Source organism: Gasterosteus aculeatus, chromosome 14 (assembly GCF_964276395.1).
Source record: "Gasterosteus aculeatus chromosome 14, fGasAcu3.hap1.1, whole genome shotgun sequence".
NCBI classification, from domain to species: domain Eukaryota; kingdom Metazoa; phylum Chordata; class Actinopteri; order Perciformes; family Gasterosteidae; genus Gasterosteus; species Gasterosteus aculeatus.
The window spans coordinates 14,126,579-14,190,790 of NC_135702.1; the positions used below are offsets into that span (position 1 = coordinate 14,126,579).

Genomic DNA, 64,212 nt, shown 5'->3' on the forward strand with positions numbered 1-64,212 from the left:
GAGGAACGAGGGTCAGCTTTCCCAACACATCCGTTATTGCTTTGTTCTATTTTGACTTTTAGTTAGGATTTATGATAATATTGGTAAAACAATAGATGTTTTAGCATTTTGAAACTGAATGATCTTTCAGTATTTTTTGAAGCATGTTGTTAGATAACGAACAATGTAGCACATAAAATGATACGGATGATTCTAAAGCAGAAGTCTTAACCGATAAGTCGATAACACTCAAACCAAAACCATAGAAACGGATAAATAGCAACACTGGTACTTGGTAAAGTATGTATTGGTTTTTATTTAGGGGTGAACTATCCCTTTAAGCATAGTATTCCATGCAGCTTTAAGTCCACGTGGTAATAAATATCTCTTGTGTTTTGTACATTTTCTCTTCACAGGCAGGCAATTGTTTGAATCAAAGCACTTGGGAAGTAAATTGTATTCAAATGTTTAACTTGTGTCCTCCTGTTATTTCTGCAAGAGTTTAACAAATACCTAATTACTGCAGGCCTTATTTTGGTTAATGGTTTAATTCAAATAAAATCCTCTTCATACAGGTGTCCTTATTATCAAGGACGCTTTGGTTGATTATTGACGATGCACATCTCTTTTTATCCCCCCCACTGTGGAAGCACTGGTTTGTTTCTGTATTTGTAGTTTGGAGCTGGTTATCAGCCTGTCTCTTTTCAGCTGAACTTTTGGGGGTATCAGGACCAACGTTAATTACAAGAGGGTCACAGAATAGTCAAAAACACAACAAACCACATATGAATTTGAAAATTAAGCTTTAATACAAAAAGCTGTGAAAATCAGATAACAAAATATCACACCACTGTGGTTTAAAGGGTCAAAACCTGTTTGATATTGTGATATATTTGCACGTCTAGCATCAATAATTTGTCAAAAGCAGACAAACAAATGAGATCCTTACTGAGGAGATTGTCAACATCTACTGGTCTGTGCAACAGAAACAACGAACGTTGTGGTCTCATTTGATTAATGATAATTAAATAGCTTCATAACTTCAAACACATTGCTGTCCATCAGACTTCATGAAATACATACGGACCCCAACTGTACAAACATTAATAAATCTCACATGCGTACATAACAGTAGGTCAAATGATCTTATTCTGGTCCCTTCATGGAACTGTTCACCATCCCCATTTTCAGTCAAAACATCTTCATTCAATTTAAATTTGCTCTTACGTCTTTCTCCCCCCCTGGCTTCTGAAGCTGGTGCTGCTATTAAAGAGCGGCGATGTTCCATGGCAAAGCCATGATGCCTTGACCACTCAGTTGGCAACAGTCCGCAGGGACTCGAATGCCTTTCAATCGTATAAAAGAAGTAATATGATGTGATTCATTGGGAAGACCAGTACACAAGAGGTTATTCTTCGTGCTGCAAGTGTACATACACTGTATGCATATTCTACAATTTTGTTGACATAGTGCAAAGCTGCTAAAGTATTTTCTAAACAAAATGTATACCTCAAAAAAATAGAAATAAATGTTTTCAGTCTAAACTTTTAAGTTTTAATCCTAACCAACAAGCTACTTTTGTCTAAACCTTTGACTGGCCTGCAACTAAACAACAACACAGACTATTCTCACAAATGATATGTGTGCTTTATCGTCAAGGGTAAATAAAAGTCAACAGTTCCTCAACATAAACAGGTGAATGAAAACAGTGGAGAACTACTGCAGTGCCTTCGCTCCTTTGACCTCCACATTCATACTCTGGATGGCACAGCTGTGTTTACATAACACACTGCAGCACCCTTAAGCATCTCAGGGCTTTCCGTTCTCCCAGCATTACCATTAGGGCTAGGCTATATATTGATATATTTTATATCGTGATACGAGACTAAATACGGTCTTAGATTTGTGATGTGGCATGCGCGTCTTAAGTCTGCCTTTTCCTACTAATTACTGAGCGTGAACTAGTGAAGGCAGGTTTTGTCTGGAACGACTGAGCGCCATTCATCCCCCTGAACAGATGTGCAAAACAACTGGATATACAGGGCACGTACAAAATATAGTCTCCGAGTTATTGTAAGCCTCAGCTTAATCTAGAGCTGTCATCCAGGGCCCCAAATTCACCTGCCCCCACAACGTAATGGAAGGAACGGGTGGAGATAATATTTTGTACACTCGGTGTGCCGTTTACACACTCTGACCAGATTAAAAAGTCCTCCCTCAGATGGGCTTGTAAAGCAACGTGGTGACATACTTCTTCTTGAAGCGATGTGTCGCACTGAGCACCATCACTCCATCCTGTGACAGGAAAAAGACAAACAACTTCAAAAGCTATTTGAGGCAATGTTACACATGCAGGCTTGTGGGAACAATTTCAGGAGTCATCACCATGTGCAGCGTAGAGTGGCCTAAGCACAGAGATTAGAGGCGGAGCCGAAGCGAACGCCGCAAGATCAAGGTGCAGCAGGTCTAGCGCTCTGACCCAAGGCATGATGGGAATCGCCTGGCTGATTCCCATCCTATTCAATTTGACCATAAGCCCTAACATTCTTTAATGGCCATGTCGTGTTGTGCAATGATGGTCGTGTTGTGCAATGATGGTCTAATCTAAAGATGTATTATTATAATATAGTGTGGTTGAAGATGACAATCATGGTTATTCATTAGTCACTTATCACGACCAACAGCAAAGTGCTCACAAGGTACACATAAAATTAGTAAAAGGACAGAGTACAATGCCAGATCCACGTACATATAACGCAAACATAGATTGGGCTTCTGAACCGTAAGCTGTAAAGGCCCTATTTAAAAGAAAGTTAACTCTGGTTGGTTGGTTGGTTTCTGCTTCACACAAACTGTCACTGTGCATTTAGGAATGGTAGTATCAGAGAACCTGTGATCCTGTCCTTCTTGAAAAAAGTCTTGGACCAATGGAGGGCTCTTAGTGTGAAGCTGATAAAGGTGAACAGGTCAGTTTTAGAGAAAATTATCTACTTAAAGTATGGCTTAGTTTTCTCTGCTTTCTTCTTAAGGGATCAGTGTTAAAATGTGCTATGTATGCGATCAGGGGATCTCAACAAGGTGAGGCTTGCAGTTACCGGCACAATCTACGGCAAAAGTGCCAAAACAGCGAACAGTGTTTCCTTTTGGGCTTTAAGAGCTTTGTGAGAAGGCAGGCCTTCAAGCCCTCGGCATGTCAATGCAATAAGCTACACCTCTTCCAGTGTGCCGTTCTTCTTGTATGGAAAAAATAAACACTCACTAGTTAGAGACACTGCCGTTGGTTGGTACGTTTAGTTTGCGTTTCCATTCACATTGTGGGAAAAAAAGGGCGATTATTTCCAGCGGCCTTGTTATCATCGTTGGGATTCCACAGATACGATCTGCTGAGTGAGCTCACAGATTGTACTCACAACGCCAACACAGCAGGCCCTTTCTCAAGTGCCATCACAGAGAGGTTCTGTCACATTTCAGAAGTCCGTGGTGCGGGGAAAATGGACGTCACATTTTGTATTTGTAGTTTGTATTTTAATTTTCGCAGTATGATAAATAGATTTTTACCTTAATGGAAAGAGCGTAGAGGTGGTTGAGCATGACATGGTTGGGTTCTGGGAGCAGTGCAGGGTCACACTGGATAAGAGGAGAAACAGGAAAAAAAAAAGGAGACTTGACTCTCTTCATGTGCAATATTCATGTTTTTGTGTAGATCTTTGGTTACACTGCCTGTATATTTTATGGATTTACTTCATCTACTACAGAGTAAATATGTAGTTTGATGCCTGACAAAAAAAAGTCTATGACCTGAACTTAACTTCTGAAAAAAGTAGACTATATTTCAAGTTACTGTAACTCAAGGATGTGACTTTAGGACAATAGAAATAATAGTGATTATTAAGCCTTGTTGAACTGCATCACAGCTACTCACAGAAATCCCAGTGTCTTTATTGAGGATAACCTGGAGCAGGTGAGGTGGGAGGATGGGTGGAGACTTAATCTTCTCTTCCTGTTTAGGAACATATGCGTCCTGATGATACGGCCCAGGGGGAGAGCTGGAGAGGTCTAATGTGCGGGGGGGGGGGGGGGGGCATTTCCACAATTCTGTTTCAAAATCGTGACCAACAATATCCGCCATTAACTTTTTTTATTTCTCTTGAAGACCATGGTACATAATTCCATGAGGTTTCAGAACAGTCGCTTTGAGCAACGTGACCAAAATCAAGTTTCAAGAGAAACAATTGAATTCTCTGACGGTTTGGCAGGTGTCCAGCACTCACCTGACATGTCAGAGCATTTCTGCGAGTCCACCATCAGAGCATCAAACACCTCGAAGTCCGTCTTCCTCACCTGGATGATGTTGTTGACCGTCCCAAGCTGACTGGTCACAACCGGCTGTGTGAGGAAACATGAGACAATCAACGCCACGATTAAAGCGCAGAAATACAAAACCAGGCAGATGCAATATCATTCATATAATAAAGAGCATTCTTGTTATTTATATGTTATTATAGTCTACAAAGAGCAGTTATATACTAGTGGTGTTACCAGGTCCAAGTGCCTCATGAACCCTTTAGGAGTTATAGTGTAATACTGACCTCAGCCGGGTCGTGGGTCCACTGTCCGTCCACGTAGAACTTGTACTGATGCTCCCCCTCTGGCAGATCAACAATGGCCACAAAGGTGTTCTGACTTTGACACCAAGGGGAGACAGTTGGAACACAAATTGATTGAACACAGTTAAAGATTAACTATTAAATAACAGCCAGGAACTGAGATGGAGTAAAAAGTTGGGTGTATCCATTCAGCGGTTTCATTCGTATGAGACACCGATATTTTCCGGCGGGCGCTTTGGGATCGAATTCCCCTGCGCAGAGATTGGGGGATAACTGAACAGGTTGCCGGTACAATACAATGAGTGAAAGTGACCTTGAGTGAAACAAGCATTCACCTGCGTATGAGAGGAATCTTGTTGACCCAGTTGTTGAAGGATCCAGAGAGATAGACCTCCTTGCCATCACCTGTCCAGCGGAAGACTGTTTGTCGGTCTGGAGCTGGCCCTTTGTCGTCCACTTCCAAATCGTGCTGCCAGGCAAGGAACTCCTCTTTCTGTGAAGGAGCCTAAAGTAACCGCCATCATTTCACTTGGGACCAAATGGACATGACATGTCACAGAGACAGGTGACCTGTATCAGAGAAGGCAGCAAAACTGACCTTCATGTCTTCGCTGTGAAAAATATCTGCATCCTCGGGGCTGTCCATGATGATTTTTGGCCCACCTCCCTCCTTTGCACCCCGGCTGTCCCTCCTCTGAGCCTTCTCACCGTGGCCCATGGCAGCCCTCTCACTGCTCGTATTCCCCATGGCTGTTTCTCCTTCTAGGCTGGCACAAGGTCACTGTGGGCGAAAAACAAGAAAAGGAGCTCAAAGAAGACTGAGCCGAGAAGAAAGGTAATTAATCCCTGACAGTTGCTGTCAACACAAGTAGCTTCATAAGACCTCATCACTCAAATAAGAGAGGCTTTTTTTACACTGTAGGCGCAAACGCTGCCATCTAGAATGATTTACTACTTGCTTCAGCAGAGTGAGTTAACTCAAACGTGCTGCACATCACAAGCAGCAGGTCAGAACTACAGACGGGACTTGACGGACTCACAATGTGGTGCACAACGTAGATTTAGAACCACACTGCATGTTCATAAAACACTGTGCTACTGGGAACTGAACAGCAGTGGACATGTGCTAGTTGTTGTGTGACACTCTACCCTGGAGCCTGGAGCCAACAGTTTGTGTACTAAACTGTTTGTGTACTAAATAGATTTCAACAGAAGCATTTTGTTCAAAGGGCGCATGGTCACCCTTGTTTAATGCAGTGATCTGCACTGCCGGTTGCAACGGGAACATAACTTCGACAAATAAAATGGCCGGTATTGCATTTACAGCCATGGATTACCTATTTTCAGAATGATCTACTTGGTGTAAGTTAACTTTGGTGCTTCTGTGTAATGAGGTGACAACAATAAGACAAGGTTATTAAAAATAATGTATTCTCCGACCACCGTTATTGTCGCATTGCTTGGTAATGTTGATTAAGTTGTTTTACTTTGAGAACTAATGTGTCGATAAAACAAAATTTGTATTCCGTGTTTTAGTTCCACAGTTTACGTGTTGGATAACGTGTTGGTGACCAACCAATAGGTCCCAGCTAGTCATAGCCATCTGTAAATACGAAAGTGATACGATAGGAATTGGATGGAATAGAGCGCAGCTCGTCATTAACTTCTTAAAGCAGCGCGTCGCGTCAAATTCTCTATCGTTCAGTCCCAAATTAGCCACCAGGGTAACATCACGTTAGCCCGTGTGCAGACCTGACACGCAACGACACGCGCTCCATCACTGAGGTCTGTGGAGTAACAGCTGGATCCGCCGGTATTTACTGGACGGGCGGTAACGTGTGTCCGACAGTACCGATAAGAGGTCACGTTACCGTTACATAGGGTGTGCTGAAGCTAACGGTAGTTAGCGGCTAGCCTCAGCGTGACGTCCTTCAGGACCCGAACCGTGCATGCTGACGTCACACAGCGGTTCAAACGTCAGCGGTTCAACATGCGTGTTGCTGTTCACCTGACAGGCGTCGTAGGTGTCCGCGTTAGCGCATCCGAGCCATTTATTTAGTGGAGAAAACACAACATTGCGTCGTGCTAAAGAAACCCGCCCCCCCGGTTTGCACACGCGCACTGGAGCAGAAAACAGGGTACGCTCGCTTTGAAAAATCCGAATACTCGCACAATAATGCGTAATATTCTGCTCACATGCACTCATTGTTGTTTAAATAATACATATGTTTGCATAACGTGTGAGTAGGTTGTTCTAATATTTTAATGAAAATTACTATATGATGTAATGCAATGTTTTCAACACTAGATGGAAGCGTGAGCACAGTAAAAATGTACAGTCTGAAATGACTGATCTATATATGCATAAAGTGGGTAACCATCTAATGTAGGTTACACAAAATATCTGTAAAAACCTGTATTTTAGGGGATATGTATAAAAGACAACTCCTGAAAATAATGTTAATTAATCTTAAATAGGTTATCTGTGCACACTTTCTAAAAATTGGGGACAGTGAGGAAAATTGTCCCTCCAGTTATATTATTTCTGGGTCAAAGCCATCAGAATATATAGGCTGTAAATACGCACAAATAACTACAAGACCTACAAATAGCATGTTACATCGTATATCAACAGTAATGAGAAATGATTCTTTCATATTAGGATCTGTACTGTAATGTCATGCCACTGATTCAAGATGGAGACAGTACCCTCAACTGAATCTAGGCTACCAAAAGAAAAGCTTTGTGTCATTCTTGACATTTACCACCAGATGGTTTGGGTATGAATCACCTGCAGTGAGTGACTCCCACTCTCCGTTCAAACAAAGAGGTCTTCAAGTAACCTTTTAACAACGATGGTCTAGCTGTAGTATTAGCTTTTAATAAGTTATCTTTGAAACTTCAAAGCCCCACTTTGTTTCCCCTGAGCTCTGTGTTGCCTAAATCATCCTACTCCTAAGAGATGACAAGATGCAGCACATTGCTAATCCTTAAACCAAGCAGCACAATCTGATCCTAAATCGGTGCAGAACTTCACACAGCTGCTGTGGTCACAAATTGCCCTGTGCAAAATCACCAAATGTCTCCTGTTTTTCAATTCTCCTATTTATGTGTTATTTTTAAACTTGTGGCTGTGTTCGAGGTGGCATGCAATACGTGCTGAACATTGGAGGCAGAACCTGTTCCTTTTTGTGTGGGTCACAAACTAAGCACTTTCTCCTTCAGTATTTCTTTAGTCAGGGTCTTGTTAACGCTGTAGCAGAGGTCGAAACCGGATATTTTCATCTTGTCCCCTCACTACTGTGGCACAACTGCACTAATTGTCTTTCACCATCCGACATCCTGCAGACACATGGGGGTGGGGGGAGTTGGCATAAAATGAGGAGCTAATTAAAGAAAAATGTGTCCAGCAGAATGGGAGAAGGAACACATGTGTCCAGCAGAGATGTGTGAACTGGAGGGAAGTTTGATTACATTTAAAAACAGGAGAATCTACATGCTGCAAAACATTGTTATCACCAATGTCGCGGCGGAGGCTGCCTCAAATTGTGGGCACGCTGTCACAGGCGAATACACAACACAGATGTCAGTCCATGTTCAATTACAGCAAATTCATTTTTACCTCCTTCATGCCCCATAAAAAACAGCTTATTTTTTCAGATGGCTTTTCATCTGCGAGGAAATATTATTCAGACATGTGAAAGCAAGAAGACTGTTGTTGTGGATGAAAATAATTGATGTGTTCATGTTGTTGTATAGATACAGAGCAGAGGAGCGATACATGCACCTTAATCAGAGCGTTCCCTATTTCATAAAATATAGGCGGGGGGGGTTTTGGCTGAACATCAGAATTTCTTGATCATATTAAATGCTTCCTAAAAGTGGAATACGTGGCCTGTTAGACGTCCTTGGGCTGTATTTGGCACCCCAGCAGCCGAGGAGACTGAGTGGGCTCCAAGGGAGAAGTTGGCCTTGTTGGTTGGAGGTGGGCTGCGATGTCTTCGCCTGTGGACGGAGGTGGATCTAAGAATAGATTAGAGAGATGCCATGGGGTATTGTTAGTTTTGGACGTGTTGAAAACCAGTTGGCAGACGAGGGCCGAGGCTCGAGTGGATTAACCTTGATCACGGATCATCTCATGGTTTCAAGAGCCGTCTTTTCTCGTGTGCAATTCAATGTGATTAAAGCCCTTTTTTAGTTATCTCTCTTCCTGTCTGTTAAACCATCACACTACTGTTTAATTATCATTAACAAGATAATTTCAGAGAACTTCCTTCTTCATGCCAACACCGAATATCCACCTTGGCCTCATTCCAGCGCTGCTTCCCCAGAGTCGTGGCCACACTGCCACTGTTGTTTACCACTACTCGTCCATGCTGAGAGAAGCCATCACACAGCAGCAGCCAGCAGCTGGCCCACATAGACTCCTAGTAGAACAAGCCAGATAACCTTTTATACTCGGTTGCTTTGGAATAGACATAGTAAGGGGGAGGCGATGACTCACACACTGACACTTTTTGTCTTCTGCAGACCCGGAATTGTTTGCATGATTCAACACAGTTGACAAGCTTGTGTTCATGCATACTTTGTGGAACAATAAATAATATAAAAAGTGCTGGAATAAAATATTCATCCTTGCTATAGACTATGCAAACCAATAACAATACCGTCTGACTTCCTTTTTCCTATGCATAACCAAGGCTCATTGGTTTGTACTGAAATTAAAACGGCAACGACATATTTTTACATTTCGAGTACTGCAATTTCTATGAAGCCTTAATCAAAATAGTATTTAACTATGCATTTCTTGCAGCAAAACAATTTATGTTTGACTTGTACAAACGCTATACTGCCCCTGTTGGTGTAACAGGTCAGCCAGAGTAACGCTGTTTCTCCTGGATTGCATACCGTGTAAATATAGAATTTGAAGTATAACTTGTAACTGAAGCCTCCATCATCAAAGTCATGCACACGAATGAAGCTGAGTTACATGTTTGTTTAAAACTGTACTGTAAACAATATAATAACTTTCTGGTCTTGTGATGCAATCAATACTCATTAGGTTAACGCTGTTGAAGGTTAAATTTCGCTCTTTTATCAAAGAAACAGTTGTCTATAAATCTTGTCATTACATGTGCATGCAAGTATAAAATATATTGTAAAAAGGATTCCAAGGGTTTAAAAGAAAAGAAAAAGGAAATCCCAGAATAAGTTAATTTCTTAATTCTTAAAACATGGTCTTTAATCAAACCGGCAAGTTCGCTTTATTTCAACCCTTTATTTCAAGCCTGTAAATCTTGTTTGGAGACATACAGACTTGATCCAAAGTTTAATATCCCCAGTGACGTTACAGGGCTTTTAACAATAATTCTCATTAGCCCGGACATGTGTGGGAACTAGGGTGGGACAACCTTGGACTAATTTAGAGCTCAAGTTTCCCCTTTGACTCAGCATTTAATGCACCAATTAGCCTGGTCCAAACCGCTTGATCAGTTATGAAACAATTACATAAGATCATTCCCTCCCACATACACTTTTACATTCTTTGTGTCGGTTTATGTCTTCCTGTTTTGTCTTTGTCTTTCTCTCTATTTCTACTGTATGTGTTCCCTCTCCCATTCTCACTGTGCAGTTTAACATTTCCTTTTTATGTTTTGTTTTACTGACAGATACACAATTAGACTAGCTTCAACGCATAAGAGCCTTTATCGTTGTCTGACTGCTAGCAAAGACAAACAAGAAGGCCATCCAGGCACTCCTGGCGTAACCAGGAAGAAGAAAATATTAAATAAGCCTTTTTTGTAGTGGCTAAATCCTCAAAAGACACATCTTCAAACCACTTACTGTATGTCTTATGACATCCAACATACATGGACAAGTGCTCTTAGCTTCAAACTATGAGGCTCTCAAACCCTTTAGTGGTAGTTTGGAACGTGTCAGCGAGCCTGTCAATACACAAAACAAAAACCAAAGCCCTTATTCAGGTTGAGGAAAAGAGTGTGGTTGCCATAACATGACTAGTTAAACCGCAAGTGACCAATGCTGGACAAACGAGTCACGTAACTAGCAACTCACGCAAGTCCCACGCCCAACTTCAAGAGCGATTTTCATCGCAAACAACTCACTTGAGTAAGGACTGATAGTCAAGCAAAAAATGTCAAAAAAATCTACTGCCACTTAACTTCTCCTTTTTTAGGACAATGTGCTAACAGTCACGAGAGGAGGAGTCTCTTCCTTCTTTTGTATATCAAAAAAAATCTATAAAATCTCTTACATACTCTAGAATATCTATGTCTAAAATACCATAAGGATCATTATTGGGGTCAAATGTCTTGCCCAAGGACACATCGACACAGGGTTAGCAGGAACTGGGATCAAACGGGGAATCCTCTGATCCTCTGGAGGACGACCGTACTCTCCACTCACCCACAGTCACTGCATGTCCCCCCACTGCACGCAGAGATGACCAAAAATACATCAAAATGTATTTTGATGCGAAATACCCCTTAAATAAATGTATTAAAATAAAATACAAAATACTGGTGGCAAATGTATTTTTTATTTAAAACACACATGGATTTCTGGATTTTCCATTTTTTATAATTTGGTATTGTCACGGTGTGGTTCACTTCCTGTCTTATTTTGTAGTTTTTTGCCACTCGTGTCCCCGGGTAACTTCACTTCCTGCCTTGTCCTGTCATCCCCTGTGATCGTCTAATCGTTTCCACCTGTGTCCAATCACCTGCACCTCCCTAGTGTATTTAAGCCTTGTGTCTCTTGTGTCACTTGTCACGTCATTGTCAATCGTCCTGGATGTTCGTAGTTCCCGCCTGCTGTTTTTCCCCTGGTTCCTGTGTGTTTTTGGCCTTTTGCGTTTGTTGTCTTTTGGACTATTAAAGTCTTTTTGTGTTGCAGCATGTCATCTGCTGTGCAGAGAGGGTGATAGATAGTGAGACAGCAAGACAGTGAGCGAGAGCACTGCATAGGAAGGCAGCCAAGTTTTATTGTATGTGTTTGGTGGATTCTGTAAATAAATGAGAAACAACAAGAAAAAATTGCCTGGACAACGCGCTTTCTTACTGCATGAAAGGAAACAAAACAAGGTGCAGCAGTGGCCCTTTGACATTTAAAGATTTGTTGGTCCCAAGGACAAGAGGCCATTACATAGAGTATGGCTATCTGTTCGCTGGTGCACTTTATTTTTAACTTTTTTAATTTCTTCCTCTTGCACTATGTTGTCTTATCTATCTTGTTCTCCATTGTCTATAAATTCCTTGTATGTCTGACATATTTTGGTAATAAATGTTTCCTGATACCTGATTCCAGATTGTTGCTCTACAAAAGTGAACAAATACTTTGAAGCTTAAGAAGTTAATCCTTTGCTGAGGCTTTTATTTCTTTATTTATGGTGGATAAATGGTGGATATGTGTGATGGCGTGACAGGTCCTCTGTGATATTGAAGCACAAAAACCTATAAAATGGGTCGTCGTGGTGCAGGGGTCGAGAGGGTGCACTGGGAACCACAAGGTTGGTGGTTCGAGGCCTGGCTGCCCGATGTCCCATGACGAAGTGTCCCGGAGCAAGACACCTAATCCCTTAATGCTCCCCGGGCAAATAATGTAAAAAGCCATGTTAAAAATGCAATATAAGTCGCTTTGGATAAAAGTGTCAGCTAAATAACCTCTAATGTAATAATATCTCTTTCCTCACGTCTGAAATGGAGGCTAATGGCAACAGATTTTGTGAGTTGATTATAAAGTCTCTTAATGTTTTCCAGTTGCTTTGCAAGTTCTTAGCGACAAATGCGACTGCTATAAAAATGGCCGATGCTACGACAACTGAACTGGATGTTCTTGATGAAATAGATCAATCCCATTCAGCCACCATATCATCCCACAGGGTGTGGCGCAGGGGTAGAGAGGGTGCACCGGGAACTGCAAGTTGGTGGTTCGAGCCCCGGTTGCCCCATGTCCCATGACGAAGTGTCCCTGAGCAAGACACCTAACCCCTAATTGCTCCCTGGGCAAAAGGTACATCAAGAGTTAAAAATGTAATGTAAGTTGCTTTGGATAAAAGCGTCAGCTAAATGACCTGTAACATGGAGCCTCTCAGGACATCCTTTATTACCTGCTACAGACTGTACAACAGCAGTGTAAACTACCAATAACTACTGCTCTAGCCAACAATCAGTTGTTTTGTGTCCATATGTATCTTTGGACTTTGTATATTTACCAGCCATGACGGCGTGTTGTTGTTTTTAACATGTGCATGTATGTGATGAAAGTACTCAAAACCACAGAAATGTTTTTAACCAGATGTTTATATTCCTCAATGTGGGTTTGTCTGCCTGTGGACAGTTTTGAGGGGGTTTGCCTGTTATGATCTCATCACAAGATGTTTTCTAGTTTTTGCCTGATTTGTTCTGTTTTTAAAATGTACCAAAGAAGTGTAAACTAAAAATCATAAATAAAGAAGAATAAAAAAAGAGAATCTGTTATGTTTTATTATTACAGAACATTGTGACCTGCCAAATGTATTAATAATAAACAGAACAGAAATAAGCTTTCAGCTTTCATTTCTGTATAATTAGAATGCTTTGGCAGACATAGTCAGTTTTCCCATTCTACATAAAAACAAAGAAGGATTCATTTGTTGTGGTAAACAAATTGAGAGGTTGTGGTCTGGATACATCTTATTCTCTGTATATTGTAATATGTGTGTAAATCAAGCATCATATGTAGGAAAAAAATGGGTGATAACAAATTCCCATTCATTTTGTCCCAATAATGATGTCATACAAATAGTGATTATCTATTGAAATAAACATCAACGTGGAAATATATCTTTCTTAAGCTTAAAAAAAGGAGAAGAAAGAAAGCAAAGGTTGTCCAGGAGATCAAATGCCCTGCATTTATTTTAGCACTGGAACGTAATCCTCAGACAACGCAGATTGATGTCTTAACCATACTTTATTTACTTCGAGGACATAACCCCGGACATGGCATAAACAATACATGAAGTTCAACTGGTTACAGCACGTTTCCAGTGATTCTACCGACAGTTTTCATCTGCATTTTAAATTGTTGTATAACCTGTAACATTATAGAATCCGAAACAAGTTTTGCCATTACCGTGTTTTTTTTTACAGTGCTTCCAGAGGACAGATGCTTGCGCTAGACTTAGTCCTAGTCTTTCAGCATTCATCCTGACAGTGATTATGTGATTATTTCACTCATCCACACTCTCGTTCCTACAGTGGTAACCAGGACACTACAAGATGTTCCCACCTTGTCAAAGTTCCGCTCTGAGCGCGACGGGAACAAAATGCTCTGCATAGCAGTAAGCACAAAGAGCATTTGCCCGAGATAGCTTCTATTAACGTTCACGTCCCCTTTTTTTTCACGGTTAGTACTTGGTAAGAACATAGACTCTTGGATGAGGCTGGGGATAAACCGAGGATACATCGGAGGATACAGGAATAAATACAGCTTAATTGTTATGCATAATAATCTTTTTACCAGCGTGAATAGTAGTTCTTCAGCTACGCGGGCAGCTTCTCATTCCCATTTTGCTATACGTTCAGAGAATGGCTTAGTCTGGTTAATCTCCATCCCAGAAATCAATCCACTTCAAACACTACTAATAATGAATTTGCAAGGGCCTCTCGTGTAGAGCGAATGACAATTTTGATGGTGAATGACACCATTGTACTATCATTAGCGCACGATGAGGCCGGGGGGAATGAATACTCAGAATAGTACCAGCCTGTCTCCCAGACGTCCTCCCATAGAAAGAGGTGTGCTATGGAGGTGGAGGTCCAAAGGCTGGGGGGTATTTGTCATGTAATCAAGTGAGAGCCTCCTGGGTGCTCTCCTTCCAACGAATCATCCGACTAGCAGTCGTGAGTGGGACATCCTTTTATCTCTCACGATTGTCGGAGTTGTGGACCTGTGATGTCGGCGGCGTGTCAATCAGCCGGGGGCTTGTTGCAGGTGTTGTGGGGATTTGGGGTGACGCAGATGAGGGAGAGGTGCCATCGATGCCTTGATCCGCTGTGTCTCAGTGCTTGATCCAGTTCTGATCTCTCTCTCTCTCTCTCTCTCTCTTTGTTGGGGTGCAGTGGAGGATCCTGAACTATAGAGGCACACGGATGTGCATGGCAGAACTATTGGGTCGTGCAGCCAACAAATAGATGGCACTCTCCTTTAGGAAGTCAGCCCAGGTCACTGGTCTGTTGGATGAACAGATTAAAGGGTAAAAGAAAAAAGGTTATTAGCTCGACGATAGCTGGACAATGAAGGGAATCGTCCACCAAGTACGGCGTTTTCCGTATGGACCGATTAAGGTAAATGCCAGTATTATTAGTATATTTAGGAGCATTTCGAATTTATATCTCAAGAGTATTCTTTTTTGCACTAGCCAATAGTTTGCAAAACTCCGGTCAGAGGGAGAAACTACAGGGACAATAAATATTTAGGACATGGCTCACGTGTCCAACTGGTCCAGTCCAAGATCGGTGGAAAATTTGAAAAAGCTTATTGAGTTTGATATTATAAAGGACATCTCAGGGCATCAACCCATCAAATACAAATATACTTTTTGTAATAGTGGTTCCCTGTAGTCACTGCCTGAAGCGCTGGTGCATTAATTGTCATTATCGCAAAGGTTTGTGATGAGTTATGAAGCTTGAAGCAGGAAGGTCGTGGTGGTCCACACAGCGGTCTTTTAGTGGGGAAAGAAGTATTCAAATCAGAGTATGCTTCAGGGCATGGCTACTATGGAACTGTCCTCCTTTTTGTCTTAGAACTTAGAGCAGTGCAAAAAGACGCAATGGGTGTCGTCATGGCAACTACCTCTGTTTCATATACACAGACTGTTTTTTCTAATGATTGTATTCTGAATGACACACACTCCTGAACACACTTTACTTTCTAGAGGACAAACCTGCTGTCATCAGTCTTGCTCCTTTCACTGCAGGAGCTGACTGGACTGCTCTCGCACATGGGGCCAACGTGGCTGATGCTGCAGCAAAGGACGGAAAAGTACCAGTCAGAGAGAAGGCTAGGAACAGTCAGTGAATAGATACAACTTTTCCTTGCTCTGAAAAAAAGAGAAGAATATGAGAGATGCTTTTTTGTGAGGAAAACGCACACCAAGCATACAAGAAATTATTTTAGTGGATTATTGGAACATTTTCAGATACGCATCCGTAATCCAGATTCTTTTCTTTTTTTATAAAGAATATGGGTTAAAGGCAGAAGCAGACATTCAAGTTTCAAAGCCCAATAAATTGTATTTTAAACACATAATCAGTTCTACACAGTCATCAGGCATGGAAATCAACAGAATTCGGTCCATTTTTAACAGCTTCTCTGGACTGCGCGAGCTGCTCCACCAATACACTTTGTCGAAATTGGTAGAAAAGTCATTTAATTCCCATAAATTTCCATCAAAAGCTCGGTTGGATCACATTATGAGCGGCATGCCGACAAAGACCAGAGCAGGAACCACCTGGTGTGGAGACGGAGTGATGCAAAGCTGAGCCTACGAACAGGTTCTCTTCCTTAATTTGCAGCAGTATTTATTTAATACATTTAGTTAGTAGAGCAATGTTAGGTCAGGCCTGATATTGCCTTAATCACAAAAGAATGATCCAAGTCTCTTCCACACTTTGAGGCATACAATAACTATTATTAATTAAACACGCGTACTTTATCTAGATTTTATTTCCAATGCCAAATCAAAGACAGTAAGTTGAAGAAAACGACTTTGAGCGAGCGAACATCACGTTTCAAGAGTTATGAGTTTCTATCAGAGTCAGATAGAATCTCTTCTGATCAACCACGTGACCGATAGCTGCCTTGTAAACCCAATTTTGGCCATCACACAGTAGCTTCTGAAGGTTTGTAATGCTGCGATCAAAAGAGTTTTTGATTTTCCTTCTAATGAGCACAAATGAGATGGCGTCTTGTGTGAAAAGTGGACCCGCTGTGCGCAGTGTGCACTCGCACCGCTTTAGCCCACATTGTCCTCTCACGTTAATAAGTGAGGCTTTTAAAGCAAAGCTCCCCTGACGAGAACAAAAGGCTTTCTTTTGATCCCTGTAATTAGATGCCAGCCTCGATCGTATCAATGCCTCGGCATAATCGTATAAAGGGCCCACACTCTGCTCGTGAAACTCCATTTGAGGATGCGTCCATCTTTGTAAAGTACTCTTCTTCTTCTACTTCTTCTTATTTTAAGTGCCAGTGGTTGACTTCAGAATGAAACTTTATATATACCCGTGGATTTGCCGAGGTGCTCAAGGGCATGGATGTGTGGGAAAAGGAGACAAGCCGTGCAGTGCTGAGTCACACTCACCCACAATTCAGAGGAGAGCAGAGTCCCATGAGTCTGTGGGGTATGCCGCATGTTGAATAGGTGAGAGGAACGGTAATGGTACAGCAGAGGAGATTCGAAAGCACAAGGTTATAAGCAGCGAGAAGCACGTGCACACACAAACACAAATGCAGTTCACACACAGCAACAGACGAATGTCGTCTTCCATTCAAAACATGTACTTTAATTTTGTTATGAGTTATACTTGTACTCCACCCTATTCCAAGAGGGCATGCTATATCATTTGCTTTACAAATGGATTAGTTAGAATATGCAGGAATGGAAGTAACCTTATCGAAGGTTTCATTTTGCAGCATGGGTAGTAATATTTGAGAGTCACATTATGTGTGGTAACACTTTTGAACTTGTAGTTCGTTTACTTTTTCAACCACTGATACACAAACACACACACACACACACACATACTCTGATTACAAACAATACATGTGATCTCATTAGAGTCCATGAGAGCTCATTTCCCTCCATTACTACTCTGATAAGGTCTGTCTGGAAGTATTAAAACTGATAAAGGAGCATAATTTTGCATTTACATCAATATATACATGTAGATATGTATATAATTATATATATATGTGTGTGTCTATTTTACACACTTATACATGTACAATATAATGCAGTAGAAAAACCATCGAGCAAGGACATGTTAAATATTTCTTCAGACCTTGTCCAAGAGTTGATTCCTTTTCAAGGCACTACTTTGCGGTGGTGTTGCACCAGATTGTGTCATACTGTCTCTCCTTTGATCCGCTATGAACAAAAAGGTAGTTCTAGTTGCAGGGTTTCTTATATTGTGTACACACCCTGTGGCCATGTCAGGTGGACAAGCTTAATCAATCTATCTGTTAGTTACTGATGGGCAGGTGGTGCTGTGTATGTTTCTCTTGTCATCAGTGTATGAATGGGTGAATGATGTTGAAGCGCTTTGAGTGGTCAGAAGACTAGAAAAGTGCTATACAAGTACAGTCCAGTTTATTATATCTACGCCAAAACAAAAGAGCCAACAGCTCTCTACGAGTGTTCTTCCAAAGGCTTCAAAAGATCACAATTCAAGTACACACAGCAAAAGCAATAAACTGCCTCAATCCAATACACTAGAATTTATAAAAGCTGGAATTCAGCATCAAACTAGTGGGTGACTGTCTGCAAGTGAGTGGCTGAATAAAAAACATTATCAAAGGAAATGCAGGAGCTTTGTGCTTTTAATATGAAACTATCTATATTTATATATAATCTACACATTATTTATAATTTCTCTGTTCAATGTCTCTGTCAGCATGTTGCTGGCGTGAGTATTTATTACATTCTGAAGCAGACAATGAGCGAATCAAAGCCCTTTTGATTTTTTCAGTGACGCGTTTGAGCTGAGAGCTGCAGGGGAGCAGAGAAATAGCTTTGTGTCTATTTACAGCTCAGAACGACAGGAAGGAGACCAGCCAAGTTTTGTGGTGTCTGACCACGGGGAGCAGATACTTGTAAATATACTTGTCATGGCTGTGGGTTATGTTTTGGAAAAACAGCCAGAGGATGCGTTGAATTATAAATGCGATTAGCGCAAAAACTCCAGAAAAGGATTGTTGAAATATCTGACTCCAGATATAGTCGTTGCTGAAAGTATAATGCCAGGAAGTTCTTTACTTCTTTTATTTCTGTTTTGATGTAGAGATACTATGTACCCTGTTGACATCTGGGATGAAAAGTTATAAACAAAAGATTAAATCATCAGATTGCAGTTGAAGTGGCCTCCTCCGTCTCTAAAGCCAACATAAGGTTTCTGTTTTGCACAAAAAGGCTGCACAGTCTACAGCTGTGGAAAAAGAGCCCTGCAAGTCTTGTATGAGTTAGAGTTCTTGATCCAAATGGATGTGGATTAGATTTACTCTGCAATGGTTTAATAATGAAAGCGACTGTATAGATGCCTAGTAGAGTACCCATTTCTTTGGATGTCCAAGAGCTTTGGCCAAACACATTAGTTAATTGGTTCAGGTTGTGATTTCAGGTCTTTGTGTCAATGTAGACCAGTGTAGATCAACAAAATATATGACATGATGATGGAGTAAATACTGTTAAGTACTCTAAAGTTACTTCTTTACACATTCATTTGGGGTTCTGATTGTGTCCAACATTCAATCTCTTTTAGCTCTGTTTTTGGTCTCCACCAACACATGAAGGAAATATCCGGTACTTTCACTGCTAAATGTCGGGGGAGAATTTGCATAGTGTGAGTCTCTTAGGAATGTGACCTTTTAAGTGAAGCTGTGACCTAAGGCAGTCCAGGGTGAGATATAGGTTCAACCGATGGAACCCATACATGCCCTGACTGATCTCCTAAATTTTATTGATTGACTCGGTCCCATTAACGGAGGGTCACAGTGTCTCCCCTATGTCGCCTGGTACTTTTCCGTACATTCCTATGGCAGGGGGGGGGGGGGCTCTCCTGTGCTGAAACAACACACACCTCCCTGAAGTCTACAAAACCTCCTGTTCTCCCCCAGAAACCTGGTCAGATCTTCTAGCTCCTCTGAGGGAGAAAGAACCATCAGCCCCTTTTCAGCTGAATTGTAGTCATTTGACTTCTGCCTGTACTTACGGTTGATGATTTCTGCATTCTTTATGATTTTTCTATGTTCTAGTTAGTAACAAATACTTAATCACAAAGCAAGTTCAAGATACTTTTGATTTCTCACAAGGGCTTAATCCACAAATTTCCACCACACTAAATACTTAATTTTGTTCACCGTCTAATTATGGTGCCAGTGAGACAGAACCAAAGCAGTAATGTAGCAGCCAGACAGCAAAAATAAACATAAATAAATAAACTCTTTTTTACATTATCATTCGATACAGTTTTATAACAGAACAGAATTAATTGTAGCTGCTTACAATTTAAAAACGGAATCGGATATATAGTGGTTTGAAAGCTAAACTGCCATAAATATATAAAAAATAAAATAATTTCCCTTATTATTTCTATTGGTGGTAATAGTTTTTTGAATGTTTTAATAGTAACATTTAAAATAAAAAAGTAAATGAGAATGCAGATAAATGTAACACAGAACTAAGAAAGTCCCGTAAGATCTCATTCTATGCTCATTAGTATGTCTAACCTCAGTTGTACATGATAAAACATATGAGATATAGTTAATAGTTAGATTTTTTTGTGTTTAATTCTGAACCGAGTTCAATGAGGTTTTAACACTGCATTAGAACTGAACTTGCTGAAAACACAGAAGACTGATTTCCTATTTAATATATTTCTGTCACACACAAAGCAATCACACCGAGATTATGTGGACTGGAGGGAGAATATGGAACGAGGAAAAAAGACAGCTTGTTATCTTTCTTGCACAAAAGACAGCTTGTTATCTTTCTTGCAGTCTTCTTTCTAACTGTCTCTACTTGCTAAGCAGCCAAACCTTTTTTTTGTCCCTCTGCCAGCCCTAGTTGGCATACAGATTCTCACTCCAAAAAGTGCAGCCAGATTAAAAAAAGGATGTGTGCCTTTCATCTTAGTCAAAAGGTTCAGACTAATCTGTTGGGCTACACCGACACCTCTTTGGTTTGCTCACCTCACGTTGCAAGACTGCAAGTCCTTGTTGAGCTTGTGGAACCAGGACTGCTGGGCCTGGCGGCATTCTGCTCTTGTTATTACGCCGTCTTCATCCAGGTCCAGACCCAGGAACACTGACCGGGCGTTGTTCCTCTCCTTGGCAGTCAACAGCCGCACCATTGAGTTCTAGAAAAAAGCAACATCCAAAGATGTTGATCTCTATATGACACATGTGTTCATAGTTACTACACAGTTAATTTGTGAGTCCAAGTTAAACCAACTTCAACACTGCACTGTCTTTGGTATCCCAGCTGTAAACCCGCCAAGCGTAAATTACATTGGATTAGCGGTTCCTGAGATAAAGGACACACACACACTCACACACAAATATTCCTTGCTTTGCAGTCAAATTTTGAATGTATGCCACTTGTTTCTTAATATATTGCTGTACCTCTGAGCGAAACTTTCGCAGAACCACCAGCGACTCGAAGTAAAGGAAGTCGGACCATTCGATGTGACCTTTCTTCTCTGGATCCAGCGCTGAAAACTGGCCGAGGACTTCCTCCTCCTGCTCATCAGTCAGGTCCTTATCGAACTGCTGCTTGGATGCAAAGTGCCGGTACTGCAGCAGCTCGTCTGACACCAGGCACGACTCTGCAGTGGCAAGGAGACAATGCATCACATCAGTCTTCCACATGCAATTAACCTATCGAGACCTAACTAAGGCAGGCCACCTCCCACAGTTTTACTTGCATCCAAGCTGAGGAATAATATTACACATTTGGTATTACACCTTGGGGGGTGAGGAGAGATAATGTAATAACTTGAAAAACAGTTGAAGGAAACAAAAGGATTTACGGTACACAGTGTGTGTTATCTATTTGTTGTTGTCATGAATGCATGCAAAAGAGGTTAACAAACCAAACAATATTGGTCAATTTGACTTTTACATCTCTTTGTGCGTAGAGCCAACCTGTTGTCCCTCCCCACGCTTTAGATACAGCACAGAAGCACCTTTCAGCGTCAGCATGCAGTGAATATTAAAAATGCCCCTTCCCTAAATCTAACTATGTGATTAGTAAATTCCCTACAAAGAGGGAATTTTAGACATGAAACAAGCATGTAAGGATACAAGCCGGCCAGGTTTATTAACCTGCTTGATTCTTGTGTTTGCAAAGAGTCAGAAAGAGCCAGAGATCCGTAAGCTGCAAACAGCTTTCTTCAGGTCCAAAAAGATTTCACGCTCTGCTAGTGATGCATTCTTATGAGTTGCTCTGGGTAGTAAAGATATCATTTGATTTAGACACACATGTAGTTATCTAACCTTTCTGTGGCTGTTGCATGGTTCATTTAATCACTTTTATTTTATGAAATAAATTACCGCAATGTCCAACAGCCCCCTCCCCTATTAGGCCTGTGGAAATAACAAATGATTCCCAAACTGCTGAACGTGATGCACTGTACCACTTCTTCCTGCCCAACATGGGCGAAATGCATACTGTATTTTCTACCACTCGCTGTCTCACCTGGGATGATCTTGCACTGCTTGAAGGTCTCCATGAGGCTGTACATCTCTTCCTCTGTCAGTAGTAGATTCAGATTGTCCTACAGATAAGGGTTAGAGGAGGTCACAAAATGACACAAGAAAAGTGTGTCCCAGATGGGCCTTCCGTAAGAAGCAACAGGATTTTGAATCCATCTCGGCACATACTTTCTCAGGTGATTTATCTCTCACTCTCTCATAGGGGTATGATTGGTAAAAGAAAGCTTGAGAGAAAAGCAGGTGCAGAGTGACATGACCTCCGAGTTAATGCAGCAGTGTCCCAAATTGTCAGTCTTTCTAATAACCATTAGGTGGCAACTACTTAAGAACTCTGATTTCATAGACGTCAATAAGAAAAGGACCCTACTTCTCACTTGATTTATTACTTAAGTAGACATTTTAAACATCTGTTTACGGTCTCAATCTCTACAATACAGGAGAGTATGCAGGGCTACCTGGTGATTGACAACTTTCTAACACAATGTTTTTGGGTCTTTGAGTTATCCACCCTTCAAACACAAATGAAAAAAAAAAATCAATTTAAAGGAGATGGCCAATTTGGGTGAAACGCAGAAATGTCAGTTAACTGGCAATTATTACACTATAGAAATAGAATATAATTGACCAAAACACCAACCAGTCGTACCATGCCCCGACCGCCCCCCCGCCCATGTTGGCCCGAGATCATGGACTGATTATCAGAAACTTGCAGGAAATGCAGGCGCAGGTGTGACGTGCGCCTGCATTTCCTCAGCGTGTCGTGAAGAGCACATTAGCTGCCGGAACCTCGCTGCCCCTCTGTCGGCAATGTTTACAGATCACAACTGTGTGTGCACTGCGTTTGGCTAATTATTCATATTTATTTATTTAAACCGCCTTTGATTCGAGCCAGTCTTGTCTGGGTGCTGCATGTTTGTGGTGAATCTTCACTAACTTGATGTTTTAAGGGATGTCGGAATCAAATGGAAAAATAAAATTGGTCACTTATATTTGTCCTTCAGTTCTTTCTTCATTTGTGTACACATTTGTATACTACCGAGTGTGATTGATCCAAATTTCCTGGCCATTCAAATCAAGGAAAAGTAAAAAATGAACCAGAATAACATTTGCATTTTCTGAACACTAAAAGTATGCATTTGAGGCTGCTTTATCCTCGCTAAAATGTTGCTATGTGTCTTTTGAACGGATCGTTGATTCAAAGCGTCTCAGCGGACAGAGCTGACAGAACAGCTGTTGTTTTTTCTCAATGGACAAAAAGACCCTCCGGGCTTTCTGCCCCATCGGATGTGCCCATTCTCTAGAGGCTGCTCTCAGCAGTTTGGCAGGGTTTTGTACTATCACCCAAGCCATTCAAAAGCCCTGTACGGATACTGTCATGGAGACAACCGGGCCTGAGGGGGATTCACTCAATGCAGCACCTGATCCTTCATAGGCCTCCAGCCACACCAGTTCACAAGCTTCAAATATGTAATTTACTTTTCTGAGCTGTGAGCTTGAAGCTCGTTCCACTATGTTCTTGGACTTTCATTTCCTGACTTTAAGAAGTAAACCTTTAAAATGCCTTTGTGGACTAAAGTCCCTGCTGCAATGTGAATCCACTCCAAAGAAGACAGTGTGAAGTTGTTCCTCGAGAGGGGACATTTGTTTGATTCGATCTGCGTAGTTTGTCAAAGAGCCCTTGACCCGTAATTGGCTCCAAATGACGGGGGAGGTTGATGCCACCTGGGATAAAGTGGCCCTCATTCCATACATTCTTCCTGATGGGACAAAGACAAGCATGTGCAGGGGAATGAAAGGTCTTGGAAGAAGATGGCAGCTCCTCCATTCTCAAGGAAAACTGAGGCAGGCAAATGTTTTGGATAGTGTTTCATATTCAAAACATGTGCTGTATACCTTTGCATTACTGCTGTTTTTTATTTACCCCAGTGCTCAGTGTACCACATTAATTCTCAATCTGTTGATTAACCTAATCCATCACTCCAACAATGGGATTGGGAATCAATAAGTAAGCAAACAAATGAGCATAATTTTGAATATCTTGAAATTCTTTCCAATATTCAAAGTTGTTAGGCTCATCAAGCGTTACCCCCAATAACATCGACCATCTGCAGAACTATGGAACTGGCCATTCGTTATTATTACATTTGTTCGGTCTGTCTAATTTCCATTCAAATGAAAAAGCTACATGTTAAGTGATTTAGGCTTTATACAGCATCTACTGACAGCATGGGAAAAAATGACACAAAAGGCCCCATAGGGGGACAGAAAGTGTAATAATAGCAACACATTCTAATCTTAAACTGGCAGCTTGCAAATATAGCCATATCAGATGAAAAAATGACAGCATTGTTTGTGTGTTCAAACAGTTTAAAAAAGGCTCAGTGCCAGAGCAGGAAGTAAAAAAAGAAATTCTCTAAAATCAGTTTTTTATTAAGATGAATGAATGGGATCATTAAATAAGAGCCCAACATTGCAGTTCTCATGCATGTGGATCCTTTCAGCTCACTGTTGAGCGAACAGCACTCACACATTTCCAGCTGCACTGTTAAATGGAAAATGCTCTGATGGATTTGCATAACTGAAAGTAGCTATTTAATCATAAATAGGACGAAATGCTTATGTTGCTCCATGTTGTTTGGACCTGATCCCTTCCAGGCTAGCAGAAAGTGAAGGAAGACTCTAAATACACCTTCAAGGAAACTCAGTCCATCCACCAAGTCTCCACTCCCATGTGTGAAATGAAATGTCGATGCCACAGAAGAAGGGCAGCTGGGAATTTGTAACAGATGACTGGCATGTGCTTAAAAACAAAAAAGCGGTAACGTCTCTCTCTTTCCCTTGCTGAATCTCCACCTTGCATTCCCCGGTCCTCACACACAGTGGAGGAAGAGCCATAGAAAAAGCACTTTTCACTGTCCTCTCTCTGATTGTGTGAATACACGACTTGGGCAAGGGATTCAGCCTCTCATGGGCTGGTGAGAGACAGCAAAAGCCCCCACCACCCTAAAGGGTCCTTTTGCAAAAGTGTCTCTTTAGCCGTTTGCGTTCAAATTAAGAGAGATTGCATTGTGCCTCTTGACTGCCACTCGAGATCTGTTGGAGTACTGGGTTTGTTTTAGTGTTTAAAAAAAAAAAAAACTCTTCATCTGACCTCCAGTTGAATTAAATAAAAACATGACATGATAAAGCTGCCATTCTTGTCAGAGTCCCGTGACTCAACGGCAACTATGATGTACTCTTCAACCTGACCAAGAGGTTCTTTTGCCTAAACCTTTCCTTTGAATACAAACATTTATTTTGCAGAGACACTATGCAAATAAAGACATGCCATCACTGACACGGCATAGTTTAAAGCTAAGTAGCATTGAACAAGCAGTGTAATTTGAAATACACGACATACACCTTTCTAAAAAGTTTTTGGAATGTTCTGTATGTGTCACGGTGTGGTTCACTTCCTGTTGTATTTTGTAGTTTTCTGCCACTCGTGTCCCCGGGTAACTTCACTTCCTGCCTTGTCCCGTCATCCCCTGTGATCGCCTAATAGTTTCCACCTGTGTCCCCCAGAAGCTCCCCGGTCGTCTGGCCGCCCGCCGGGCCGACCGCCAGAGTTTCCCGGGTGGTCCGACCAACATCTCGGGTTTCCCTCCCCCCCACCCCTTGTCCGCTCTAGTGTGAGCCGTCTGGAATTCGGCCCTTAAGGGGGGGGGTACTGTCACGCTGTGGTTCACTTCCTGTTGTATTTTGTAGTTTTCTGCCACTCGTGTCCCCGGGTAACTTCACTTCCTGCCTTGTCCCGTCATCCCCTGTGATCGTCTAATAGTTTCCACCTGTGTCCAATCACCTGCACCTCCCTTGTGTATTTAAGCAGTGTGTCTCTTGTGTCACTTGTCGCGTCATTGTCTATTGTCGCGGATGTCCGTAGTTTCCCGCCTGCTGTTTTTCCCCCTGGTTCGTGTGTTTTTGCCCCTTGGCCTTTTGATTTAGCCTTTTGACTATTAAAGTCTTTTGTTTTCCGAGAAGTCTGCGTTTGAGTCCTGCCTCCCCCACGCATCCCTGACAGTATGTGACAATTTTCACATATTTTAAAAGACAATTCACAATTTCAGAAGGTGAAATTATTCATCAACTGTTGATTTCACTAGCCGCTGGCAAATGTACTCATTTGCAGCTACTTTGTGTTGTCACCTGTACGTGATCAAAGTCATACCTGTTGGTTTCTCGCCATGACATGATGAAATGTTTCTTGTAAATTGCATGATTTATATGCTCTCCACATAAAAGCTGTGGATGTGCACATTCAGGATTGCAGGATGTAGGTCAACGGTCCTTGTAGCCACCGTTAGCTCAAGAAGCTACAGCATAAAGCTGTTTGAGATCACGTGTCCGTCAGATGTGGAGTCTTTGTCAGTTGAGATTTCACAGCAGTTTGTCGTTGTTGAACAATTAATAACAGGCTAACACTGTATCAATGAAATAGGATAGCACTTCTGAATGTCATGATCGGTCCTGGTCATTTCACTTAGGAATTGGCTTCCCTCTAACTAACTGATTAAACTAGGATAACAGTTATATAAGTTATTTATATATATTTCTATATATTTAGTTTAATTACTGTAAATCACAAAAACAGCCCTCTGGTTTCACTTTGAAGGATTTACTTTTTGTTTTATTGTAGATGTATTCACACAAAGTAACCGGAAACTAGGGGTTTCACGTTTGGCCTAAAATCCTCCCCTCCTCATGTTTGTCTTGCAAGAGAGAAGCAATAAAATGGCCTCCACAAAAACATTGAAATTATCCTCCAGAATTATCCTCCAGAAGTCCTTAAAACGTAAACCCTAGACCGACACAGTGTATATTTGTGCATCTGCATTTATAAACACTCACACAGTAGTAGCAGCTCCAGCCGGTGACAGTGTGAGCCGTATCTTTCATCTCCTGCAGGGCCTCTTCTCGCAGGTAGCCCAGCTCCCTCAGGCAGCCGTCGTGGAACATCCGAGTGCAGATCCTGCAGGGATAGAGGTCATCGGCCGTCCACACCTCACACACGTCGCATATCTCATCATTCGGCGACTGAGGTAGAAAATTAAGACAGATCGCGTGGGTTACCTGAACATTTTTCATGCAAACTTGATTTGTGATGTTGAATCTGCAAATTTTAAACACACAACCACAAGCCCTGCATCAAAGCTCTGAAAAAAAGGCTGGTTGAGAGGATTAGGCATTGGTCCGTCAGTTATTGTAAAATGTAATAGCAGTTTGCGTTCTTTGAGTAGATGATTTACCCTGCAGTGCCTTAGACATGGGAAAGAAAAAACTGTCGATGAAACATGTGTTCATTGACAGTTCAGGTCTCCAACCTATATGTGGGCTGCATTTAATGCCCGGAATACGACCAGCTGTAAAGGCAGGGGAAATGACAGCCAAAAGCCTGACTGTGCATCACACTGAGACATTGTCAGGCAGCTTCCACGCTCCTCCTTTTTTATCTCTATTTCAGAGCCTCTGAAGCAGCTTCACGCCCGCAGACACATCACAGATGAGCCCTTGTCACAGCTTATATTCTTGTTACGGTCCACCTCTTGTGACCTAATGACTCCGTTTGCATCAACAAACTCTTTGCAATAAAGTCAGTGTAAAATGAGATCTGGGATGCCGCTATAGGGACAAAAACTGGTAAGGAAAGTCATTCGTCAACGTCTAAGATGTCTAAAATTCAGTGACGCTACGTCACTGGATAGCATGGGGCAGGAAGCTCATTTGAGAACAAAATGTGTCTCCAAAATCTAAAACCTGGAGGTTCAACGTATGTGAAACAATTAAATAAGGCGGCGGCTGCTATTTGAACATAACTGTCAATGTGGCGGATGAAAAAGCAGAATCTAGTCATTGCCATACTAGCCCAGCAAAAAAAACATAATAACATTGATTTACTTGTTGTCGTCTAGATACCATTGGCATTCGGTTTCCGCTTTTCAAACTCGCAACGTACATATCTATTATTACTGCGAGGTGGACACTTATAACTCTGCACCTCTTGTTAAAGTGCTACATTCTCAGTACAGCAAGCCGCCAGGCAATGTTTACCTGATGGTGTAAGTGAACCCGTAAACTCCAACCCCCCGGTCTGCGTCACCCTGGCCGTGGTCACCTCTCTAAACCACAGCCAAAGCGGCTCGCCCACGATATGCCCGGTGAAGAGCCCTCACACGAAACAACAGCGCATCGATATAACAAAAATTTTCACTAGCTCTTTATCACCTTCAATGAGGGTGTTTAGACAAGGTTGAGAGTGGCTTTACAGCCTGGCTGAACTGCTTCCTCATTATATCTAAGTTAAGGGAGGAGAAGACATAATGTGCTGCTGTTGCCATGGAGATCCCACGACATCTTGCAGACATCTCTTTAATCCCAGGAGTTGGAGATACATAGCCTGTGTTGTTTGTCAAAGTAGAGGGTATTTTCTTTTCTTTTACACTACTGACCATCGCACCGCTCTATTTTGACCTTTATTTCACACCTGCTCTTTTTTTAACAGCTCCACCTCGACAGGCTGGTCATCGTCGGCTTCCCTTTTGGGCCGCACGAAAGCCGGAGGCGTGAGCTGATGGCTCTTATCAAGATCCTCAGGCTCCACCCCTTTCCCGTCACGTAACCTCGACCAACTCTCCTGGTTGACCTTGCACTCGTCCCTGGCTGACGCTGAGGTCGACGGGTCTGCGTTATTGTCCGTTTCCTCCTCCTCCGCCTCGTCTGCGTTCTTCTGGTCAGGCGTGGCTGAGGATTCAGCAGGGCCGTCGCCCTCCTCCACCTCTTCGTCTGCTGGTTTGGGTGGAGCAGGGCGTTCCTTAATGCCCGCCTGGAAGGCAGAGACGACAGCGTTGCATTTCTGCACCTTCTCCACCTGCTGCTTCTTTGACATGAGCACTCCCATGTCTACAGACGGATGGCGGGAAAAACAAAGAGAAAACAGTTACACGAGTGCAGCGCATTAACAATTAACAATTAAGAATCAGCATAATTTATTAAGAGATCAACCCTCAAAACATCAGCTGGTGGGAGGGAACTGACCTTGTCTCTGACTAAATGTCATACAACTAAGTTGAATTCTCCATTACGTTCTAGCAAAACATATTGACAGTTTAATGGTTTAAGGTAATTTCGAAATTGTGTTTAGCGGTTTTATATTGAGACACAATAAAAATGCAACAAAATAACGTCATTACATTTAAGCAACTTCTTGGTCAGGTTCTGTAAAAACATGCTGGTTTGGCTTATAATAAGTTTGTTTAGTTATTTACTTGGATATTTTGTTCAAAACGAGACACAAACGGCTGTCTCCTGGGTGAAAGTTAGTTTGACCCATCCACCCCTATCCAACCTTTCCACCTTCATGCATGGATTTTGGTAGACTACGATTAGAAACGTACTTGTGATTTCCCAAACAACACATGCAAACAACCCTGCAGCTCTCATCAGATTGTGATTTAAATATTGCTAAATTGTGATTGGTTTGCTGAGCTGTGTAATGTTAGCCAAGCACCAACTTCTCAATACTAAAAAGCTAATTGAGAAAACGGGTCACAGGGACACGAGAACAGAAGAATGCGTAACCATGGTGTAAACATCTTTCTTGTAAAAGTATCGAATAAGGAAATGGCGAGAGCTTGCTGCAGTCAAGCAGAGATGAGATCATCAACCCATGAAAATATTTGTTCCCTTTGCACATTGCATGCAAAGTGAGTAAATATTCTCATATTTAAGTCTTCCTCTCTCCGTACACACAGCTCGGCCCCTTTCAAATCTCCTGAATCTCTTTTTATCAGCAACAATGTCCCTGCACTCCTCTCCTTACTAATAAACCCTACCGAAGGACCTAGCTCTCACATTTTAGTGACTCTCTGATATCTCACTGTCGCATACACATGAGGATCAGAATATTGACCGAGTATGAGAATTCAAATCCCAAATTTTAGGAAAGTAGGCTTTCAAACAAAAAGGAATTTATACACATATGAGTGAGGTATACTGTACATATTAGTATAGAGGTGTATAATGTATCATTTGAATTTTGAAGGTGAGGTATCACTTTGATTTAAGAATAAAGGGTTTCACTATTTACAGTAGATTTGAGTAATCCATTTACAGTAGGTAAAAATAACATCCAAAAGATATTGTCACGTCAGCACGTATAGACCTATTTTAAACTGGAACTGTTTTTAGCAATATAAATCATTTTTTATGAAGACTGTTGACCGTTGCCAAATACCAGAATCTTTAAGCAAAAACTGGAGATGGAAAATTTTTACTGTTTTTGTTTGTTTTTTCATTAATCCCTGAAATTTGTTTACGCTGAGTTAGCTGTTCACAATAAAATGGCCCCCACCATATTTCCTAAATTGCACAGGGATTTGTGCTGGTGTGACCTCAAGTCCAAAGGTCACATCCACTTCAACCTAAAGAAACCTTTTTGATGATTGATTGATTGATTGATTGATTAACTTCCTTAATTATTATAATAATATAAAAATAATATTATATAATATTAGTATAATAATTATTTGAGGAGGCCAGATTTTGCTCTGAGTTCAGAGAGTGGAAAGCACACCTCCAGTGTGTGTGTTTTTTTTAAAGATCCCACGACCTCATACGCAGCATCATTAGTCACAACTTGCTTAATTCGGCCAGCCGTCAAGGTCTGGTAACATCTGTTTTCATGAAATGCAATGAGTCGGGATCTGATAGAGTAAGATGAGATCCACCTTTATCGATCCCAGAGAAGGAAATGATCTCCTCTCTCTCCAGGTTTTCAATGTGACTGCTGAGCATTGGTCTCAAACCCATTTGATTTTGGCAATAACAGAGGGAGGTCTATTGCATTAAGTTATTTTTTCTTATATATCATTGTATGACTTTTTTGTTTTACAAATTTTTCAGGAATCATGCAAAAATTACCTGCATTTATTGTGAAGGAAGGGAACTTTCTAAATATGTTTAAGTGACCTCATAATTTCTGAAGAAACCGTGGGAAATCAAACACTATAAGATGCAGTACACTGTGCAGCAAAGTGCAGACATAACAGACCCAATTAAAAAATGGATTTAGTTATTTTTTACGCTTAAGTGAGACTCAACCTTGTGGAATCTAGCTGATTACATGCTACTTATGGTACACGTGTATTTGATCTCAGATGCAATCCTACCCTTCCATGTTCCACATAAGTGCTTGTGTGAAATTCAATCCCATCTATCTGAAGTGAAATGGGAGTCGTTCCCTCACACGTCCTCCAGGCCTTACTGTATGTTCTCAGGTTAGACACTCATTTGTACTGCAAAGACATCCAAACTTTAGTGCACTGGCTCTGGTTTCATGCATTCAAATGATCCAGGAAAATTGTGAAATTACATCACAAGCCAAACAAATCAAAAGCGTCTTGATTTCTTTGTTCTAGTTTGGTTGGTTTTCTAGCAGTGAAAAGACTAGTGACTACGGCACTGAATATATGTTGCGGCTGGCATCTCTACAAAGGGAGGTCAAAGGTTGAGTCAACTGAAGCGCGGCAATCCTGCAGCTGGTGTGGATTTATTAACTCTGTCTTATCAGACACATTTCACCCTATTTTCATCAAATATTGTTGGTTCACAGAGTAAACTTTAAAATGCCAACATGCCTACTATAATCACTCCAGTGTGTTGTTGGTGTGTGTTGTCAAAGTGCAAATAGAAATGGACGAGCTGGTAAGAATTGGAGAAATAAAAACTGTTGGTGAAAATCATTCGGATACAGTGCCCGAAAACACTGAAAAAAAAGAACAGCTAAATCTCGCTCTTCTCTGAGAAAGAAAACTGTGTCTTATTAAAATTACAAACACTTCATTCAAATGGTCAGTCTCATTAGTAAGAAAGATGCCATTTCATAAGCAACGCGCTGAAAATATGCAATAGTTAAAGAAAAACATGTATGCATGACTGTGGGATACTGGATAGGCTGTTGTCCTGCCTGAAGGAAGGACAATCAGCCCAGGAGATTTAGGGTTGACTAGAGCGTAGGAGGCACGGTGGCGTGGTGCTTAGCACTGTCGCCTCACAGCAAGAAGGTCCTGGGTTCGACTCTGCCCAGTGGCCTTTCTGTGTGGAGTCTGCATGTTCTCCCCGTGTCTGCGTGGGTTCTCTGCGGGTTCTCCGGCTTCCTCCCACAGTCCAAAGACATGCTCTGGGGATCAGGTTGATTGGTAACTCTAAATTGCCCGTAGGTGTGTGGATGTGAGTGTGAATGGTTGTATGTCTCTGTGTTAGCCCTGCGATTGGCTGGCGACCAATCCAGGATGTACCCTGTCTATCGCCCGAAGTTGGCTGGGATGGACTCCAGCCCCCCCGGGACCCTGCGTGCAGGATAAGCGGTTTGACAATGGATGGATGGATGGATGGATAGAGCGTAGGATTAAAGGTGACTGGCTGGTCCTCTGGTGTGGTCAGAGCAAGGTGCAGCCGAATAAGCTCAAAACTGTAGACATGACAGCGGACATTAGGAGGAGCGCCCCAAACATTGCCACTCCCTCGCCCCTAACCGTACTCAACAGCACTGTGTCTGCTGTGGAGACCTTCACGTTTCTGAGATCCACAATCTCCCAAAACTTGAAGTGGACCTTCAACATTGACACCATCACAAAGAAACCCTCAGCTGGCGCAGGAAGTACAACATCTGCCAGGAGTGTCTGGTCCTGTTCTACTCTATGTATCTATTATATATACAGTGTTTCGCGTAGGTTTACAACTTTGGGGGGCAGCCCGAGTCCTCACTAAGGAAAGTGGATCACATCACTCCAGTTCTGAGGTCTTTACACTGGCTTCCTCTCCAACAAAGAATTTGAAAATCCTGCTGTACTCAATAGAAATAGTTTAGGGGCCAAAATACATGTCTGACCTGCTGCTACCATGCCGACCCCTAAGGCCGTCTGGAACGTTCTCCTCTCTGCTCCCAGAGTCGGAGCCGAACGTGGTGGAGATGCTTTCAGTTTTTCTGCTCGAAATATCTGGAACAAACTCCAACAAAGCTGCAGGCTGAGACCCACCTGCTCCAAATTAGGATCGAAGACTTTTCTTCTTGCTGCTGCTTTTTAGCTGATCCAGATTCAAAGCTTTTCCAGGGAATAAAAAGAGGTTAAGGCAGTAACCTCGGTTCTGGGAATATTGGTAGGGTTGATATATTGGTCAGACGGCTGCCATCACAGCTGGATCCTCAATTACTGCAGTGCGCAGATAAGGGAAAGTGCCATTTTAAACGACATAATCAACAAAACACAGATTGTTCTTTAATGACCGAGTGAATAGCCCTCATCAAACACGAGCAAGAAAACGGAAAGCAATAACAATAAGCTCTGACAAGCCCTGAGGTCTTTGTACACTACCATATCAATCCCGGATGTAAATTCATCATTATCTTTTTGAAAGTGAATCGCTCATAACTAACAATAGTGCCTATGCATTATTACCATGCCCCAAACTCTTTTTACACAATAATTCAATAAGATACTTTAATGGAATTGTACACTTGTGGGTGTACATGGGGACTATATGTCTTCAGAGGGAAATTACATATCTCTTTGCTCTCCTCAAACAAGTGGAAGTGGAGCCACTGCTGAGGAGGGAATATCAGAGGACACACATGACCTCGCCATTTTAAGGGGAGCTGATGAATTTTAAGGGCCTTGTGGGGCTCTATCCTGACACAAGTGGGTCAGTGCCAGGCATTGATACCTGGGTTCAATAGATAGCACTGAGTACCTGCCACATGGTTGAATCCCAAGTTTGAGATCCTAAAGCCTTTGACCACATGCCTGTCAGAAAACACAACACGCTTTCCTGCCTGCCTGGCAGCAACATTTGTGCTGCTCAATGCCCACGTGCACTTTATCCTCACAAGAGAGGTGGTCCATACGTTTGTTTTTTCATGCATGCCTGAACTTTAGTTAGTGGCAAAGATATCATGGTGATAATTCAATCAAACTTCTTATTAAAATCTTATTTTTGTGATTTTCACCACAGGGAGATTGATTGGCCCTATGAGGCCAGTGTTTGGTCTGTTCATTGTTGGGCTTTTGAAGAAACATAGCGACCTGCTCAGTATTTATATATATTATAATTATAATATGGGTAGATGAAATCCAGCGTTCTGATAGGTTAAGAGTGAGTCACGGGGTGTGCATTATTGAGCGATAATGTACAGTACCTGTTCACATTTACCCGAGCGTTCCATATATGTATGTGCACTCAAAGTAACAGGTTAGATTTTGCACAACCGTTAATTGACATTTCAGTTTTTATGATTATTATTATTGCTTAAATACATAAGAATCTTATTCAAAGGTCACAAAATGAAAAAAAAATTGCTTTAAGGTGACCAAAAATGCTTTTCTTTGTGACTAGCACTAAACTAGCTGCTGTAGTAAAAACAGGAGAATGGCTTTGACCAAAATGTATTTTTTACATTTTACAAATGCACATAAAATCTCACCCTTCACTAAAAGCTAAAATTTCCGGGTTTCTTCCCATTTATTGCACATAGTCTGGGTAAATGAGCCATTAAAGTGATAGGTCACAGGTTCTGGAATAGTATGCAACATCTGTGAATTACCATTACAGTAGTTAAGGTAATGTGATCATTTCTTCAGTTATTCGCCCGTAGCCAAGTAGGTAATGGACAACATGTATATATTTTGTTTCTGTTATAGTTCTAAACTAATGTATTGGTCTTCCTCGCTGACACACTCTCGGATCTTAGCACCTTGGTGAGAACGATGTCAGCATATCAGAAAGAAATAAGGGCCGAAAACCACAAAAAAAGCAGGCACAAGTTTAGAAGAACTGTAAATGTTCTTGCTAGTGTCAAATATATGAAGCAGCCCATCAGTTCTATCCCTCATTTTAAATTAGAGGGGCAGTAGAAACCGAGCGGAAAAAAACTCCCTGGAGCTTGACGCTCAGTAGACTCCTGCACGAGCAGCTGCCTCTGTTGGTGTGTTCCCGGACCCCTCTGAATGATTTAAACCGCCCCCGGATAAAAAAAGATCTTCACGAAGGGAAGGAAAGCAAGGCCACTCCTCAGGGCAGAACATGACATATATGGCTGGGAAAATGTTATTCTGTTGAGCTGCAGTGCATCAGTATGATCTCAAAGCGGCACGGAATAGCGGCGGTCATTTTTTGCTGTCACATGGGACGCAATTCCCCCAATATTCCATAATCCAAACCCCAAAAAGATATTTTGAGACTTTCTGTACTTTTTCTAGAGACATTTTTTAGGTTCATTTTAGGTACAGTCCATCTGATTCATTTCAGCAATTAAGTGTGACGAGCTCCTGGATTGTGGAATGCTCAAGAGCATCGTGGTTTAATTAAATATTGATGATTTCAGAGGGAGGTGGCAACAAAGTGCTCTTCAAATCCTCGTGATTTTTTTTCCTGCTCCACTCAGTAATCTCTTTGTAGCCCCGTCCACTCGTTAATTTGACACTATGTCAGGTGAACGACTCCCTCCCGCTTTGAATCAGCGACAACTACAACAGCATCAAATCTGTCATTGTGACAGTCAGAGAAAAACTGATACGTGTTGGACTTTTTGTCACCGGTGACAAGAGCTCAATATCCGGCCTAAACAAGAAATTACTATTAAGTTGGAATTGGAATCACTTCCCCACCTGTGAGCAGAAGGGAATTAGAGGCCAACAGGGACACTTTAATGTCTTTATTAGTATTCAGTCCAATGGTCACCATGGAGATTGAGATCTGTGGCCCACCACTGCTAACAAATATCAGTGTCAATTCCTCCTCTGAAATAGATGATTCTTTCACAGTCGTTTGCGTCTAGTCGGCCACGTGCCTGAGAGGACATCGGCTTGAGGTTGCGTCACCGTGATGACGCAACCGCAATCAAGTAAAACTATTTAGTTCAAGTAACTTCCCTTTTAAATGTCATTCTATCATAGTCAAATTAATAATTATGTTCCCCCCACTACACTGCAATTATTTAAAAAAGGGCCTGTGTTAAATCAACATGCTGGGTCATCATGAAAGCAGGAAGCGAGATGCTGTAGCTAGCTTTACTCGCATGTTAGTGTTCCTCTGACTGTAAGCACCCCCTTTCCCAAAGCTGTCTGATGTCACTGTTGTGTGCTGATTGCAATGCCAACCAGCCCTCCTTTTCCGTCCTTGTTTTCAGGGAGAGAGAGAGGGGACATGTTTAGGGGCGGAGGGGACGGGGGGTACGGGGGTGTTCAATGGGAGTCCCACAAAGAATGCCTTTTCATGGGAACGAATCCCCCGTCAGCTGAGAGATCTCACCCGTGGACCAGAGAGGCAGACACCCGGAACTAATGACACCAACGAGTGACCCCTTTTCCTGTGGTGGCATCATTATCGCAATGCACTTGGAAACAAACATAGCGCATGTAAGCTGCACCAGAAGGAAAAAGCTTAAGCTTTTTCCTTCTGGTGCATCCATTTCCTCAGAGAGGATTAACACAGCTATGTGCACGAAGCCCGCTCCTCCATGACGTGGCCTCCTCTACCACCCTCGTACCTGAGCACAATGTTCTCCCCATACACACACGCACACGAAAGAAGGCATTACAACACATTCACACGGGGGTTAGGAGTTCAATGCTCCTGAATAGGGGAGGAATTTAAATCTCAATGCATCGTTGGGCTGGAAGCATCACGATGGCATTCAGTCGCTGCCAGGCAGAGGGGCCAGTGCCAGCCTGCAACGCTGTTGAGTGGAAAGTCCCTTAGTGACACACAGACCGAGCTGCAGGGATCGTCACAGAGCGCGAGGAGCGGACAGGACCCACTCGGAGGTCTAACGCCCAAACCGGCTTGCTTGAGGGTTCGGGGAATAACAGAAGCAGCAACCGGAGGACGGCTTAATGGACCCACCACCTCCCCCCCTCACCTTTCCCCCTCCACTCCTGTGGGACGTGCTGGGAAAAGTATACAGAGAGAGTCAGCCTGCTGCTGAGGATTCAGAATCATCATGCTTTTGGTTGCTCTCATTAATAGCAACTTCGGTCATTGAGGACCCCCGCCCCAAAAAAAGCCTGGTGCTTTAACACCCTTCCTCCCGATGACGTACATGCACACCCACTCCCAAGAACTCCGTTGTCTTTGCACTCCAGTGCCTACAGACATACATAGATTCTTATATTATTTAAAGAAAAAGAAGACAACAGCAGCTCGAGCTCCTGCAGTTTGATCACATATTTACGCGACGCGCATCCACAACCGTGTGGGGAGCTGACCTAATTATTTATCCCATGAACGCGTCCGTTACGAGGCTTCCCATCACCTATGCACGCGGTCTATCGCCCGCACCCGCTTGGCATTTGGTTATCTGACCTTTCAGGGTGGGGGTGGGGGGGGGGGGGGGGTGCCATGCGTGTTTTATTGTGGTACTCACCGTCAAAAAAGGGCGGCTAACCTCGAGTTGTGTGGAGACTTTTTGTTGTTGTTGTTGACCTTCTCCTGTCTCAAGTCCGGTCGTCCAGCATGGCAAGACTGCGCTGGATTGAAGCACGCGCCGCCGTATTTGGCCCCGTCGGAAGAAGGATGCCCCCCTCCCTCACTCCTTACCCTCCCCGGGCAGAAGAGATGAACGGCAGCGAACGGCAGTGTCGTGTTATCCCTCCTTCCTCCTCGCGGCCGCGCAAAGGACGTTTACAGTAGGAGTGCAGCGTCTCGCTACCTCGGCAGGAAAGGAGACTTCTCCAAGAGCCCGCGGACAGCGCCGGTGCTGAAATCTTTTCTCTCTCTCTCTCTCTCTCTCTCTCTCTCTCTCTCTCTCTCTCTCTCTCTCTCTCTCTCTCTCGTCATGCCCCCTCCCCTCCTTGGGTAATTAGTAGGTTCACGTATGATCTTTTGAGGGGTGTAGTAACCTTTTGGATTATGTATTATTCGAAAAGACAAGCTCACATTCATAATTGAATAGCGGGATTCACGTAATACATGTTGAATTATACAGCCTGCTACCGATTGGTCTACTATCGATGAAGAATACCTAGAAGAACAACATAACTATTTTTGCTTTGTTGAGTGAGGCATCTATATGACGATTAAGAGTCAATTGTCTTCAATAATTGTATGCTGTTTATTTTTAAACTTGGTTTAAAAAATATCCCAAATACCAGACCAACACCATAAAGAATGGCATACAAGATTAATAATTTATAATAACAATGAATCTAAAGTTATACCAACCTCTACATAGGACTGTAAATATTGCAACACACGTGGCTCCTTCCGGGATCGGTTCCACAACTAATATAAATATGGTGACATGTTTGTTTTTCATCAATTTATGTGTGTATGCTCGGAAAAGCAAACCGCTGTGTCTGTATTATTGCAGCTGGTTCTCAGGTTGATGTACAGTATGGACTGTGTGTGTGTGCGCCCACTATGTTGTTCCACAGCTTGCTGGTTCAAAGGGAAAGTCATGCATCATTGATGAAGACGTAAGTGCACGCTGACCCATTGGTCTTAAAGGAAGAGGCAGAGATGGTGTATATACAATATAATACATACTATATAATATCAGGGAAACCTGACCCCTCACGTACCTGCCTATAACCCTTCCTTGTGATTCCCTACGCTTTGCAAACCAAACTGGGGATGGATTTTTCCCTCATGTGAGCTTGAGGTTCTCAAAAGAAACTCCAACCCACTTTCTATAAACACTATTATCATCACACAGGATCGATTAATTAATTATTTTCCTTTTTAGTGTCTTTCCCACTTTTTATCCAGTACAGGTTTGTCTGCACCGTATTGAGGGAAGTTGCTTTTGTCATACATACATACATACATGTTAAAAATCCTTCAGGTCATCAAGACACTCGATCCAGGTGACCTTTGTCGTTGTCCCAGCTGATGTGTTGCTATAGTGCCCACACGCCTGAGCTCATGTGCTACTAAATAGCTATCTTAAAATATGTTGATGTTGATTTGATATTTAAAAAACAGCTGAATTGCATGATATCATTTTAAGCTACACACATAAATGACTCTTAAATATGACACGTTTTTATTTATACAAAAGAAATCAGTTCATCTTGGATCTTAACTGGATAAAGCTGGGACTTAATAAACACATTAAGTCTATTAATCTTGGATCCTGGGTTGTGCTGGATGGGATGATTCATTATTTTGCATGTAGTTTAAGCCTCAGCGGTTTAGCAACATTATTGACCTGGCCTCCACGCGGCTCAGCTGGAAGCATTAAAAATTGAGCCATTTACAGAGTTTTCAAACAACTGTTTCAGCTTATATTAGCTTGTAACAGTGGTCATTTCAGCTGAGACTTCTTCTTTTTGACAAGAAAAACTCTGCTGGATTGGATCTGTCACCGTTATCGGGAGAAGAACTAAAGCTCGACAAGCTTATCGGATAACCAAAGGACTTTTGTGTCCTTTGTTTAAAATCCTCAGTCTTTGTCAGACCACAGTGGTTGTCCATGTCCCAGTATCATTTCTAGAAGCCCTTATCTCTTCTGTCACTGCAACTTTCAATTATGACCTCTCTTTCCAGCATACATAACAGAACCAAAAGCAACAAACGATGTAGAGGTCAAGCATTATTCTTTCCCAAAGGCAATGTGACGGAAAAATAACGGGGACGGGGAAAATGCTTGCTTTGGGAAATGGCAAGAAATCTCTTCCGTCAAAACATTTTACCCGGAAGCTCTTGGCGAGGGGCTTCAGGATCAGCCTGTGCTTGAGGCCTAGGTGAGTGAAAAGATTTAGTGAAAGATGACTGCACCTCTTATCTCAAACTGACAGATGTTTCAGAAGTGGTCTATCAAAACATAAATTTAAACACTTCATTGAATATTGTGTGCATTGGAAATTTTAATATTTTGTGTCTCAATCCTCATCCTCATCGTATGAGATACTCCATTAAGAAATCCCTGCTGTATGTTGTTGTGAAGCCTTCCTTAGCAAAGCTTTAGACTGTTGGCTGGAAAAAGACCTGTTGGTGCCAATGCCCATACTGTTGCTAAGTAACTGATATAAATGTCCTCTGATTCAGCCAAATTATTTTTTTCAAAAATTGGAAAGTGTGAGTTTTGGGCTTTTAAAAAGTAAAGTCAGTTTAAAAGACCCACAAACTTGTGTACAGGATAAGCGGTTTGACGATGAAACTGTGGTCTAGCATCCATTTAGAAATGTGGTGCTTAAGTAATTGTATACAGCATTTGCTATTTGCTCACATTCCAATGGTCGGGACTCAAGAGATTCATTTGAATATCACAATGAATCTGAATTACCAGTTCCTGATGCTAAACCCCAGACAACCAAATTTTTGATCGCCATGAATTAAGATTGTCCAACTCTCCCCACCAGCCTGATGGTGGGAAACAATTATTAGAAGGGAGATTTGATCCATCACACAGAGATCACACAGGACTGATAATCTGTAGAAGGGATTTTAATGACTGGGGATTTCAATGAAAGGGGGACAGCCGAGTGAGGACGCCAGAGGGACGGAGGCAGGTGGCACGGCAGGTCAGAACAATATTCAAAGATGAAGTATTAGTGGTGTACGCATGGGGAAAAAAAAGGATTTGAGTTACTTCTAAATTGTAATTCACTGTTCAATTCAAATGTGCTCAGGATGAACTGAGGCTGCGTGGTCTTCTTCAGGAGCAGTTCACTGGTCACTCAAAAATGACTTTTAGACAGTTTCACAATAATAAAATATCATTACAGATCACTACCGCAAAACATACAGTATCATGCTTGCAATAAAGGGTTTATAGGACTGTAGCTTGTTGGGGGCGTGTGACCACAGCAGTGCACCGATCAGAATGCTGAGGCAGATGTGATTCCATTCTTCTTCATTGAGTATTATTATGGGTGTAGATGTGTGTGCATATGTTTGAGTGGCTCTACAAGAAAACAGAAACAAAGAAACATCAGCGCACTGCTAATGCTGAGCAGGAATAATGAGCAGTAATTGTCTACAGCTAACAATGGGTGCACATCACTTAGTAGCCATATGCTTTCCCAACCTGGATTAGGGGATGCTTAACAAGCATTAGCATTCAGCTAGCGGAATTTGTGCTAATACATAAACATTTTCTATCTAAACATACTTCACAACACTTTTCTTTCACTCATGGTTAGTGGTTGGGTGAAACCATTTATTATGGAACAACTGTGTTTACTCTTTTTAAATCATAATGACAACAGAAACTACCCAAATGACCCTGATCAAAAGTTTACATACCCCAGTTCTTAATATTGTGTATTGCCTCCTTTAACATCAATGACAGCTCGAAGTCTTTTGTGGTAGTTGTGGATGAGGCTCTTTATCTTCTCAGATGGTAAAGCTGCCCATTCGTCTTGGCAAAAAGCCTCCAGTTCCTGTAAATTCTTGGGTTAGGGTTAGCATGAACTGCACGTTTGAGATCTCCCCAGAGTGGCTCAATGATATTGAGGAGACTGAGATGGCCACTCCAGAAACTTTACTTTATTCCGCTGTAGCCATTGACCGGTCGACTCGGCCTTGTGTTTTGGATCGTTGTCATGTTGGAACGTCCTACGCGCAGCTTCCAGGCTGATGAGTGCAAATTTTCCTCCAGTATTTTCTGATAACATGCTGCATTCATCTCGCCATCAATTTTGACCAGGTTTCCTGTGCTTGTGTAGCTCACACATTACATTACATTACATTACATGTCATTTAGCGAACGCTTTTATCCAAAGCGACCCCCAAAACATCAGCGATCCACCTCCATGTTTCACAGTAGGAATGGTGTACCTTTCATAGGCCTTGTTGACTCCTCTGCAAATGTAACATTTACGGTTGTGACCAAAAAGTTCAATTTTGTTCTCATCACTCCAAATGATTTTGTTCCAGAAGTTTTGAGGCTTGTCTCTGTGCTGTTTGGCGTATTGTAAGCGGGATACTTTGTGGCATTTGCGTAGTAATGGCTTTCTTCTGCCGACTCAACCATGCATCCCATTTTTCTGTGTGCCTCCTCGTTGTGCATCTTGAAACTGCCACACCAAATTTTTTCAGAGAGTCCTGTATTTCAGCTGAAGTAATTTGTAGGTTTTTCTTTGCATCCCGAACAATTTTCCTGGCAGTTATGGCTGAAATTTTCGTTGGTCTACCCGACCATGGTTTTCTTTCACCCGAATCCCTCATTTTCCACTGCTTGATTAGAGTTTGAAGAGTGCTGATTGGCATTCTCAATTCCCTGGATATTTTTATATCTCTTCCCTGTTTTATACAGTTCAATTACCTTTTCCCGCAGATCCTTTGATAATTCTTTTGCTTTCCCCATGACTCAGAATCCAGAAACGTCAGTGCAGCACTGGATGAAAGACGTAAGGGTCAGTCAGGAGCCCAGAAACTCCCTGACCTTTTATACCCACACACCGATTACAAACAAACAAATCACAGGTGTGGATGGTTACCTTTAGTAGTCATTTAAACCTGTGTGTTAACTTGTCAAGTCAAGTCAAGTCATTTTATTTTGTATAGCCCATAATCGCAAATTACAAATTTGCCTCAGAGGGCTTTACAGTCTGTACACATACAACATCCTCTGCCCCGAAACCCACCATCGGCACAGGAAAAACTCCCCAAAAAATGAAAAAACCCTTACAAGAGGGAAAAAAGGGAAGAAACCTTAGGGAGAACGTCAGAGGAGAATTCCCCCGGCATTCTAAGCCTATAGCAGCTTAACTAAGGGCTGGTCCGGACTAACCTGAGCCAGCCCTAACTATAGGCAGAATCAAACAGGAACGTTTTAAGTTTTACTTTAAAAGAGCTGACCGAATCTGCCCCCCGGACTGAAAGTGGAACCCGGTTCCACAAAAGTGTGGAACTTGTGTGCATGTTATCAGGCCAAAATCACCAGGGTATGTACACTTTTAATCAGGGTCATTTGGGTAGTTTCTGGTATCATTATGATTTAAAAAGAGTAAACGCGGTTGAATGATAATAAATGGCTTTACCCAACAACTAACCACAAGTGAAAGAAAGGTTTTTGTGTTATCATTCATATTCTCTGAAAAATGGCCAAGAAATCATTAATTCTGCCAAGGTATGTAAACTTATGAGCACAACTGTAAATACCTGTAGGCAACCATTGTTCCCGAGTTCCCTGGTGGAGGCAAAAGACAGGCACTAAGGATGGTCAAAGGACTGCCCTGCCCGTTGATTGCAGAGACCAGCAGCTCCTCAGCTGAGATGTTCTTTTTATCACAACACACTTTCTAAAGCCTTTCACCCTTTTTAAATACTTTTGATTTTAAATCTTCAACCAAGATGTCTTCTGTCCGTCCGGAGTTTCTTCATTTTTTGAACACAACAGTCTTACAAAACACAAACTGTCGAGTGTAATATGCAGTTCTCATTCCGTGAAGTTGCCCAGAGACTACATAGTTTGTTTACGTCACAGAGTTCATGTTTGTTTTAATTGGAAAAAAAAATAATAATGGAATCTGATGCCGCCACATTGTTCTTTTTGTTGTTATTTAAAAAAGAATGCGAGTTGTAGCTTAACATTGACTGCTTTCCCCCTTTCAGACTGTCTCTCCTCTGCAGTCGCTTATCCCACACTCGTAGTAATTGGATTTCTGTTCTCGCGCTGGAATCCGATAGACCGCTGCTAAACACGGGCCTCTTATCTACACGTCCATCAGCACGAACCGGTATGACGAAACAGAAGAGAACAACGCAGACCATCAGGGGCGGGGGGTGTCTTTATATGTGGAGCACAGCTGCTCTTTGTCACGCCGTGGAGCGACATGTGGCTCGCCTCGGGACAGGGCACTGTGATTTTATCCAGGTGCAGCCTCCAGACTGATGCTCTTCAAGCCTTCACCAAGCCACCTTGTCCTCGTCCGAAGATTTCCTCCTTACAGACAGACTGAGCTCAGTACACATCTTGGTTTAGCCCGTCACGTGGATGTTTTTCCAAATTGAATTCAAACTGTGCACGTAGGCCTCATGACCATTTCCTCAACCCTCGGGGTTGATTAATGATTCGGAGAGTTGCTCTTTCCCTCAGACAATTTGACGTCTCTGTCTGACTATGCAGATTCATTACCAGATCTGACAAAGCCCCATTTTTCAGCATCACTCCCCAGAGCTGACAGAGTGGATCTGGCACTGAGGCATTACGGACCGCAAGCATCCATTAGGACCAGGGGAGGGCAGGGCCAAACCCAATGTCTAACAGCTTGAGCTTTTGAATTTAATTAAATATGTCACAGGTTTATTCTGCCTATTCACGGCCTGGACGCAGTATTAGGGGACAGGTCTTGTCTCCTGCTAGTAGGAAAGAGAAAGTACCTCATGTATCCCCTACCGTGAGCACTGAGCGACATGTTTCACGCTCTGAACAAATGGTTTGAGAGAATAGACGTTATATATATATATATATATATATATATATATATAAATATATATAAATAAATAAGAAAACACAAACCAGAATTGCCCATCTGCTTCAAATAACAGTGTAGTTATAAAATGTAGTTTAGGGTTTCGCAATCCTTAAGCTCTGGAGTCCACATTGGTGAATAAAAACAAAACAATAGAATCTATAGAGCCCTGTCACGTGTCTTCAAAATGGGCTGTAGAAGCTGCTCATTGTGAAAATAAAGACTTCAGACTTTATAGAATCACATTAGATTTCTCTGAGGATGAAATTAGTTCAAATCTTTTGTCAACAATGATTAATCCATGCAGAGAAAAATGCACTTAATCCAAGAGCTCAATTTCCTGTGTTTTTACTCCTGAATGCTTCGTCGCGAAGCCATTATGCTTCTTCATCTTCCACTCTGCTTGTATTCATTTCGATGACCTAAATCTGAAAACTTGGCAATATCCTCGAAGTTGAAGATAATCATGAAGATGTTCTGCATGTATTTTGCTGATGTTGAGTTGTAAACTTGAGATGCCCCCATGACATCGGAGTACTCTCCGCTCACACCCGCACACACTGAGCAATCTGTGGCCCCCAAGGTAACCTGCTTCTGCTGCAGTGGGCTCTGAAAGGATCCGACAGGGTTAATTAATAAGACATGAAGTGACAGAAACGGAAACATCTGAGACCACCACAGACGGTGGGGTGAGTCAGGTTCAACCTCCCAATTTCCCCCTCGAACGCACCTCATGAAGTTTTCTCTTTGGTTTATTTTGAGAAACCATCCGAACCATGACGTCTCGCTGTCTTTGAAATATGGAGGTTCATTTCTGTGCACTCCGAGGAAGGGAGTAATGAAAGGAAAAGCCATTAGCCCACGCATATGGGAAGCACCTTCCCTGCCTCCTTTGCGAGCAGATAATGATTCAGAAATTAGAAGCAGATAATGTTTGGAGATGCAGCCCAACAGAGCATTTTAGCACAATTTAATATTTGATGAGACCCATTCCTTTAATGGAGATGCTGTGTTCCAGCAGCACCTGGTGATGGGGGAAGATCACAATATGCTGGACGGGGTCAACAGTGCGGATGTCAAGTACAGATACAAAGAAAACATCAAATCAACCCACAAGTCATTGTGTAGTTTGTTGTTTTAAAGCTCAAAAAATCCTTCATTAACTACATCAAAAGCACCCCTGTGCCTCCTTAAGAACCCATTGCCACATCCAATGCATATTAATCAGCCAGCTATTCCATTCTACTAGAATCATTGTGGACAAATAAAACATAATTGGACGGAGTGTGGACGGAGAGGGGGAGGGTATGACAAGCCCATTAGGAAAAAACTGATGCAAAACAGACCGCTGCAGGCCGAAACACAGCGTTGCAATAATCAAATTACTTTCTTCCGCACATCCTCCACAGTTACAGTACAGCTGCCTCCCCAAATCAAATATATCATGCGGCAACTGCAGAACAGGGAACCATCTTCATGTTAGGTTCACTCAATAACAATTTTTGCCTCGTCAAGACTTTGTGGTTGTAGTTTAATCAATAAATATTTTACCAGTGAGACGAGCACAGGCAAAAACACACAAACATCTATCCCCAGTGCAAAATAATGAATAATGACAAAGCAACGTGGGAAAATGAGAGAGAACTGGTTGAGAAAGAAGGTTTAATTATGATTTCTCAACTTCAGCGAATAAGGCTTTGAAAGTGTTTTTAACTAGACACATTTGCTAGTTGATGCATAGCTACACCTCAGGTGTACATTTACTAAATACATTTAAAAAATAAAGAAAAACACAAATTCCTTGATAGAGTTGGAGGGTTGACCACAAGTAGGAGAGAAATGAAGGACAGTAACAACAGTCATTACACACTAACACCTTGTCAGCCGCCATGCTCCCATGTACTTCAGTAAGAAAGCTGTTCTTAGCTCACATGCATAATTGATCCAGTCACTGCTTAGATGAAAGACTGAGATGCTGTGAAGCACAATGAAAGATGGAAAAAAAAACGTTACCTTTGTCCGGACCCTAATGTAAGAGGAAATGGACCTCCACTTATCGCAGATGCGCTGCTGTTGGTGTGTTGTTCTCTTGTCGGAGGCTGCTCTCAACAGGCAATGGTGAAGAGGACAATTATTTCAGTTACTACTTCCAAGTTTACACACTGCATCACATAATTTAACTTAGAAGTGCATGTAGTTGTGACATCATGACAACCCTGTGTTTTCAAAGCCTTGAGTGCGGCACATTGTCCACTGCCATGCTTGATTGTGTCTGTTCCCACCTTGTTTTTGCAATAATTACCATATTTGGACCGTAGAGGACTGACACTGTTGTGGAGACGCAGTACACTGCTCTAACAACCAGTCAATCACATGGTAGCCCCGGTATAACACTGAGCCCAAAGGTTTATCTTCTATTTTCAATTTTATGTGTCTTTGCAGCTACATAGTTGTTTCCTGCACTAAATTCAAGCTCTTAAAGCTGACAAGAGTGACGATTTCTTTCTATCCTGTTTTTTCCTGTATTTCTTCCTGTCACATACCTCTACAAACGTGGTAAAGCTATGGATTTACACATACACTGGTTCCTTGACGTGAGACAAGACGAACTGGCACAGAACAAAGGCACAAGACAACTTGACTAACTCTGTTTCCTGGACATGACATCCATGAATTCACATTATGTTGGATCAGAGGATTACTATCTTACATAATGGTGTTTTATGGTGTCTATGATTCTCGAAATGTCAGCTTTCAACTGCCGCACCTTATATATATAATATATAAGGCGCACCTTCAATGAATGACCTATTTTAGAACATTTTTCATATATAGCGCGCACCAGATTATAAGGCGAGAGCTTGGTCAGAGCTACACTAAAACTAAATGTTTCTTTTAACATAAATATAAATACAAACAGACAGGAATGTTATTCTGCAATAAATAAACTTTAAATAACTTAAAATATCTTGCTCTCCATAAAAATATATCCAGTCAGAATTATACAAGTTAGAAATATGAACATGCTGCAAAAAAACGCCTGAAAAAATAAATAAAAATTGTGACAGCTTGTGCTTTAAGTAAACATTAAAATAACAAATCAAAACATTTTACTTTCTTTGCTTTTGTCATTTTATATAAAAAAAAACTTGGATTTTAAATATCACAAATGATTTTACTCTCCATAAAAATATCTCCTGTCAAAACTATACAAGTTAGAAATATGAACATGCTGCAAAACAAAACAAAACCTGGACATATAAATAAAATGTGTGCTTTTCAGAAATAACAAATAACGATGCAAAACATTCAGTTTTCTTTGCTCTTATGCCATTTCATCAGAGCTGGATGCTTGGCATCTTTTTTTTGGCAACAAGTTGGTTTATGTTTGGCGTGAGGTCCCGTGTTGTGGAGACTCTCAGGATGGACTGAAGGTGCTCATCAGTGAGACGACTCCTGTGTGCTGTTTTGTTTGTCTTCACTGAGAACAGCTTCTCACGCAGATATGTGCTAACAAACATGCACAAGGTTCGAGCCGCATGTAGACGGAGCTGGGACATTGCTGCGGGAATGGAGTGAATAAACAGTGACGTACTTTGTCTTTAGTGTCCCATTACACTGCAGCTCAATCAGCTCCATCTGAATCTGCACAGGTGCAGTTTCCACGTCGACGGCAAATGGGTTGCGAAACAACTCAAAATTATTTTTTTGTTCCTCAAAATCACCAAAGCGCCGTGCGAACTCCGCGCGCAGTGCGCTCAGTTTATCATCCAGTGCGTATTTGGGAACACCGGTGTGTTGCATTACTTGGCAACAGGGAAAGTGGGGCAAGTTGCACTGGTGCATTTGTGTCTCCCATAAAATCAGCTTCACTTGAAATGCCTTCACTGCGTCATACATGTCAGTGATCATGCGGTCACGTCCCTGGAGCTGGAGGTTTAAGGCATTGAGATGCGCGGTTATGTCAGCCAGAAACGCCACGGAAAGCGCTCGGCAAGGCAGCTAAAGCGCTGCATTATGGGATCTGTAGTTTATTTTGTTATCAGCGCTTCATATCGTCGGGCCATTAGTAACAATAATATAAAATGATCTCGCGGGCCAGATGTAATTGCATGCCGGGCCGGATATGGCCCGCGGGCCTTGAGTTTGACATATATGCCGTGTATCTACAGGATCGTGTTGTTGCAGTGATGTTGGGAGTCAGGAAAAGTTAGCTGTCGAGTGTCACGCCGAGGTTCCTAGCAGTCCAAGTGGGTGCACAGAGTTGCCAAAGTTGACCGTCAAGTCATGGGTCGGAGAGTCTTTTCCCGGAAAGAGACGTAGTTCAGTCTTGTCGGGGTTGATTTTCAGATGGTGAGCGGACATCCACCGAGAGATGCGAGCGAATGACAGCGCCGAGAGAGTTTGTGTAGAGCAAGAAGAGGAGGGGACCCAGGACGGAAGCCTGAGGAACTCCAGTAGTAAGAGGACAAGGTTCCGACACCGAACCTCGCCCGGTTACCCGGTAGGTGCGGCGGTTGAGGTAGGACGAGAGAAGGGAGAGAGCAGAGCCAGAGACACCAAGTTCCTGAAGGGAGGAAATAAGGATCTGGTGCTTGACTGTGTCAAATGCAGCAGAGAGGTCCAAAAGGATAAGGACAGAGGAGAGAGGGGCGGCTCTAGCAGTGTGGAGTTGCTCTGAGACAGCAAGGAGAGCAGTCTCTGTGGAATGGCCTGCCTTGAAGCCTGACTGGTGGGGGTCAAGGAGGTTGTTACGGTGGAGATAGGAGGAGAGTTGGTTAAAGGTTGCACGTTCTTTTGGACAAAAAGGGAAGAGGAGAGACCGGACTGCAGTTGTTCTCTTCAGAAGGCAGAGGAAGAGAAAATGCAGTGGCAGACATTAACCCCTGCTGGTCTGCTGTCGTGCTGTCGAGCTGGTCGAGCACTGCAAGAGGTCCCGGCTCAGATTGTTTGGAACCAACGTTTACCTGCCAATGTGGCCCCTGATCTCACAACGTGACCTGAGCGCCTGGCCTCAGGCAAAGTGTGACATGGTCAGGATAGATTACTGCTGTTTTGGTAGCTTGTTATGTGATCTACAAGGGTTTTCAGCCTTCCTTAGTCCAAGCTGTATTGCTTTGAAATGATCTTCAACAAACAAAAACGCAATGTTTGCTCTTGAAGCCACAGTAATTCATTTATATTGTTTTACAACATACATTACATACAAATAGCATACCACATTGTTGTTGTGTTTTTGCACTTGAATTGAAGTAGTCTGAGGTTCTTGATCGACGCAAGACTTTTGACATACTAGGAATACGTTGAAAAATTAAATAAACTTGTCTTAATGAGTACATTGGACTAATACTAAAAATATTTGTATTATAAATGTATATTTTTGTTTACAAGTTATAAACAATTTCTTTCATTACCCGTTGTGTGCATTTTTAAAACCAAACTTTTCTTCTTAGTTTTATAGCTGTATTTTACCCAGTGAATCATTATAACCTATTGTCCAGCTGCTGCAGTTTGATTTTTACCAAGTTTGCTGTAAATGTATTTGTGTTGCACTACAATTATAAGGATTAAAGTTGTCAGATAGTTCTATTCTCTAAATTAGGGGTGGTTGCAAAACAGCTTAAATTTAAATCAAGTGATAGTACTTCTACTTTGTTACAAATGTATAATCATTTTTTATTCCTAACAGAAACGTGAATTTAGTGAGATCAATGTACTCGCATATGCCTTAAAAGGATAATTATGGCAATCACGAGGTAACATACGTACCTTGATAGTCTGAGCTAAGACGTGCAACACTGCGCTGTTCATCTTCCTCTGCTTCATCTTGGTGCTTCCTTTGAGACTTTATTGAAGCTGCTGTCTTGCTACTGCCCGTAATCTGTCAGTCTGTGCCCACCAGCTCCACACGGCGCTGTAAATGGATTGTGAAGGCAAGTTGCACCGACAGCTAACACTCACAATAGCATTGAAAAAGACACCTACACAGTTTTTCTCCTACTTACATTTATTAGTTTTGTATGTTCTCCGTTAGATTGTTGTGTGTAGCACATTACTGATGAGGAATGGAGAACAAACACTAAGGCAGCCGTTTTATCTTTTAGTGGTTAAAAATGCGTCGTCCATCCCTGAAAAAAAAAAGCGACAGCTTGTTTCCCGAGATGTAATGAAAGTCAGAGATACAACTCAATAGCAGTGCTGGTTTTATTCGTTATTCCCTGTTTTACGCTCCTGACTGGGATACTTTTACAAGAAAACAATGTTTTTAGATTCAGCTGTAAGCCAAGTTATGGTTCTGGCAACATAGCAAATGTAAATCCAATTTAGTTTTCTACCTCTTATTTACCCATTTACCAAATCATCAGCTTCTGATTGATTCACTGTATCTAATCGATAATTCATCCAGTAGAGTGCACACGGCATTACACACATGACAACAAGTTAGTAGGTTTGGTTTCAGAGGTGGAGATGAAACAATTTATTATTTTTTCCCTTTTCTAGACCGACCTGGCGGAGATGTGCACTCTACCGAGCCCATGTTTCTTCTCTTGAAAGACCCTCAAGTCCAGACAGGTTCCTTGTTTGATCCATTTGGGGTGATCTGATTAAGCCCAACTCTGTGTAAGAATACACAGGGGAAGTTTAATAACAAGTAGGGATGAAGTTCTTCTCAGGACAGGTGCTTTAATAGGAAAGGAGAATACAGCTGTTGTCACTGCTAGATGCTGGTATCCAAAGCTTACCCAGTGCCATTAATATACACACTACCACTGTATCATACTCAGGTCTCTGGCTACACTTTACCCGATGGGATTCTGCACCAAAGAGAGCATCCAAACAAGAAGATGGTGGAAGTTGAGTTTCTTCTTTTTTTTTGGCCCATTCCCAGCGCAAAAATGTTCACAACAAAAGCCCAGGCCCATCTGTAAGCAGCAATTGGGAACTAACTCATCTATGTCCAATAACTTGACACCCTCAACTTTTCTTCCTGTGTTTCCACTCCTACAGCATTGAGGAGTATGGCATTGCACAGCACAGAAAGCTTTTAGATCAACTGCTATTTTTCTCATCATCAATCCTCAATCCTCTTGTAGTGGCCCATTAGGAGTAGTTTTCAGATGACAGGGTAGGGTAGCACATTTTAAAAGACAAACAGTATACATCTCTGATGACCTCAGGGTTACACAATGTTAACCAATGACGATTACAACAATCACAGGGAGTTGTATGGCTCATCATCATCACCGTGTATAATTACTGATCTATTTATGCCTCGGATAGAAGTTTAAAACAGCAACTCACCACCTTTTTTTAAGTGACCCATGCGGAATGTATCAAAAGTATTCAAACCATATTTCATTCATTCATTCGTATCAAACCATTAGTTGAAGAGTATTATAGTGCACTCTGTGATCCCATTTACCTCGTATTAGCATGACTGTACTGTAACCAGAAAGCACTTAACCAAAAGGAGTAAATGCACTAAAGATACATTGAGAGTGTATTTAGTGCCCATACAACCTCCTGATGTGATCAGGAATACATTTTAGACCATGTTAACGCCTTTTTCATCAGCCCATGTAGTGGAGCAACTTCAATGCGATGCTCAGAACACAGGTCTGCTTGTCAGGATATGCTGAATAGAGAACAAGAATGACAGGGATTGTTGGGATCAAAAACTGCAAAGAGAAGAAACATTTCAATGCAAAAGTGTTACGATATTGGATAATTATTATAGGGGGATTGGGTTGTTTTTGTCAAAATTCATCGACCCAACATACATCAGGGCAACTGTGGGTGAGTGGGGGAGCACGGTCGTCCTCCAATCAGAGGGTTGTCTGTTCGATCCCAGGCTCTGCTAACCCGCATGTCGATGTGTCCTTGAGCAAGACACTTAACCCAACATTGCTCCTGTAGCTGCGACTACAGTGTGTGAATGGTAGTTACTGATGGCAGGTGTCACTGTGTATGGTTCTCCTGTCATCAGTGTATGAATGGGTGTGAATGGGTGAATGATGTCATGTAGTGTTAAAGCGCTTTGAGTGGTCGGAAGAACTAGAAAAGCGCTATACAAATACAGTCCATTTACCATTACATCGGTTGACCCAGCAGCTGGGTTGTTTCGAACTCTTAAGTCTGTAAAAACCCCTGCAAAAGCGCGTAGGTAACCCCACACAGCCACCAACGTCTGACCCTACAGTGACAAAAATACTCCATTTTGGATCAGGAGCTGCCAAGGTAAGAACATTTCATCCTGCTTGTATTCATCAAAATGTTTTTTAAATTAAATCCTGAATAGGAAACTTGATAAATCCTACACATAGTATACCTTGCTGCAGTAGTTTTAAGTGACTTAAAAAGCTATCCTTTATTTGCTTATGGCCAAGTTTGGCTATTAGTAGTAAGCTAACATTAGTTAGCTTAAAATAGCTAACGTTAAACTATAGACTTGTGGAAATTTGTGATTTTCCGCTCAAGTAACTGAGTAACTCATGACAACCCATTTGCCAATTATAGCGCATGACTATTAACTTAATTCACTGATGTTAGCGTCCTTTACCGGACATTGTTAAAAGGCAATGATAACTTTTATAATCAATTTTTAGACAGTAAGAAGTCAATTTTAGTTTAACACCATTAAATCAGCCGAAAACATTTTTTTTTTGAACATCCACACAATCAGACACACCTGTGTTCACCAAGCTACAGGTTTCACAGTCAGAAACTACACCAGACCACTGTTTTTTCCCCATTTTGTTTAACGGGAGATCAGACACAAAATAATAAAGGACTTCATTCCTATAAGTCATTGCTATCTAGTGATCAATAAGCCTGTAATACAAAATGAAAAATACAAAAACTGTTCAGTTCAATAGTTTATACTTTTTTTGAACTGCACAAGTAATACAGCTCCATCTTATTTTATCTTCTTTGTTAGCCTGGAACGAACATGGTCGAGTGCCTACATGAGGCCAAGGCATCCAGACTCACCCGTATGTCCTGACACTGGGAAACGACAAACATCAAGCATCTCAGGCCTTCGTCATCATTGCTGGACAGGCTCTGGTACACGACACACCGCTTCAGGCAATCGATGTCTGCTTCAAGGCATTCTTTGTGTTGGATATCAAATACCCGAAGCAATGTGAACATGAGTGGGAATTTCTGCAGAATGTTGTTTATAAAATGCCAGAATGGGGGTCCAAGTTAGTCAAGTTCCTCCAAAGTCGATTACTTGCTTGCAAGTAGAGCCTCAAGGGCAGCTGGTTAGTAAAAATGAACACCTGTTAGTTGTTATGTAAACTGGTGAGTTATAGCTCAGACTTGCTTTTTTTACGACAATAAAGTGAGTGTCTCTTTGTGGACACAACAAGAGATTTGAGGGTATCATCTTGTGGTTTTTCTACATTTTTTGACATTTTATACACAACAACTAATTAATTAATCATTTACATAATTGACAGATTAATCGATAATGGAAATAATCATTAGTTGCAGCCCCATTTTGTTGATAGTGATTTAAACTTACAATTCATTTTATATTGTGGATATTTTATGATATATTAATTTTAGAATTCCAATATTGTCAAGTGTTAAAATTGTGATATGTGCTTTGCATGATCAAATCTAGCATGTATTTTGTTACAGGTTTGTAGTTGAACAGTTTTATAGACAACAAATAGTGTGTAGTTGAATGAACCCAGAATTGTAGTTAATTTGACCCAGCATTTGGGTAGAATATATAACAACTATATGTAGCTGAAACAACCTAGAATTGTAGTTAATTTGAGCCAGCATTTGGGTAGAATATTTAACTCATCTGTTGGGTTAAAATGACCAACCCATCGTACTGGGTCAAATTAACTACTGCTGGGTTGGTGCAATAGTGACCCAGTGGTTGAGTTATAAAACAACCCAAATTGGGTTATTTTTAACCCAACCTTTTTTAGTGTGTGGCAAGTATTAATTGACAAAAAACATTCTTCTATCCTTTATTCTCATCAAAAGACTAATCACTGTAAATCAGATTCAGGTATCAAACTACTGCTCATGATCAAAACACGTTTGTCCTTTGGTACCTTCATAAATTATATATTTTTTGTTTTTTTTATTATTATTAATGCATCAAATGACTTTACTCTTCAACTGAATAGCCTCTCCCCAAGTCACAAAACATTTCTCAAACATGACAGATCTGTCATGACAAAAGAAAAAAGCTACTGTTAAAAATATAAATTCCAAAAATAGTAGTGGCAGGAGTAATTGTTGTCACAAGATGAAATAAAGGACTCAACCACTAGACATACTTCTAGCAGAGTAGAAAGTCTGATGGAAGAGAAAAGAACCACTCTTTGTATAAGATCTTTCTTCTCTGCGCTGTAGTAAATCTCACTAACTGTATTGATCTTGCTTCCATCTGGAAATAGCGTCGCGGGTGAGGCAGCCTCCACCATGTTGTTTTGTTCTCACATCCGTCCCTGTTTGTCTGTTGGCTGCTTACAGCGGCAGTAATAATGTGAATGTGATGGAGCACTCTCGGCCACGTTGGCCTCATTCCCCAATGGATGGACTTTATTATGATTCTAGTCCCTCCGGGACTAAGATCTACTCTGCCTACATGAAAGTGTATCGACGACAACAGATTTGAGAGGGCTGGAAACAAACTCTGAGCGCTGCTTAGTTTGCCGGTCAACATTTGAGATATCCCAAGAGCAGAATCAGCATTGAGAGCAATCCAGATAATGCACACTCCTTTTTCTGAGTCGGGTCTTTTTTAACAAGCTTTTTGGCAGTTACTCAGCAAGCTTTTTAGGTCTTTATTTTTATTCATCCAATTTCTGGTGATCCAACTGATCCCTCTAATTTCGCCTCAAACTAATCGGAGGAGAAGGTGCATAAACGGCACATTTCTGTGTGTCATTTCGGGCTTTTAGCATGCCATTCAACGCTACTTTATCACTGTGAAACAGCCAGGGCTGTTTTTAGGCAAAAGAAAACACTTCTTACGGAGCGGCTGAAAATAACTACCTGAAACAAACATACAAAAATAAAGGTAACAGGAAAACACTTACAACATCGGCGTTATAGCTTGCCACGAGGACGAGGGATGTGTCCTTGAAAGTTGACAATATATTTGTCAACTTTATTTTATTGCCCTTGATCATACTGGGCAATAAAAACCCAGTTTGATCCTTTCTAATTGTGGCTTTGCTAATTACTCTCATCAAACCGTGGGACACACTGTGCACCCTTCTTATCAAGTAGTGCAAGTAATGCTGACAAGCATTACCATCGATACAGTGTGCCAGTGTGGATGTTATTCTTTCTGCATCCGCTGCCCAGACGGGTTAGCTGGAGTCAGGGTATTATTACAGGAAGTAAGACAAATACACAAAACACATCAATGTCTGGCTTCCAATGGGGTTTGCTGTCCAGGAATTTGCTTCCATGGTTAAATCAGCAGTACTCAATAGAGAAATTGCTTTCTTTTTCTCAGGCAGTCAAATACCCCAATCGTGAATCACAGAGCAAATCATCGCTTCAGAAAAAATCAAGACACACTTGGAACAATAGAAAACTGAAAATCTACTTTAACAGCTATTTACCACGATCTCGGCTGGACCTGAAATGATCCAGAGTTGCAATCTATTGGTTTTGTGCATTGGGACAAAAATGGTCTTCTCTTGGAGTTTTGTAAATTTTTATCCTTATCTATGGTGAACACCCAAATTCTCATCCACGTGACCAAATGGTTAGAAAAAACATAGTATTATATATCAAGAAAGACTTATGGCAGAGGTGAGGGGGGTGGACTTGCTCAATAAAGAGGAATTTCAACGATAAGTCCACTAAGCATCACCACAAAGTGACTCATTTGTTTTTTTTACTCCCAACTATGGCGTTTTTCCTAGCTGTGTGTATTGTACATACATCTGACCCAAAGAAGTCCTGCCAACCACGCAAAGAAAGGGACAAATCTTGTTGATCGTCAAAAAAGCAATAATGGAATTGTGTCACTATTTCATGCCCTGCAGTGCGATTGTGTTGAAAATACATTTGAAATCAAATTTGATTGCCTGCATGAAAAGATAAAAAAAAAACAGATGTAATAAATCATTATTGCATCATTATATTTTACCATCACTGCATGAAAAGTGAGATTTTCGTCCCCGTAAACGCCCGGAAATCACCCTAATTTCCGACAATTTTCGACAATTTGCAACCCGCGCACGTCGCGTTTATCTGTGCCACAAATTGTCGGAAACGAACCATGACGTAGGTGGAGAGCTGGCGGAGGTGCGAATGGCCCGAATTAGCATATGAATGCAGCGAAACCGCGGGTGGCCGAGCCGAGCGGGCTTGAATATCCTTACTCCTTCTTGGATGAAACCACAACTTACGAACAAATAAAATCACTCGTGATTGGCAGCAAAACCCGTGGGCAGACCAGGCTTGAGTTTCCTTGTTCATGATTGGATAAAAACAACTTTCAATCACTCGTGATTGGTTGGCAGATCTGTTGCTATTGGTCACCCGCCTCATTTATTTATATATTCATATTATGCTGTATATTCATTTCATTGTTATCATATGTAGGCTACTACACTATTATTAGGATACCAACCAGGACGTCAATGAATTTCTAGAGAAAATGAACATTTGACACACGTTTATGCAAAGAAAGAGCTTTATTAACAACACACAAACAACAACTACATACAAAGTGAGGATCTGCCCACACTTGGGTAACGGCGGTTTAAAAACTACAGCTCAGTAAACTGTCCGTTTGCCTCCTCGGGGTTGTAGACCGTCACTGGCGCCGTGTTTTCCGAGGCAGGTCTGTTGTGCAGGCGGCTCGTGTGCGTGTGGCGACCGTACAATCCACCCCGAGACCCCGCCAACAACGCCGTCCCCTCCGTCCGACGTGAGCTCCACGGTGACGGATTTCCAGCGTTCCACCTCGTCATCAGCCAGCACACTTTGTCTCGATTCCAGCAGCTGTAAAAACAACAATGAATCGGTACTGTGCGATGCGATGCGTACGGACACAACACATCTATCAATGCACCTGAAACAAGTCAGCAAATAAACTCTGACCGTCTTTCTTCTCGCTCGACTCCGCGCTGAATCGTTTGCAGCTTCCGCTCGCAATGAGTGTTCCGGCTGAACCTGAAGCTCCTGCGTCCCGTCTCAAAATACGTCTCACAGGCATCTGGAAAACAATTAAATGAGTGTGGTATGAATTTTAAAAAATCATACGCAAGTCACAGTAACATTAAACAAGGAAGGAGAAACAGTGTCACTTACACACAATGACGTCGTCTAAATCTGGACTTTTCCCGGAGCAAATACGAGGTCACCGCCTCATTATGAGGCGAGATTAGTCTGTGAAAACAAAATGTACAGTTATGATCGGTATCTATACGTATATATTTCCTTATAGCGCAGAATGAAAGCATATTCTGTAAATCTGACCCTTGCTCCGGTTCGTAGCGCCTGTAGTTCGTCTCGGAGTTGTGAAGACGGCGCACCGCTTCCTGTAAACGACACGGCAAAGAAAACACACTTTAATAAAGCTGTTTCTGCTCACTTGTAAGGCTACTAGGCTACTCTTAGCTTAGCTTGAGGCTACGCTACTTTTAGCTTAGCTTGCAGTCATCGAACGTATTCTTACCGCTATCTTGGGATTGTGCGCCCGTCTCCTCTTCTTTGAGTCGGTTCCTCTCCTCCATGGACAGAAACCCGCAGAGTCCCGAACGCTCCAGTGGAGCGAACCGCTCGTTGATATCGGCAGTTTGTTGTTGGAGTTGACGAGACAATCCACTGAGAGCATTCAGCAGATTCTTCTCGTCTGTCTGCGGACTGGCCGAAAGTTGGTGACCGCGGAGAGGAGTTGAAGGCGAGTTGAACGCGAGACGTCGTCCAGCCATTATTCACGAAGCAGCAAAAAACAAACAAAGGAACTGGAGATACAGTTCTTCTGAATATAGTAACACACACGTGTCTGTTTGTATGCTCGTCTTGCATGTACTGCTGTATCAGTCATGCCTATGACCTCACACGTGATTGGACGAGGAGTCAAAGGGTCCTCCAATCACATACGAGGTTATTGTTATACGGAACGACCAGTATTTTAGGAAGACAAATGGTTGGGACTTTCAAACAGCTGATATGCTTTATGTAAAGCAGTGTTTTTGGTGTCAGCAGAACGACTTTCCCTAGAAAACCGTACAGTGGTGCCTCTTTCTCCATTCCACCAGACAATCTTGAGTCTGACATACATGCAATGTTGACAATGTATCATCAGATGTACCCTTGTGTCACTGAGGTTGAATGTTTTGCCATGACATGTAAACGGGTAACATATATGAATGTAACTTACTCAATCGATAGATGCAGAGCAGAAAGGTCAGCATATGTTTATGCTAAGTGGTGTGGAAACACTAACAGTTTTGAGGAACCCGTCCTTGACCCTCTAGCAGAACTACGACCAGCCATTATAAAGCAGTTTATAGTTGTTAATGTTGTGTCAAAGGGTACGGCATTTAAACATGTTCTTGCACAAGTTTCCTGGCTTCATCCCCACCCGGACAGACATTTTTATGGAAAGCCAATAGAAGTTTGGGGCTTGCAGGGAACAGACACGTCATACCCAGCATCATTTCTGCCAGTTGAGCGCATTGCTAGAAGATGTGTGGTTAATACATCCTCTGTGCATTTAAGGCCAAAGAAAAGGTCACTGAAGTCCTGCCACTATGCACTGTAGTTGAGCTCTAGGAGACTGTGATCTCTGCAGACCCCTCATGCTGATTCAAATGTTGTTTGCATGGAATGCTCATTTTACCTTGATTAAAACTCATCTTTTAAAGAAGTTATTTTGTGTATCTTTTTTACATAACATTTGCCATTACTAATGGCGTACACAGTAATCTAGCATATTTGAATTAAATAAATCAATTCAAGCTAAAATGTAAGCGTCTATAATTAGGCTGCTGAGCCTGATCTGTAGATATACCAGAGATTTTCTTACCTTTTAAAAAAATGTCACCTGGGCTAAAACTCCCTCTGCGACCCTGATTTGCATTTGTATAGCTCACAGCATTTTCATTTACATGTCAAAGCCTCCCCTAGAATTAGGAGGAGGGGGGTAATGGGGGGACAATTGCCAAGGGAGGCCCACATCAATTTCTGACAATTTACGGCAGTTTTCGGCGTTGCCCGCAAATTGCTGTAAACCTGAAATTCCACGACAATTTACAGTGCCGCATACTGCCGAAAATCCCACTTTTCATGCAGTGCATTACACAGTGTAACTAAAACTGTGTCAGAGCAAAGCTTGATTTGTGTATTACATTTTTGGAGATCTCCAAGATGTCCAATGTATTGCCATGCATGAGTGGCCCAAACGGGTAAAATGATGAAAAGACAAGAATTGCTTTCAGAACTTTCTATGGATGTTTGTACTGACACATTAAAGACTCTTGATATGTCAGATTTTTTACTAATGCTGGTCCCCAGCTTTGAACTCTCAGATTGGGGCTACTTCAGGTAAGTATTCTCTTCCAAAATACATATAATCTATAAAAACGCATCTTGTATAGGCCTGATCTGTCAGCGAGGAAAGCAATTGTCCAGCACCCCTTGGAGGGATGATACATTAGTGCACAGAGGTAGTATGTGCTATTCAGAGGGCCGCGGGGTTGAAGGGCAGTCCACTGCCTTCATCCATTAGACTAATGTGTTCTTTCCCATTCAATGGCCGATCCTTCCAATGCCCCGATGACAGCTTTTGTCATGGGCACGTCTCTTTTCAACTCTCTGTTGCATTTGGGGAGATGAGACAGGACATGTTTCAATCTAATGAGTTATGCCCCTCTAGCAGACAAAAATGAATCATACTCCTTTTGTATCATTCACTATTTCAACGCTCTGTACTCTGATAATGAAGATGAAAGATTGTCTCATTGGAAATGGATAACCATGTAGCTCTTTCAGGTTTATCCTTTGACTTCTGATGCCCGTTCAGCTGTGAGGCCACAGACATAGTGACCGATTAAAGTGCGTATTTTAGTTTTAAGAATGAACCAGCAGTCCCCAACCTTATTTGCCTCACAGAGCGGTTTCATGTTGGACATTATTTATTTATAGAAGAGAAGCCTTCAAGGTGTGGTGGATAAACACAACATAATAAAAAGATACAATCTGCATGGAAACATTCATAGATACTGTATAACGCAGAGAGAGTTCGGCACATGAGAATTACCTGATGTGATAAACCCGTATTTTAAGTATGAATCCTGATACTGGCTGTTAAAGCAAGCTTTTTTTTACGTTGTGGGCTATTCTTATATTTCCTCAGGGGGGCTTTTCCGTTTTCCAAAGAAGCTCTCCAAAGATCAGGCGTTTTTTGCTCATTTCACTAGGTTGTGGAATGAGCAGTGTAGTGTAGTGTGTAGTTTTGCGGTAATTATCACGTGACCGAGATCATGTGTCAAGAGCGACATGCGCATGTAATTGAGAGAGAATCCGGTGAAAACATTTTTAGAAAAAAAAGGAAAATGAAAAAAAGAAAAATTGGGATTCTACAGTATGGCAGCACAACAAATAAATAAAAATGTTATATTATATATTTGGCAAACTAAAATCCAAGGAAAGTAAAGAGAATCCTAGCACAAGTAGTTCAATGACAGCGAGGACTGAGCATGGTGCGGGAAGAATCCATTTTAAATGCGTTTGATGCAATCCTAATCAATGTGAACAGACAGTGGAAAAGGAGTAAATGACTACAGAGCTTTTACCGATGTGCAAGGCCCAAACAGCAAAGAACAATCATAATTTACAGCCGCTTATTACATTCCACCAGAGCTGAGTTAACAGTGAGTAATCTGATTCTGAATTGGTTCATATTCCAGTGGAAGCGTCTTTGCCATCTAACATTATCCAGTGACTGGCATATGCTGCTGTGGCAGATGAACAGCTGTCTGCGGTCCAGAGCTCACTGCTCCAGGTTTTAAAAGATGCAAACATGTGGTGATTAGCGGCACTAAGCAGAGACATCACACAAGAAATGATGTAGGTGAGAAAATACAGTTCGCTTTTCTAGGGAAAAACGTGCAGAAATATGAACTATTGAGGCAGATAACCCGCTCTGGGAATAAATTAATTTAGCAATTTGGTTGCAGCTAGAGAAGTGCTTGCATTGACATTTTACATCAACTCTAAAACCAGCTATGAGAACAAATTGGACAACCAATTTAGATAGAAAAGCACACAAGAGGATGCACACCACCTGTACCCCTCTGCCTCCCCACACACACATACACACAGACAGTGGAAATGTCAGTATGCCTGAAAAAAACGACTGCCCGTTCGACTCTCCATTACTGCAGAGATTCTACAGTTGGTTAAGAAATCAGCGCCAAATATTTCTAATTCTTCAAAAACCTCTGTTTTGGGCCATGAGCAAGCACTCAAGATGCCCAGTAGAGTGGGAACACATAACCACTTTAGATTGTCTATTGGGAGTGAGGCTTATTCAGCTTTTTTTATTCAGCTTCTGACTGTTCTCTGTCAGTTTGTCGTATATAAATCAATAATGCTACATTTTCATTTGATCCGAGGGGAGAGTTATATTAAATAAGATATCGCTGCAATTTATGCTACATGCATTGGAGAGACATCTGATGTTTGCTTGTGTGTGTGTGTGTGTGTGTATTGGCATGTGTGTGTGTGTATTAAATAAAAATTGTATTATGGTGTTAATTCTCCTGCATTATTGACAGCAACACCGCCAACCCGTCGGACTTTACACCTTTCATAAATATTTTGTGAATTTTGTAAGGAATCGTGTTTCAACGTCCTCGTGAATGAGGCCCTCATGGCCCTCGTTACATCAGGAAAATTATGTAGAATAAATATGGGGCGCCATTTGTAAAATGTTGCACTGCGCAGTTTTGCTACATTTAGCAGTATCATATGTTTGAACGACAATATTCATATGTCACTTTTTCAAACATTTATAAATGTTTGGAAAAGTTACATATGAATATTGTCGTGCTTTTTTGTTCATATGATAATGCTAAATGTAGCAAAACTGCGCAGTGCAACATTTTACAAACAACGCCCCATAAATAAATGGTTTGATTAAAATCAAAAGATGTTTATTCTATAAGTATAAAAGCTAGAACAAAACCCAGGACAGTCCCAAATTGAATCCTAAACACAAATATTACTGCAGCAGGGGTCAGGCCGCCTGGCTCCCTCATTTCATGACATTTGGTCCACTGATGCTCATGCACAAATCATCAATAGTACCGACTGAGTCTTACACCATGTGAACACTGCCTGCAATGTTAAAAACAGAAATGAATAAAAAGAGACTCCTACTTCGTGAAGGAGAGTCGCGCAACCCCCCCTTGACCGGACCATCGGCGATGATTTGACCACGACCATCAGATGGTCCGGTCAAGGGGGGAGGGGGCGCGGATGGTCGTGGTCAAATCATTGGCGGCCATCCTCATTCGGACTTGCCAGCTGGTCTTGCAGCGGCGTGAATTACCGTAAATATTGTAGTGTTCAGTCGTCAACTCTGACATGTAGAGTGAACATTTTACATTTATATTTAACATTTATATTATTTAACAACTTTGTGTTACTGCCAAACATTATCCTTGGAAAAGTTATTCCATGAATTTACATGAATTTCTCTCTAAATGTGGAAAGTGACATATTGTCGTGGTTTGTACTAAACTACTTTGTTCTAAATGTACCATAACTGCACAGGATTATAGAACGTGCAACATTTTACAAACGGCGCCCCATACTTGTCAGCGTCCCCATCCAATGCTAAGACAGCCAGGCCAGCTAGCTTACAACACAGATGTTATAAGACTACAATATTTGTGTCTACACATCGGGCCGCTTTTTTTCGTCCTCTCTTGTCCCCACATTAAATAGCAAGAGTCTGCTGCACGCCTCCATCTCATGCATAAACGTTGCGAATGTCGGTCCGCCCACCATCTGCTACTTATTGCATTTCTGGAGTAAAATTTCCAGGTATATTACAGAGTATCATGCTTTAAGCATGCTGTAACGTACAATGTTTTGGTCCTCTTGTTTACAGACCACAACTTGTTGAATTCAGCCCTTCACCTTTGCAATCTGTATTTAGCCCCCGTAGCTTTAGTAAAAAACGTGTATGTTCGATATGAAATGAGAAAGCCAATAATAGGTTATGGGTAGAGCAACAGCCTAACGCACTAACGCACTAACGCACCAAACACTGGGAAAATATTCTGGGATGTTTACTTTTGATCCCGGTCATCATGCTGAACGCTAGCATGCTCCAAGCTAGCATGCTAACTAGGAAACTACCTGGGCTAACGCTAACTAGCTTGCCAAAAAGAACCGTCTTTCCCATATTGAGTGGGTTGTAAAACAACTGGTTATAGTTCCAGGTGTGCTTCATTCAAACACTCACGTACTTACAGAGTATTGGAGCCGGTGGCCGTGGTTGTATCCGCCCGTTCATGTCGCTCTACTGTCGTACAAACTTCGCCTCGTGCTGCATCCGGTCGAAACTCTGCACTCTGTAGGCTACGTTGAAATCATGTCTTCGCGTAGACCAAAATTCGCCGACCAGTTCATTAATTATTATGAAAATCTTAATGTTAATATTGAGAATT

At 41.8% G+C, this 64,212-nt stretch overlaps 3 protein-coding genes across 21 annotated transcripts; all 3 read right to left on the minus strand.

The window, feature by feature from the left end:
* Positions 1-765: 765 nt before the first annotated feature.
* prkab1a (protein kinase, AMP-activated, beta 1 non-catalytic subunit, a) lies at positions 766-6,716 on the minus strand. Of its 18 annotated transcripts, none has more exons than XM_078088171.1 (8): positions 6,595-6,716; positions 5,185-5,367; positions 4,922-5,091; positions 4,569-4,662; positions 4,251-4,365; positions 3,902-4,035; positions 3,538-3,606; positions 766-2,274 (listed from the first exon to the last, which is right to left on the minus strand). In XM_078088171.1, the coding sequence occupies exons 2-8, from the start codon at positions 5,332-5,334 to the stop codon at positions 2,197-2,199; spliced, it is 810 nt and encodes a 269-aa protein (XP_077944297.1). In that variant the 5' UTR covers positions 5,335-5,367; positions 6,595-6,716; the 3' UTR covers positions 766-2,196. The 18 variants fall into 18 exon arrangements, with proteins under 18 accessions (XP_077944297.1, XP_077944289.1, XP_077944304.1 ...); XM_078088163.1 differs by having other exon boundaries at positions 3,902-4,074; XM_078088178.1 differs by having other exon boundaries at positions 4,922-5,079; positions 6,595-6,714.
* Positions 6,717-13,537: 6,821 nt separating this feature from the next.
* On the minus strand, positions 13,538-37,938 carry phf24 (PHD finger protein 24). Of its 2 annotated transcripts, XM_040197893.2 has the most exons (9): positions 37,531-37,938; positions 28,597-29,012; positions 26,964-27,149; positions 22,060-22,138; positions 20,985-21,187; positions 20,553-20,719; positions 16,948-16,980; positions 15,532-15,609; positions 13,538-14,818 (listed from the first exon to the last, which is right to left on the minus strand). In XM_040197893.2, the coding sequence occupies exons 2-9, from the start codon at positions 29,008-29,010 to the stop codon at positions 14,722-14,724; spliced, it is 1,257 nt and encodes a 418-aa protein (XP_040053827.1). In that variant the 5' UTR covers positions 29,011-29,012; positions 37,531-37,938; the 3' UTR covers positions 13,538-14,721. The 2 variants fall into 2 exon arrangements, with proteins under 2 accessions (XP_040053827.1, XP_040053828.1); XM_040197894.2 differs by lacking the exon at positions 16,948-16,980.
* A 19,259-nt stretch (positions 37,939-57,197) lies between these two features.
* LOC144388239 (uncharacterized) lies at positions 57,198-59,170 on the minus strand. Its single transcript, XM_078088267.1, has 5 exons — positions 58,203-59,170; positions 58,004-58,065; positions 57,836-57,913; positions 57,626-57,740; positions 57,198-57,526 (listed from the first exon to the last, which is right to left on the minus strand). Exons 1-3 carry the CDS (start codon positions 58,456-58,458, stop codon positions 57,896-57,898), a joined length of 336 nt encoding a protein of 111 aa, XP_077944393.1. The 5' UTR covers positions 58,459-59,170; the 3' UTR covers positions 57,198-57,526; positions 57,626-57,740; positions 57,836-57,895.
* Between the last annotated feature and the right edge of the window lie 5,042 nt (positions 59,171-64,212).

Bases quoted from the DNA above. Each gene is read 5' to 3' on its own strand.
- phf24 (XM_040197893.2), bottom strand. From the start codon at position 29,010: ATGGGAGTGCTCATGTCAAAGAAGCAGCAGGTGGAGAAGGTGCAGAAA. The intron at 27,150-28,596 runs GTGTGAAATAAA...TTTCTACCTCAG, and splicing joins AGCTGTTAAAAAAAGAGCAG to TCGCCGAATGATGAGATATG. The intron at 22,139-26,963 runs GTGAGTGTTTAT...CCTTATCTGTAG, and splicing joins GCTGGAGCTGCTACTACTGT to GACAATCTGAATCTACTACT.
- prkab1a (XM_078088163.1), bottom strand. From the start codon at position 5,334: ATGGGGAATACGAGCAGTGAGAGGGCTGCCATGGGCCACGGTGAGAAG. The intron at 4,663-4,921 runs GTGAATGCTTGT...TTGGTGTCAAAG, and splicing joins AAGATTCCTCTCATACGCAG to TCAGAACACCTTTGTGGCCA. The intron at 3,607-3,901 runs GTGAGTAGCTGT...CCTCTTATCCAG, and splicing joins ATAAAGACACTGGGATTTCT to TGTGACCCTGCACTGCTCCC.
- LOC144388239 (XM_078088267.1), bottom strand. From the start codon at position 58,458: ATGGCTGGACGACGTCTCGCGTTCAACTCGCCTTCAACTCCTCTCCGC. The intron at 58,066-58,202 runs GTAAGAATACGT...TGTCGTTTACAG, and splicing joins CGCACAATCCCAAGATAGCG to GAAGCGGTGCGCCGTCTTCA.